The sequence below is a fragment of the Saccopteryx leptura genome, chromosome 3 (assembly GCF_036850995.1).
Source record: "Saccopteryx leptura isolate mSacLep1 chromosome 3, mSacLep1_pri_phased_curated, whole genome shotgun sequence".
NCBI classification, from domain to species: Eukaryota; Metazoa; Chordata; class Mammalia; order Chiroptera; family Emballonuridae; genus Saccopteryx; species Saccopteryx leptura.
The window spans coordinates 337,953,999-338,026,087 of record NC_089505.1 but is presented as its reverse complement, the minus strand read 5'-3'; the positions used below and the strand labels follow the sequence as shown (position 1 = coordinate 338,026,087).

At 39.5% G+C, this 72,089-nt stretch overlaps 1 protein-coding gene across 2 annotated transcripts; it reads left to right on the top strand.

Annotated features, from left to right (window-relative positions):
- The first annotated feature begins 31,800 nt into the window (after nt 1–31,800).
- On the top strand, nt 31,801–67,688 carry YWHAZ (tyrosine 3-monooxygenase/tryptophan 5-monooxygenase activation protein zeta). 2 transcript variants are annotated; one of them, XM_066379245.1, is made up of 6 exons: nt 31,801–32,412; nt 35,268–35,572; nt 61,493–61,616; nt 62,418–62,581; nt 62,659–62,754; nt 65,669–67,688. In XM_066379245.1, the coding sequence occupies exons 2-6, from the start codon at nt 35,279–35,281 to the stop codon at nt 65,726–65,728; spliced, it is 738 nt and encodes a 245-aa protein (XP_066235342.1). In that variant the 5' UTR covers nt 31,801–32,412; nt 35,268–35,278; the 3' UTR covers nt 65,729–67,688. The 2 variants fall into 2 exon arrangements, with proteins under 2 accessions (XP_066235342.1, XP_066235343.1); XM_066379246.1 differs by lacking the exon at nt 31,801–32,412 and adding an exon at nt 32,468–32,654.
- Nucleotides 67,689–72,089: the final 4,401 nt, after the last annotated feature.

Below are 72,089 nucleotides of genomic sequence, written 5' to 3'. Positions count from 1 at the left end.
TAAGTATACTTTCCATAGAATAAAAAGTTTATTTTATAAAAATTTGCATCTCAAAAAATGACTAATTACCCAAAGTCATTGCTTCTATTATAGCCATTCATAAACAAACAGTTGATAAATAAGCACAAAAGATAGAGACTTAAAGTATTGGACAAAAAAAAAAAGAAAGTTCTGCAAGGTTGGATTTAAGATTATTATTTTTCATCAGAGTGTTTTACTTAAACTCAATTTAGATAATGTTTACCCATCATGTGGCAAAAGAATGCCAGCATCCTTCAACTTCATGGACATCCAGTTTACAAAAGACTAACATATATGGACTGTACTGCTGGGGCCTGGGAAAGTTTTCCCCAGAAACCCTGGAGAGACAGACATGTGGTACCATCTCTTCTGGCTGGAAGGTAAGGTCGGGAAAGTGTACAAGGTTTGCATTGATTAATTCATCTAGTTACTCTACAGATATTTCTTGTGCACAACACTGAGGAATAAAAACAAGGGGTCCTAAATTAAGCTGTGGGAGTCCGGGGGACAGAGGAAACGCAGAGCAGTGATGTTGCCTCTTACTTAGGGAACAGGCAATCTGTACTAACCAGCCCCCAAGTCTTAGTAAGCTCAAGAAATAAGGCCTTAAGAGTTGGTAAGAGTTAGCCAAACAAAGAGTTAGTCACCTGCTGGAAGAATCAGAGCTGAGTAAAACATGGGTACTTAATGGATAGTGAAGGATAAGAACACTCTGGTTTGGAACACATTGATTAAAAGGTATTTCTTTGCCACAATTCCAGGTTAAGACGGTGATGAAGAAACCGGAGGAGGTGGTCTCTGTGAAGGACACCCACTTGTCTACTGAGGATCCTGCAGAGGTCAGAGGAAGCCTGAGGACACTCAAGGTATTTGCCACCTGTGGGTTCTAAGCTCTTACTGTCTCAATAGGAGGTGAACGCTGTTGGCCAGAGTGAAAGAAGAAATGCCAAAGAGATGAGGTTGGCAATAAAGGGCATGATTTTCTTTTGATATTTAATCCAAATTCCAGACTCAGACCAACAGAAAGTTTTTTTTTTTCCTTGATATTTTCCCCTTTTATTTATTTATTTTTATAAATTTCTCAGTGACTGATTTTAAAGAGAGAGAGAGGAAGGGGGAAAGAGAGAGTATGAGAAAGAAACATCAGTTTGCTGTTCCACTTATTCATGCACTCATTAGTTGATTCCTGTATGTGCCCTGACGGGGATCGAATGCACAACTTTGGTGTGTTGGGACGACGCACTTTGACTGAGCTACCCAGTCAGGACTTCTTCTTTTCTTTTATTTTTTTAATTGACAGGTCTGTTTGTTTAGTTAGTAATTGCATCCTTCATGATCCAAACATTCAAAATGTCAAAGGTTTTAAAAATATGGGGGGTCAAGTTCCATCCTTCCTCACCATCTGCCATCCGATTTCTCTTCCCAGAGACAACCAATGTTACCGGTCATTTTTACATTTCCAGAAACTGTCTATGCCCCATACAAGCAATATGTGTGCATACACCACCACATCTTTTTTTTTTCTTAAGTCAAATGGCAGCAGAATATGGACCCAGACAACAGGTAGTATTTTGTTTTTCCTTTCACAGAATTGACCAAGCCAAAAGGGGAAAAACATTTTTAAGTAGAAGACAGGAGACTAATCTTCAAGAAATAAGAAAACTAGTGAATATGAAGAACATGATAAAAAAAAATTTAAGTATATATATATCTATTTTTGCCTCAGTTTTTACCATTTCTATATCTCAACTTCTCAGGAAGAAATAAGTATTTTTAGGGGGGAAAAGTGTAAAAGGAAGTATTTTGGGTCTTCTTTAAGATATTTACTAAAATATTTGAATTATAAAAAAGCTTGTAAACTTTTGCTGTCAAATATAAGACACATGATAAAAGAATATTGAGAAGAATTATACTTTGTCCTTAAAATATTATTCAAGTTTGAGAATTCAGAAGGCAAAACATGACACTGTATGCAATCTTCAAAATATTAACAATCTGTACTGACAAACAGGGCCATCTAATTTTCTCTTTTATGCTACCAGATTGATGTGAAAACTAGGGAAAGAATATTCAGGCTGAAGTGAATAGAAAGAACATTATAAATGAGTAACAGGATAATTAAAGCACGAAGGTTTCTACATCTTGAGATAATGGTAATGCTATGTGTAGTTTTAGCTAATTAATTGGTTAAGAACAATTTGCCTCAGTGACTGACTATCTTACATTTGAATATGAAACATTTTTTGTTTTCCTAGAAACTAAGAATAAAATTATCATGGAGCTTGTAAAACAAATAGCTTTTGGCCACCAAAAGTGTAATTAAAAGTCAGAGAACCCAATGTGAATACAGAGACAATTTTCCTCTTCACAATATAGAATTCAAAAAGATTCACAGAAAGAGGGCAAATCTCCCTTCTACTACATTTCTTCTTCAATCTTTTTACCACTTGAGGAAATAAGTATCATTACATGTTGGACTCGACATGTTCTTAACCAAAAACAATATTTCCCAGTTCAAGGAATCACATACCTTCTTCATCAGACCTGACCTCTGATAACTTAGCAGCTTCTAAATATCTAACCCACCTTCCAAATGGGAAAAACTGTCAATCTGATAATATTCAAAAGAAAATTCCATATTGAGTGGGACATTTGGAACCATGTAAACACAATAAATTAAAAATAAAAAAAGGAAAGACAATTTCATAGAGTCAGAAATTAATTCCACAGAAAAAATTCTAGAAACATTGTGAGCTAATTTAGTAGTGTTATAATTAATGTGTAGTGGTATGTCAGTGTCTCCCAACTTACTTTGAAGGGGACTTGCTCATTTAGATGATTAAGTTCTGAGAGATTTGTTATAAATCAGCATTATTACTTTTATAGTCAAACCTTTACAGACTTATTGCTGAGGCAATCTTATCTTTTAGGCTTAAAGAATGATGAAAACAAGTAAATTCAAAAATTATCTTTCAACTTGAAATTGATTTTCAAATTAGCTAATTTTCCAATTGAATCATAATTATGCATAAAAAGGATGTGTAAAAACAAAAATGGAAGGAAAGTTACCAGAACCTTAATATGGATCAGATTATCGGGAATTTTGCCCTCTATTCCCATAAAATTTACTTCCTGCATTTTCCACAATAATTATGTAATAATTTGTTAATCAAAATCAAAGAGAAAAGTTTAACATTGAAAAAGTTGTCTATTTGTATATGTATTCCTTCACAATGGGATCTCATCCTAAACATTTCTGAGCTTGTCCAAGTTCCATTTTATTGTTCTCAACAGCAATTCCCTAGGTAGACTGGAAAACAAAATGAGAAATAAAAACTAAAATACAAATTACCTTTTTGTAACAGAGATTTCCCTCCCCCTTCCGCTACAAAGCAATCTGAGTACACCTTTACTCTCAATCCTTTTAAGGGCAGAGTGAGTGTCTTCCCTAAGAGGTAAACAATAGGTGGGACTCCATTGCCTCTTCAGTAATCTCTGCTCCCCATCCCCTCTCCCCACAATTAAGCCTCCTTCTTTCATATACTGGGTTATTCAGAGCTGTAAATGGTCCCCTGTCTTTTACCTAGGGAAATAATTTCTGTATGTGTCAACCAAATCCTACCAGCCAATCAAGATAAACAGCCTTTTTAGAAGTTGGCTCCAGGTTCTTCTTCCCTTCTGAGCCTCGGACAACTCCCTCAAGAAGTCTTCTAGACCGAGCGTGGGGGCAGAGGAGGGAACTGCTGCTCCAGACAGCCCTTGGTGTGGGGACACTCAAAGAAGAGGAAAATGGCTCCTTTGCTGAGTAAAAGGGCATCGCTGTTCTCATCAATATGCACCCTGACCTTCTCTCAAGTCTGCTGTAGAGAAGATCCCTCAGATTCCCTCCTTCTCCAAATCCAGTAGACCCAGGGCCAGGATGTGACCTTGGGAAGTTTCTGCTCCAGTTCCTGGAGAGGGAGTTGAGAGCTATGATCCTCAACACCTTGCAAAGGCTGTGATTCCCATTCCAGCTTATACTAGTACACTTCAGGGTGTACGAGGCCAGTGGGAGAACCTTCTCTCTGGCCTCAGTAGTAAAGAGTCCTTTTCCAGGACTGGATTGTTTTTTTATCTGAGAATTGTGAATCTTGTAACAGTTTCAACAGCTTGCTTGGAGACATAGCAACAAATTTCTAGCCTCCCCGTTGCAAATACGTAGGGCTTTGGAGCACGTATTTTGTACAAATCTCTCTCTGGTTCCAGACTTTACTACCTTTATTTTCCTTTTTGTCGTTTTATTTACTTGTTTCTTTTGGGGGGAGGGGGTAGTATTGCTCTTACTTGTTTTATCTTGTTGTATATCCCTTTTAAAGCTTATTAATATTATTTTTGAAACAAAGTAGAATGTAAACAAAGTCAATCAATTTTAAAATATATATGAGGGGGGTATTATTTCTCTGCTTACTTCTGTCTTCTTATCACAGTTTCCCCCTAAATCCAAAAGTGGATCCCAAGTCAACCACTGTGATTATGCAAACATCCTAAACTACAAAAATTTGATGTAATTCAATTATAAACTGCTAGGGAGCATGGATCGGGTCTGATAAGGCACAGGGCAGTGTGGTGGGAGGAAACGGCCTGGGCTGAAAGTGCCATTTCCAGCTCTGCTGAGCACTAGGTGTTTGACCTTGGCAGGGCCCTTCTTTCTGGATCTCAATTTCCTTGTTTATAAAATGAAGAGGTTGGACCAGGTCACCTTTAAAATCCTTTCCAGCTCTGAAATTTATTGACTCTCTGCCCCATTGTGGGCGCTTAATAAATAACAAGCACACTCCCCAGGAACCTCAAGAATGACTTGCGTTTGGACACTTTGGTCAACAAATATTTACTTGCGTTTACCCAGAACGGGGACAAATCAGACCCGCCCCTTGTGGGACCTGAGAAGCCTCCAGACCTAACAGGGAGACTTAGACACTTGTTAGTCCCCACTACCTATAGGTTCCAAGTTTTTACAAGATCCCTAGAAACTGAACCTCCTTGCCAGGATAGAGAACCAAAGACACAGGAGGGAAATGTAGCATTCATAGTTTATCTACTTTTAGAAAAATAAAATTGTGTAGTCCTTTAGAGTAGAGGAGAATAGAGAATTTTTTTAAATTAAGTTTTCAGTTTAACACTCTACAAATCAAAAGTAACATAGTTGAGAATATGAAAGATGTATATTATTCAGTTTAGCCACAAAATTATTGTTCATGGTATACTTTCCCTTTAATCATTGTTAATTATAAATATGCTGATGGATTTTTATTCTTTTTAACACACAGAGTCCCGGTGCTGATAGCATCTTTTAAAGTTTGTCATTTAGAAGGAACCAAGTTGAGAATAAACCATCAACCCTATAAAAAAGCTTGCGTGTCTTTCAAGTATTCATAAATACAAGAAATACCCACCCATTTTCAGAAAAAGACTAAGAAGAACAAACCCTAGCCAAATACTACTTTGCCACATAAACAACCTTCTCACATTCCTCATTTTCCTAAACTATTTCAGGAAGAGTCTTCATACCCATTGTTTTATTTTAATCATCAGAGAGGATGATTAATCGAAATACTGAGGCTTTCTCTTGTCTTTACACATGTCTTTACCTTTCTAAAGGCCAAACTGTTGTGTCCTTTCACATAAATATCAACAGACCAGGACAGATTCCTGTTCCTGTTTTTGAGGGTAGATATGAGAGCTGTCAAAGGTGGAGCTGGGCAAGGATTTTATCTCCCCATGTGTGGGAGGGATATGGTTCCCAGAATCCCAATCCAAACATCTGGGCAAAAACCTGAAAATCTTTACGTCCTGCAAAACTTAAAACTCTCTGTCTGGCCAGCAGTCGCTGCCTTCGCGGCCATGCACATGCAGGTTCCCACTGAAAACAGGCAGATGGTAAAGAAACTGTGGAGCCAAAAACTGGTGGGCCATTCCTTTACTCTAGCCTCACACCCGGCAGGTGAGTAAAAACACACAGGACTCCAAAACCCACTCATTCAGAGCTCACAAAGCTACTGACATCCGGGTTTTCCTAGAATTGAAGGCCCTCTACCAGTCTCAGCCACCTCTGGTTCCCCATCTGGCAACATGGCTTCTTCCTCTGCAAAATGGACTTCTCTCTCCTTCCCTTCCATCTTGGCTTCCTTCTTTCTCCTTCTTTTTTTTTTTTTTTTTTTTTTTTTTTTGCATTTTTCTGAAGCTGGAAACAGGGAGAGACAGTCAGACAGACTCCTGCATGCGCCCGACCGGGATCCACCCGGCACGCCCACCAGGGGCGACGCTCTGTCCACCAGGGGGCGATGCTCTGCCCATCCTGGGTGTCGCCATGTTGCGACCCTCCTGGGCGTCGCCATGTTGCGACCAGAGCCACTCTAGCGCCTGGGGCAGAGGCCACAGAGCCATCCCCAGCGCCCGGGCCATCTTTGCTCCAATGGAGCCTTGGCTGCGGGAGGGGAAGAGAGAGACAGAGAGGAAGGCGCGGCGGAGGGGTGGAGAAGCAAATGGGCGCTTCTCCTATGTGCCCTGGCCAGGAATCGAACCCGGGTCCTCCGCACGCTAGGCCGACGCTCTACCACTGAGCCAACCGGCCAGGGCTCTTTCTCCTTCTTAAAAACTACCTGGGCCCACAAAGACCCCTCGTCCAGCAACATTAGCATAACAAAGTCCTTCCCAAGCAGGAAGGTAATTAGCAATTTCACCTGAGCAGCGCCATTCACGTGGGCAGCACCATTTTTAATAAAAGTGAGCAAAGTCAAAAAATACAGACTTTACAAACTCATTTGCCCAACACTATATCTCCAATATCAGTGGGCAAGTGTGCTTTGAAGTTCCAAAAAAGTCACGAACACTGTAATTTATGCTCATGCTTTCTAATTCAAGAGCTTTTCAGTAAGCTGACAACTTCCTGCATCTTAACAAGCATTTTCATTTGCTTCCTTCCACCCCTTTAAGTGGAAATGAACTTGAAGTCTTTAAAAATTGTGTTTATCAAGGTCATGGCCTGAAGGATAAGTAGCAAAGAGGCACTTGGCTTTTGACAAGGCCTCTGGGAGTTTAAAAAAAGGCTGCACTTTCATTCTTTAAAGCTCCAGGTCTAATTTTTTTTTTTATTGAAGACAATCAAAATAGGGTAAAAATATCTAGCATTTTTTAATAATTAGTTTTAGTAAGTTGAAACTGTTAACCTGCAATACAATAAGTAATGATAATATGATTAATAATGATAAATGGTAGTAATAATTCAACAAAATAAGGCTAGATCATTTCAGAATTTATTAAACATAATACACAATTATTGGAGTGGCTAGCTTGTTATGGGACTCCAGTCAAAGTTATGTGAAGATAATTTTATTTTAATCCCACTGGGCTTTCTGTGACTGTTTGTTTAATTTAATCTGAAGATAAAGACGAAGCTCTTAAATTCGAGAACCAAGCTTAACCTTCCCCTCTCTTCCTACCTGTGGGGTTGTGGCATGAAACTGGTCTTCAAGTCTTTAGGGTCACCCGCAGACAACAACCATATCAGGTACAATGATCTTTAAAACTAAGGAACTAAAAAGGGGTCACTCATGCATGTTTTCTTAAATAGCCTCTTTATTTTTTGTAGAAAACCCTAAGCATAGTACCGACCACACCTTTCCCATCAATTTTCTGGGATTTTAAATGACATTGATTTATCCTATGCATTGTTTTCTTTTGAAGACAGTAGCTTTCCTGCGAATAGCATTTTATATTTCTTATCCCTTGCTTGGATCTCCTGTAGCTCTGATAGCACCCAACTTGAAGATGTCACGAGAAGCAAGTTTGGGCCAAGAAAAAAGCATCCCATTGCAGTTATCTGCAACTCCTTTCAGCTTTCCCACTGTGTCCTTGCTTCCTGCGGAGTCAGCACACCAGTCACCTCTCCCAATCTTTTATGGGACCTCCCACGTTGACAACTGATACCTGCACCTATCCACTTTCCGTTGCCTTCTACTATCTATGACACAGCTAACCCCAAACTCCTTGGGGTGCTGGCATCATATAAGCCACTTACCTCTCAATCCATTAATCTGTAAATATTTTGAAAGATGATGCTCGACTGATTGCTACTTAAGCAGATTCCCTTCCTCAGTCATATTTTCAGAGCCTGTCTGCAGGGCAAACACTATGCTGATCTTAATAATTAAAGCACTTCCTGCCAGGATGCATTTTTTGTGGTAGATTGTAAGTGTTTCAGAAAATATAGATTGGTCTAGTCATTACCCCTCCCCCCACCCTCTGGGTCTGCCATAAAGCCAGGAACATTTTTATTTGATACCTTCAAATATTTTATTTCTTGAGGTTAATGATTAGCTGCTCCATGCAATGATGCTTTAAAAAACGAAAACAAAGGAGCCATAGTAGGAGTTTTAGACCAAGAGATAAATGGGCAGATGTAGACTATTATTCACTGTAAGGATCTTATAATCACATGTAAAAATGTTTGTTTTGATGAAGATACAGTTGAAAAGCTTTATGAATATCTCATCTTAAATTGTATGTGTTATTTTTTTTAATATGACAACATAAAACATTTCATTTTTTTTAATTTGGGGAGGAGTTCTTTAGACATGCATGGGACAAGCAACCCTAACCTTCCTGTGACCTCCTCAGGACTTCACCCCTCAGTGCTCTGCAGTGACCGTGGTGTGAATGCCACTGAGCAGCAGGGTGCTGAGAAGTGTGCAAGCCAAAAGTCAGAGCTGGATTCTGACTCCAGCAATCATTAGCAGTGAGACTGAGAGTAAATTACTTGACCACTTTGTGACTCCATTTACTCCTAGGGTTTTTGTGACTATGAAAAGAAAAGAAAAAAAACCCTGTTTTATTTTTATTAGAAAAAAAAACAGGTTTTTTTTTCTATTTCAGTAAATATTTATATATAGTATAGTAATAAATAAAATGTATTAATATTTATATATAGTAATATTTAAATATTTATATATACTTATAGAAATATTTATATATAGTAATATTAACAATTATATATAGAAATATTTATATATAGTAATAAATTAAAAAATGTATAGTAATCTTCAGCCTCTGAGATGGTGAATGTAAGAGTCCCGGGTTGATGTAATGTCTTCAGGAGAGCACATAAGTACTACCAAAGAAGAAGCCCTTGGTATTTTGTGGTGGGCAATATGGAGCACTGACCAGTGCCCGCCTGTACTCATTTTCTCGTCCCTCAGCCTGACTGCCAACTGCCACATATTTGCAGCCACCTAAGTGAAAGTTACTAGACATATTTTCACCTCTTCCTCTCTCCAGGATGATGAGGGGTCAAAGAACAGGTGTGGTTGGTATCACCATCTTGAGATAGATAAGAATTCTCATCCTATAAGAGAGATGCTAGATACATTTAAATGATCAAGTGGTGGTTTTTATAAAGAGCCTCTGCCCTGACTAGATGGTTCAGTGGATAAAAGCATTGACCCAGCACACCAGAGGTTGCAATTTCAATCCTGGTCAGGGCATGTACCAGAAGCAATCAATGAGTGCACAAGTAAATGAACAACTAAGTGAAATGATTTGATGCTCCTCTCTTCCTCCCCACCTTCTCTCACCCTTCCACTCTCTCTCTCAAATCAATGGGAAAAAATTTTTTAAACCTCATCCATGTTTTTAACTATTTTTGAATTTTTTGACTGATTGATTTTGGAGAGGAAGAGAGAGAGAGAAACATCAATTTGATTTGTTGTTCCAGCCAGCTATACATTCATTGGTCGCTTCCCAAATGTACCCTGACCAGGGATCAAACCTGCAACATGCGGCCTATCAGGATAATGCTCCAACCAACTGAGCTACCTGGCCAGGGCGTTTTTGACTATTTTTGGAAAATATTTGTCTGTGGAATGAGCAAAGCTATCCTTATAGACCTATAAAATTTCACGCTTGCCTATTAATGTTTTTCACTGCTAATTTTCATGAGAGAAGATTTATTTTTACTTTCTCCAGGGCCCACGGTATCAAGCCCACACTCACTGTGCTTCCTGACCCCTCTGTCACATAAAAGGCTTGTCCAGCAGGTGCTCCTTTCCAAGTCCATCCTTCTGATGTTAAGGCCAGTGAAGATTAATTGGGATAGTTGTACTAATGCAGGAGGTATATAAGCTCTTACTAGACTTTCAGAGATAGTCACAATCAGTCAAAAAAGAAATAAATTGTGTTGGGTTCAATCCTGGATGCTTCCCTCTTCTCCTTGCTCCCCTGTCCTCCTTCCTGTTTTCTGAGCTTCCTCAGGGTTAAAGTTTCGGGCTTCTCTTGTCATGGCTTTGGATTTTCTACCAATTCACTCTCTTTTACATTTTTCTCTTGTGTCTTCATAATTTCCTTTTATTGTTTTTTCTTGTCTCCTTTTCTGACACTGACATTATTTCTTGCCTTCTAATTTCTTGTTTCTCATCTCTTCCATAAAAGGAATAAGCTTCGTTGTCCCTGACCAAGTCTGTCTATTTTTTTTTTTATCTCTGTGGGCTTATGCTGAAGCTCTGTTCAAAGCTGCCAGTGTACACTGGGCCTGATAAAGCCATAGAAAGTGAAGAACCCACCCCAAAAATAAACAGTCACTTCCTTCTTGGAAGGGCCATTAGTAGTACAACCAATACTTCTTTCATCAAAAGCTGTGAAAGGCAAACTATTCTCATACCTAATGAGTTCCTTAAGACTGGCCTCCTGTGTTCAATCAACAAATATTTCTTGAGCCTCATAAAGCCATTAGGATGAGAGGTGATAAGCTCAAGACATGGAGACTGGCTTGCTGTTTGTTCTTGAGATGGCACATGAGTAAACAAACAATGGAAGGACCCATCGTTGACACCCTTTCCCCCACTACTGTATCCCTACCCCCTTCCCTGTGCTGTTTTTCTCCGTATCACTTATCACCATCTGATCTGCCTTGTGTTTTATCATGTTATTGTCAGTTTTCCCCCAGCTAGATGCAAGCTCCATGGGAAAGGGGTTTTCATGTCTTGACTTGTAGTTGAGTCCCTAATACCTGAACATTGCCCAGCGTATGAAGGGTTCAAACATATGGGCTTAATGAAGGCCGTGCAACACAATGCGTGCAAGATCAGAAATGTGGATTAAATGCTAAGGAATTACTGGAATCCACAAGAAACTGTGGGTGTGGGTGTAGATCATATTCAAAGAGAAATCTGATGCTTTTGGAGTGATGTAAATAAAATAGCAGAGTTCAGAAGAGGTTTGGTCATCTGGTTCTGGGCTAGATATCTGAAACAAAGAAGGAGATGTGACATTTTCCACCCTTCATGCTTATTAAAGTGCCTATTCCTCTACTGAGTTGTATTAGAAATGCTTACATTTCATTTGGAAGAAGAGAAAGTCGGGAGCATTCTCAGCGCTTCCTTAAAACACGAAAGGAAACCAAGGTCACAGTAGTCAGAGGCAGGCAGGAGGTATGGGGAGTTTGGGTTTCTTTCTTGTCTCTGCTGTGTGACCTTGAGCATGTAACCTCAGCTCTCTGAGCCCTGCTTCTTCAGAGTGTAATTAATACAGACCTTATAGGGATAGCTAAAGAATGAAATAAGAAAATGAATGTAGAGTGTTTAATACAGTACCTGCCCATTAAGCCACAATATAAAAAGGTAGCTATTCTCATAGTAAGGTCACAACAGCAAAAGACAAAGCTCATATCCTTGTGCCTTCATACTGCTGAGAAATGGGGACACCACATTGCCAAGGGTATGTATGTAATTGAAGGTAGGGTCTAAAAGAATTTCCCTAGCCTTTAGTTCCTATACAAAATCACACTGAACACAACATAAATTAGGTACAAATAAATATTAAAATCCCTTCCCATTCCCAACCTTTCCCAAACCTAGTAAAAAAATTGAAAAGAGAGCAATCATCTCTTCTCTTTTCTCCTGCTACTGAGGAACCATGATAATTTTCTTCCGCTCAGAATATGGTTACCTGGGTGACTAAATCATTATCCTGCTCCTCCCTCCTCTTCACACACACTCCTTTCTTAACCCCACTCCATTACTTCTGATGAAAAGCTTTTAGCAGAAAAAGTTAATCCATAATTTTACAAGCCGCTATTTAAAACAATTTTTTCTTTTCTGAATGCATTCAAAAGTATTTTTTAACATTGAAGAAAAACATCTTTTCTCCGGGGCAGAGGAAAGGAGTAAGAAAGTACACAGGAGAGGGAAAGAAGGAAGGGCAGGAAGTAGGAAAGCCAGCAGGGTCCTCAGGGTCTGGCTGGACTCTTGGGGGATGAGTGGCTTTGTAACTGTGGGCATCAGCCTCTGAAAGAAATGGGGTCCCATGGCCAGACTTGGCTTCTGGGTCCTTAGTCTCTCTCTTGGCCAACTTTAGAACTAGATGAAACTTTGGACCCATAAGAGAAACCTGAGGACTCTAACTAGGTACTTTTGCCTGTTTCATTTGAGTTCTTGCTGTTATCACATATTAAAATGAACCTGGCAGTTGCTGATTTTAATAAGAATTAGATATATGCCTTACTACTTGGGTTTGGAGATTTTACACATGGACACAGCTATAATCAACCAGATCAAGGTATAGAACATTTTCAATTCTGCAGAAAGTCTCCTTTGGCCCCTCACAAATCAAAACACCCCCCCCCCCACCACCAGGAAGTCATTCATTGTTCTAACTTCTATCACCATCAGTTAGTTTTGCCTATCCTTGAATTTCATATAAATGTTGTTTGTGTCTGTCTTCTTTCATTCAACATTATGTCAGTGAAATTCATGCAAATTGGTGCCTATAATGGCAGTCTGTTCTTTTTTATTACTATACAGTATTCTATTGTGTGAATATATCATAATTTATCTTTTCTCAGTTGTTGGCTTTTTGGGGACTATTTGGGTTGTTTCCTTTTGGGGACTATTTGGGTTGTTTCCTTTTGGGGACTATTACAAATACAGAGGCTTTGAACATTCTTCTATATGTCTTTGAGTGGACTTATATACTTGTTTCTCTTTGGTATTAGGAGTGGAATGCCTGGGTGTGAAGGAGACATATATTCACCTTTTAGTAGATACTGCTGAACAAGTTTTCAAAGTGTTTGTACCATTTTATACTCACATCATTATCAACTGAAAGTTTGAACTGCTTGCTGCACGATATCCAATAATTCAAGTAACAAGCTGTTGGGCAAGAAAAGCTACTTTATTCGAAAAACCAGCAAGCTAAGAAGATGGCGGATTAGTGTACTAAAAACTAAAACACCATCTTCAGAAAATGCAGAATTCAGGCTTCTTTTAAGACAGGGGAAGGGGAAAATGGGAAGTGTTTGAAGTCAAGAGATGATTGATGACCACAAACATTTGGGTGCCATCAAGGTTGGAAAAGGATGGTGAAACCTCTTTGATTTTGATCAACAAGCACCAGTTGCTGTGGCCTCAGTCATGAGGTTCTTATAAACCTTTTGATAAACTATCATTTTTTTGTACATACCATTCTTATCTCTTTGGAGCGGTAGTTTCAAACATGGAGGTTGTTTCAGTGATTCCTAGGCTACAGGTTAGATTCCTTGGGTGATTAGCTTATCTATGTTCAGGACTAAGCAGAAGTTGCTAACCCACATGTTATGGAAACTGGACAGGCTTGAGCAAGATGGAGTCAGAAAGACTGATTATTTTATTCTGTTACAATATCACTGTTCTATACTATTTCCTGCCTTAAGTGAATAAGGTGTAACTTTTAGTTATAAAGCAAAACACTCTTTTTTTGGGAGGGGGGGAGAGGGTGTTACTCTGCATTCCCAGTCCTCACATACAAATCAAAGCTCCACCAGTTACTATTAATAATAGTTTGTACCTGTTGATCCCTCTGCCTGGAACACTTTACAACTGGGCATTCCCATGACCAGTTCCTTCTTGTCATTCAGGTCCCGGCCCAAAGGACACCTGCCCAGCAAAGCTTTCCCTAACTGCTCCTTCTAATGAACCCTTCTGCCTCCCCAGCTGGTCAGCACTATTGTATCATCCTGTTTTATTTCCTACCTGGCTCCTGGCTCTTACCCTGTTTGTTCATCAGTTTAGTTATTGTGTATCTCCCCTCATTAGTAATGAAAACTCCATGAGGGTTGGGCATTGTCTGTCATAGAGTTCACTACAACATCACCCATAGCCGGAACACAGCCTAGGACATAACAGGGCACTGTGGTAGCCAACTCTCAAGATGGCCTCCAGCGATTTTCACCTTCTGGTGTGCAGTTACCTCCCACACTGAAAAGAGCTGACCTGTATAACCAGTAAATGTTGCAGAAGTAATCATGTGTGACATCCCAAATTAGGGACTAAGAACATGTGGTTTCTGCTTTGCTCTTGGATCACGTGCTGTGACAAAAGCTATGTGGCGAGGACATTCAAGCAGCCTGTAGAAAGGTTCAGGTAGTAAGGAACTGAGGTCTTTGGCCAACAGCCTGCATCAAGTCATCAGCCATGTGAGAAGCACCTGGGAAGCAGCGCCTCCAGCCCCATCATGTGACCACATCTTGGCTGACATCTGGACTGCAACCTCATGAAAGATCCTGAACCAGTGATACCCAGCTAAACAACCTCCAAATTCCTGAGCCACAGAAACTGTGAAACAGTCACATTTGTTGTGGGTTTAAGCTGCTGAGTTTTTAAGTAATTTGTACACAGCAATATTTAACAAGTACTAGCACTCAGTAAATATTTGTTAAACAAATGAACGCATAAATGAGTGAATGAATTTGATAACAGCAATGTAAAACATGACCTCACACTACCTTTCACCTAGTTAGGATGCATGTGCCACTGGCCTCTCCTCTCCTGTAGGTTTTAGCTGAAGCTTATGACCCTAGAGCAGGGTTTCTCAACCTTGGTACTATTGTTATTTGGAGCCAGGTAATTTTTCATTGGGGGCAGTCTTGCTCATTGCTGTAGGGTGTTTAGCTGAACCCCTAGTCTCCACTCACTAGATGCCAGTAGCCACTGCTCCATCCAATACAGTTGTCACGACTAAAAATGCCTCCAGACACCACCAAATGTGCTCTGGGGAGCAAAATCACCCCACTTAAGGACTGCTGCTCTAAAGTTATCATCGAAGAGCATTTAGAAGTAGTCACAATACTGGTTGGGTTTAGAGCTGGTGTAAAATTTTATAATGTTTCAAAAATATTTGATTTACAAATATTCAATCAACTTGTGATATATTTTTTTCAAAAGTACTTATTAAACAAGGTACTCATAAACCTAAAACTATCCTTTCTTACACATAAATGGCTCAAGTAATACATATTGTTGCTGGGTGTAAAATAAAAATACATTATAATCAACTGAAATTCAACCTTTAGGTTTAAATAAAATAATGAGGAGATGATTTCTTCCATGAGTCTCCCTTTCAAAAGGAACAGAAGTTACTCTTGTAGATCAGTCCAAGAAACAAGTTTTTCTAGGATAAGCAATTTCCCATTCCCTAAGCTTCCCAAGAGAGCCATGTGGCTTGCCCGCCTATTTCCTTCAGGTATCTGCTTAAATTGCTCGTCAGAAAAGCCTCCCCAAACCAGCCTTTAAAAATGACACCCTCCCTGATCTGGCACTCCTGATCCTGAGCAGCATTTGCCGTCACATACACTGTATGCTCCATTGCGCCTTGTTGCCTGCCTCTGCACCACTACAATGTCAGTTCCAGAGGGCTCCTTGCCCCTGTCAGCAGTGACTCACACTAGGTAGACACTCAATAAATATTTGTTGAATGAACAAATAAATGGAATTGGTGGATGGTAGTCAAAGAGGAGTCAGATGCCTGGGGTGGGGGAAAGTATCATACTCAAAAGGTTTTCACGCTGTGTGTTATTCGCCCTTAATGCACAACTGGCTACATGATTGCTATGTTTGCAAAACATAAAAGGACTGTTTGTTTTAGATCCACATTCCTCATTTTGAGAGCCTCTTAGCCTCCTTTAAGTCACGCTTCTGTATTTCTTCAGTTTTTTTCAAGTATTCTCAGCCATATAGACAAAACATTTTTAAAAAGCAAAGCTATCACTATGTGTTATCTACAATTACAAAGAATAATTATCTCAAGCATGTTATATCTACTTACCTTGATGGCTACTTTCTGAGGAAAGTGAAGTGTAAATTCAAATTTTGTAAATCAAAGAGTCTAACTGTGCCTGACCAGGCGGTAGCGCAGTGGGTAGAGTGTCAGACCGGGATGTGGAGGACCCAGGTTCAAGACCCTGAGGTCTCCAGCTTGAGCGCGGGCTCATCTGGTTTGAGCAAAGCTCACCAGCTTGGACCCAAGGTTGCTGGCTCGAGCAAGAGGTTACTTGGTCTGCTGAAGGCACACAGTCAAGGCACATATGAGAAAGCAATCAATGAACAACTAAGGTGTTGCAAAAAAACCCTGATGATTGATGCTTCTCATCTCTCTCTGTTCCTGTCTGTCTGTCCCTGTCTATCCCTCTCTCTGACTCTCTCTCTGTCTCTGTAAAAAAAAAATAGAAAAGAAAGAAAAGAAAAGAAAAAGAGTCTAACTGCATCATGAAGGCATTCTAGGATGGTCCTGTAGTGAATATTTTTATTTTAAAGAATTAAAGAGAATCCTTCTTCAAAGCAAGTAATTATCCCCCATACATTGTGATATAATGAGAAATGCATATATGGTCTTCATCCCATTTTTTTTTCGTAAAGCTCCTAAAACCATTGGACTTTCTTAAGTGACAAGAGTGACCAAAGTGCCGCCTGTTGTGTTCATGAGGTGAGTTCTGGAAAGCCCCTGTGGATGGGGGCTGGTTGCCAAGGGAACCAATCCTGTAAATAAAGAGCTGGAACTTTTAGTCTCACTTACTGACCTTCCAGGAATGGAGAGAGGTTAGAGGTTGATTCAGCCACTAATGGTCAATGATTTAACCAATCATGCCTATGCAATGAAGTTACCATGAAAACCCAAGAGGATGGGTTCAGAGACCCGCCAGGTTGGTGAACACATAGAGATTTGAGGAGAGTGGCATACCTGGCGAGAGTATGAAAGCTCTCTGTACCTTTTCACCATACCTTGCCCTATGCCCACCTTCCATCTGACTATTCCTTAGTTATAGTCTTTTATAAAAAACAACAACAGTGTCTTGGGGGTGAGGGAGGAGATATATTTGGTGGGACACTTGAATCTATGTAAACATAATAAATTAAAATCAATGAAAATTTTAAAAAAACAAACAAACCAGTGTCTTGTAAGTAAAATGTTTCTTGATCTATAGTCAGAAGCACAGGTGACAGCCTGGGCTTGCAACTGAAGTATGTGTTAGAGAGAAGAAGGGCTAGTTTTGCAGGACTAGTCCCTCAACCTGTGGGATCTGATGCTATCTCTGAGTGGATAGTATCAGAATTAAGTTAAATTGTAGGACGCCTAGCTGACGTCAGAACATTGCTTGATGGTGTGGGGGAAAAAACACATACACATCAGAATCAGGTGCAGAATTGCAATCCCTTATTCTATCCTGATCTATCTTTACCCTATTCAAGCTGCACACAAGCATCACATCTGGCTTTATGAGAGACTTTTTAAGAGTTCAAAGAGCAGGGCAGAATCACAAAGTATCCTAAAATATATCTGCCCATTCACAGCATTTGAACTCTGTAGGACAGGATACATGCAATGGCAGAGAGGAGGGACAAAATGGATAAACAAATAAGCAAATAAATAAATAAATGAGTGAAAGAACAAGATAATAAGATTGCTTTATGGAAAAGCAAGTATGGATGTTCACTGCACAAGTAACCCCATCTCTTTGGAATTCAGGGCTAGGGAGCAAAATGATGCAGAAAATAATCACTGTGGCAACTCTGGGTAGCCTGATAGCTTTTGCAATATCATAAAAGTGCAGCAGACAGACCAGCCTGACATTTAAAATTAAGAGAAGTGACAACTCCTGCTGTGGGAAAAATAAACGACAAGAGGCAAAGCAGGAAGGGGACTATGTTCAAGGTTTACCAAAGATACCCAAACCAAGAACTACGGGACAGTTCTTTGAGGTGCAGGGTCTATCTTTATATTTTCACCAACTTTTACAAAGAAGAAATAACCATGAGCATTGTCATTTTGAAATTCAAAGAACAGACTCTTTAAGGAATTGACATGCCTGGATCACTTGTGATGATTGCATTTCCTGCAGGGATATTGGGCAGCAAAGGATATATTGCCTCTTCAAGCAACAACAAGGTTTCTAGGTCCCACTGCTCTCTGGAGAGCTCAGTGCAACAGGAGAGAAGGACAACAATAGCTCGATGTCCTTAGGATGCAGCTTGAGCACATTCTTCAAACTCTCCTTTATATTTAACATTTGAGTCTTCCCAAACGAAAGTACTGTGTTGATTTTTTGCCCCATTCAAACTGGTACAGTTTTACATCAAGCCACCTATGTATGGCTGCCTTGATCTGCGGTGACTGCTTGGCCACTCCTATCATTTGCAGCTAAGGAGCAGCATAGAGGGCACAAGCCATAGCAACTGAAGCAGAAAATAATTGGCCTACCAGAAGGCATCTGTGGTTTTAGTAGAAAGAGATTATATCTCAACTAAACTATGCGTGTTGACGGCAGTGCTCTCCTAGTCATCAGGCTCATCTTTAACCTCTTCTCCATATATCTGACCGATCACTAAGACTTGTCAAGACTTCTCTAAAATCTTCCAGATTCTTCTACTCTTCCCCTCTGGGGGTAAACAGACATAAATTGCTCAGAGTCCTCTTCAAGAAATGACTCTCTGGCCAGCTATGGGAATGTGATTGCACAACAGCCTCCAGCTACCAGCTCCTTCAGGATCTGCCTCAGCTTTTCCAGTCAAGGTTTGGGGATACCCAGCCAATGACTGAACAAGATGGTGGTGCAAAGGCCTAGTCATTTCCCCTCATGTAAGACTCCTCCACAGGCAGTCTCTGTGATGGAGCTTCTCATAGGGCCAGCAGACTTAGTCAATCTGACTGCCTTCCGACTGCTCTGCCTGCCCAATTCTGCTTCCTCCCCTTTCCCTTTATAACTCTTACTTTCCAATTACCCTTCTGTACTTTCAACTCTTTCTCAGCATCTACTTCTTGGAGAACTTAACCCGCAACTGTGGGTCTCTTTCCTTAACTCGGAGGGTTTGTAGGATTCCACCGCCAGACAATGCCACTGCCAGTTGTGTAGCTTGATAAAGTCTCCCAAGATCCTACACGCATCCCAGTGATTCTGATATTTCTTACTGGGTACAGTGGGAAATACTCTTGACTTTTTATCTAAACTGGAGAGTGCAAGGTTGGTGGCCAAACAGGTTCACACTGGATTCAGGCAAACAGAAAGGAACTGTGGAGCCCGAAAACAGTGAGCCGTACCAATTTATTGGAGGCTTGCAAAGACAGGCAAGCCAAAAGAAGAAAAAACAAAACAAAGGAAACCCTGCTTTTCACAGTGATGGGCAAGGGATCAGGAAACAAACTGCACCTCACCATGGAGGGGGCCTGTCTGAGTCCATCACCCCTGAGGGGAAGCACTTACATCCTTACAATAGTGCTGTCACATGCTTATGCACTAATTGCACAAAGTGCCTGCAGCCTGTGAACCCTTAAGCAAGCCTAACACAGCTGTTTTCCCCACAGAGAGGAAAGCACAAATGATGTGCTCAAAACTTGAATAGCTATCATGTGAAAAAAAAATGAAAAATAGGTACAAATCACCAGGTTTTGGTTCAATGTTGGATTTTCTTTTTTCTTTTATTATTTTAAAAAAATAATTGGAAATAGTTAACCATAGAATTAGTTACTGCCTGAGTTAGGAAAACTCTAGTCACTGGGATATTAAAAAAGCTGGAGTCATTGAATGAATAATTGGGCTACATGAGTTCTGAAGTCCAGATTCTATGATTCCTAATGAGATTACAACATTATTTACTTGCTGCAGTGATACAAAGAAGAAAACTGTCCTTGACTCTAATAGTTTACTATCTAATTAGCAGGACCCTGTCTCAAGCAGACTTTAAAGTTATTTTATATAAGTAAAACTGTTTACAATACCATCCATGAGATACCAAAGTCCTGTACTCCCCCAGTATGTGAAGTCTTAAAGACATACTTAAAAACTAGAACTGGCTACACACACACACACACACACACACACACACACACACACACACACACACACACACCTTAGAAGCAGGTGGACTCCTGTCCTTAATTCCCTGCTCTACAACAGGTTTGAAATCCTTTGATGTTCAGATCATGGAATAAGAATCCTCTATTTCCTTGGAGCCAGGTAAAAGCCAGATAAAAATGGAAAAGAGGAACCACGAAGAGGTTGTGTGGCAGGAAATTTTGATTTTTGAAACTGTAATCAAATTGTAATTTGAAACTTAAGAGTTTAAAGAGGTCAAAGGTAAGCCCTGGTCCGAGAGCTCAGTGCCTATTAGAGCACTGTCCCAATCGGCAAGGTTTCAGGGTTGATCCCTGGTTAGGGCACATACAGAAACAGATGGATGTTTCTGTCTCTCCCTCTCTCTTCCTTCCTCTCTCTCTAAATCAATAAATAAAAAAATTTTTTTTATTAAATGAGAGGTGAGGAGGCAAAGAGACAGACTCCCCCATGCACCCTGACCAGGACTGCTGGCAAGCCCCCTTCCGGGTGATGCTTTGCCCATCTGGGGCCGTTGCTCCATTGCTCAGCAACTAAGCTATTTTAGCACCTGAGGCAAGGCCTTGGTGCCATCCTCAGCACCCAGGGCCAACTTGCTCAAATAAGTAATGGCTGTGGGGGGGGGGGGAGGGGAAAAGGAAGAGAGAGAGAGAGAGAAGGGAGAGCGGTGGGGAAACAGATGGTTGTTCCTTCTGTGTGCCCTGACCAGGAATCAAACCCGGGACTTCCACATGTCAGGCTGACACTCTACCACTGAGCAAACCAGCCAGAGCCAAAAAATAAATTAAAAACTTTTTTTTTCAAGAGCTCAAAAGTGAAAAAGTAAAGAAAGAATAAAAAGTTACAAGAATAATACTCAGACTTGGTCATTTCTTTTCAATATGTTAATTAAAAATTAGAGTTATTTTATCTGGCCTGTGGTGGTGCAGTGGATAAAACATTGACCTGGAATGCTGAAGTTGCTGGTTTGAAACTCTTCAAGGCATATGCAACAATCAAGCAATGAACAACTAAAGTGAAGCAATTGTGAATTGATACTTCTTGCTCTCCCCCTCCTCCCATTAAATCAATAATATAATCTTTTTTTAAAAATAGGTGTTAATAGGTAAAAAGATGGCAAATAAATACATGAAAAAGTGTTCAACATCATTAGTCATTAGGGAAAAACATTTTAAAACCACAATGAAATGGCAGAAACACCCACTTGAGTGGCTATAATCAAAGAGACTGACAATACTAAGTGTTGACAGGATGTAGGACCACTAGAACCCTTGCACATTGCTTGTGGGAATTCAAATAGTACAACCACTTTGGAAAACAATTTGGCATTTTCTTATAAAATTAAACACACACTTACTATACTATCTTCAATCTCACTCCTAGGTATTTACCCAAAAGAAACAAAAGTATAAGTTCACACAAAAACTGGTATGTGAGTGTTCATAGCAGCCTACTCATAATAGCCAAAAGCAGAAAAACAACCAAATGTCAACTGCAGGTGAATGGATAAAGACATTGTGATGTATCTATACAATGGAATACTATTCAGTAATAAAAAAGAATGAATTAAATAGAGCCACACAAATATGCCCAACTGGTTTTCGGCAAAGGCACAGAAGCAATTCAATGGGGAAAGGTAGCCTTTCCAAAAAATGGTGTTAGGGAAATTGAACATCTATGGAAACAACAACAACAAAACCTCAACCTAGAGTCATAGAATCCATGACAAGTATATAAAACAGGTAACAATTTTAGGGCTATTAATGCCACTATTGGTTAGGGTTAGGTTTGAGTGCAAGCGATAAAAATCCAAAATTAGCAGGGTTTTTATTACATAAAGTTCTACTCATTAGAAACAATAACAAAAATACAGTTGAGAGAAAGTACAGCAGTTCCCAGAAGTCGTGAGACCACTGGCCTCCTTCAGTTTTGCTACTTCACTTTCCTTGGTATGCCACCCTGGTCCAGATTGTCTGTCTAAGACCTCACTTAATCTACACTGTGGCCAGCAGGTAGTGGAAGGTACAAAGCATTGGGTATCCTTTCCCTTTTTGGACTCTTCCCAGAAGTCATACATGAAACATTTCCTTACATGTCTTGGCCATCACTTATTTTTACAAGGCCTACTTAGCTGGGTGGGCAATGAGAAATGTGGTCTTTATTCCAGCTACCATTGTACTGAACTGAATATTGTAAATTCTATTAATATTCCTCAGAAGAAAGAAAGAAGGCATACTAGAGAAAACTTGCAGACTCTTCCACAGGCCACATTTATATTTATTTCTTCAAAGGTTTTCAAGTCTCCATCTTCTTGAAAAGTCTGAGCAATAAATGACTTTTTTATCAAAATCTAAAATACCCAACACTCTTTCACTTAGTGTTCACTCAGTAAGCACAAATACTTTGTTTTTTCAAGAAAATGCGCTAGGTGCTAAATTATTAAGATAAAGACATATTGCTAAAGGGGGGAAAATCCCTCATTATCAGCAGTAACAGAAACCATTATTATTGATTTGTAGTTCTTTTCAGTATACCTGGCTTTTTTTTAAAGCTCTATAAAAATGATCTAAGCAAGAAGAAATTAAATCTTGGCTTTAAAAAAATATTAGATTTTGTGGTTAAGTATATAAACTTCTGTTTAATTGGAGAGTTTTCAGATATAGACTTGAAGGTAATATTTGAATTTTAATAGCTTTTTTAAAATTTGTCTTGAGTCTGTCTCTTGAATCAAGTAAAATATTTTTAAAATGGCAATGTCCTATTTATTTTCAGAATTTTTATATAATTGGACTATACAGGTCTTGTTTTCTTTTCTTTTTACTCCCTACCTCATTTCATCACTAACCAAATCTATATCAGGGTCCTTTGCATAGATACGAACACAAAATTTTCTCAGGTTTTCTTCATATTTTTGGGTTTAAATACTGAGAATGCATTTATCAGTGAATTTATTAACTTATATTATTCATATGTAGCACTATTAGTGATCTCCAAAATGCTATTCTCTTCTTTTAAAAAATTCACTTATTTATTCATTATTTTTCCATCAACCAGTCTTGACCAATTATATACAAAGAAGTGGCTAACATATTTGTCTTTTCCACCAAATTTGGCTTATGATCCAAAAGTGTCTGTTTTGTTTCCATCTTTCCACTCCCAGCACCTGTTACATCTGGTATGTAATAGCTATTCAATAGACATTTGTTCAAGAACAAATGAAAGAATAAATGTGGTCTTTCCAGAACCCGAATTCAACGATGGTGTTCTGTTTTCCAAAAGACAATGAAAACAATACATGGTGACTTTGAACGTTTCATTGACACTCCTGAATCCCTTGGTCCTGATATTATTTAGTTGCCCTTCTAGAAAGACCCTTGAGACATTTCAGCAAAGAACAGTAGGATGTCATAACTAAGGCATAGAATAAACTGTTCATTATATGTCTCTGTGTAGCAGACATTAGATGCTTTCCCTACACTTAGTATCCCCTTCACTTTTGGTCAAATACAACACTCACTGATCTCTGACTCTCAACAAACTCTAATAAAACAATCAAGCCTTCTTTGTCAGCAACTCGGGGTAATTGTTCTAAAGCTTGACCTTCGTACTGTTTCTAATTCCTACACTGCCGTATCTACAGATGCAGCCTAGATGATATATTTTAACTTATTTATACCACTTGCATGCATAAGCTAGCTCCACTGCTGTGATAGGGAAGTCACAAAAGGAAGGTGACCTCATCTTATAAATTGCTTAGAAAGAGCTTTTGACAAATGGCAGTTTAGAAAAGCAGTTCAACATATGTGTCCTTTCCTTTTATTGGTCACTTACCAATTGAAAATGTTTCTACAGTTGTTATATATTTATTTTTAATTGTCTGAGCTTGAAGTCTACTGACTATTAGCCTGACTAAAAAAATCAATGTTTAACAAAGAAGTGAGGCATTAACTGTATAAAAGTTAATCATGTCAAAAACACACATCTGAATAACCATCTCATGTCCTATGGAGTGGGTTTGGTTTCAATTTCCTATCAAGTCGCTGAAATATTGAAATATTTCAGGGATTCCTGAGGATTTCATGGCTAAAAACGTGTGTGAACTCTTTCTAAAAATAATTTCAAGTTGAGAGCAATTGCCCCTAAGGAAGGACCAGAAAAACTAGAATACAGAAATGCTGCTTTTAGGTCCAGGAAAAATTTTATATCAGGTCCCAGGAAAACTGCCAGAAATCCACATTGTCCTTGATTCCTTTTCCAGATGCCTGTTTTGCTGGGGGGGGGGGGGGGGGGGGGGTTTAAAAAAAAATCTTCTGATATATATGCATTCCTACTGTATTTTAAACCCTTAATGAATTCCAAATGTTCCTTTTGCTTATTCTTGGGTACTCGAGACTGAAACACAGGCCAGAAAGGGACAAATTCTTAATCTGACCTTTCCACTCTGTGACTGCCACGGATCACTTTTGAACGGTAAATGATGTACTTTTGAAACTGTGAGTTCCCAGCTGCCTCTACCTGCCTCAAGCCACTGTCACGTGGTGGCAATCTCTATTGAATGAGTAGTACCTGCACCTTTTCTCATTTTTCTTTGTACATATGAATATCTCTCATATAAAATGATTCCTGAATTCAGACAAAATTTCTGTTATTATAAAGCAGCACCTTTAATTTTGTGTCACTAATCTCAATGTTGACTTCTGCTGACCTTCACCAAATAGATAGCCAGATTTATTTTTGGCAAAGTGGGTTTATTCAAGAACAACAGAGAACTGCAATTTGGGACCAGCAAGTCTGGAGAAACAAAGGAGGGAAATGCTCTTTTATGAACTTGGGAGGGAATCTTATAAACAAAGAAGACATTGGAGGAAGCTGAAAGTTTAAAGTATAGTGATTTTTCATTGGCTGAGTTATGGCCGTCTCCCATAGGCTGAGCTAGTATTGGGCGAGGAGGAATCTTTTTTCCTTCTTGCTGAGATAGTAAAGTAGTATCACTTCCTCTAGGAATTGTAAGGTACATCTCTTCATGTCCAGGGTCAGTAGTGTGTGTTGAGTAACACGTGCTTGAGAGTTCTCTCTTCTAGCCTCCCAAATCAATTACATTGTTTCTGTTTATTAATTTTCATACTTCCAAAAGCCATTGAAATGCTTAACATTAAATTAAAGTCTCTACTTTTGCTTACAAGGTGTAAAAATACATTAAAAATAAAATTGATCAAGAGAACGAGAAGACAGGCCAAAAAGTGGGAGAAAATATTTGCAAAAGACAAATCTGATGAAGGACTGTTATCCAAAAATCCACAAAGAACTCTTAAAACTCAGCAATGAGAAAACAAACAACCAGATTAAAAAGTGGGCCAAAGATCTTAACAAACACTTCACCAGATAAAATATACAGATAAACATATGAAATGATGCTTCGTATCATATGTCAGCAGGGATATACAAATTCAAACAACAAAGAGATACCTCTACACACCAATAGAATGGCCAATATCCAGAACACTGACAACACCAAATGTTGGTGAGGATGTGGAGTAATAGGAAGCCTGAGAGTGCAAACTGCTACAGTTACTGTGGAAGACAGTTTGGCAGTTTCTTACAAAACTAAACATACTCAACATACAATCCAGCAATCATGCTCCTTGGTGTTTACCTAAAGGAGTTGAAAACTTATATTCACATAAAAACTTTAATATACATGCTTATAGCAGCTTTATTCATTAGTGCCAAAACCTGAACACAAAACAACCAAGATGTCCTTCAGTAAGTAAATGGCTAAATAAACTGTGATATATCTAGACAGTGAAATATTATTCAGCACTAAAAAGAAATGAAAAGCCATGCAGGAACTTTAAATGCACATTACTAAGTAAAAGAAACCAATGTGAAAAGGCTACTTACTGAATGATTTCAACTATGTAACTTCCTGGAAAAGGCAAAATTATGGAGACAGTAAAAAGACAGGTGGTTGCCACAGGTTAAGGGGGTGAGACAGTGGAGCAAAGCACTTTCAGAGCAGTGAAACTACTTTGTCGATACTATAATGTTGGGTATATGTCACCACATATGTGTTCAAACCCATAGAATGTATACCACCAAGAGTGAACCCTAATGTAAACTTCGGACTTTGGGTGATAATAATTTGTGAATGTATTTTCATAAAATATACAAGTAAATTTTAACAAAACAATTTGATCAGTTTTAACATCTATACCACTCTGGTTAAAAATGGGGGAGGCTATGCATGAGTGGGGTAGAGTGTATATAGAAATCACTGTATCTGCCCCTCAATTTTGCTGTGGGGCAGCAAACTGCTCTAAAGAATAAATCACACACACACACACACACACACACACACACACACACACACACACTTACTAGAGACCTAAGGATTAAGATATCAAAATGGTGCGAAACTAAGATTCTTGTTACAAACTTTCTCATCTTCCCATGAGTTTTTGAAAAATAAGAATCAACCCTTTGCAAGAGAAATTTCTACTGACTATAGTGCCGAGGGGCTAAACCAAGAAACTTTATCATGAATACTTTATCCTCTGAAAAAGAACAAAGTTGGTAAAAAGTAGTTGAGCTTTCAAAGTGTTATTCATTCAAGATTTACAAACTCTGAGAGAAGGCACAACAGGAGTGCAAGGGTCAGGGAGGAAGGGGTGGCTGATCAAAAAATAATGGCTAGACCCCTGGAATAAGGAGCTTTGGATAAAGCAGCATGCAGAAGCATGACGGCAAGCCCATAGGGTTCGGGTTTGTAGTTTTTCCATTTATCACAGTCGATTAAAGAAAAACCACAGAGAGCCTCTGATTCTTGACAACGTAAATTCTCCTCATGGCAGACAACTGGACAATAGGTCAGGGGAAGATCTTATCATGGCGGCTGTTCAGCAGGTGATAAATGTAAATATCTGCTAAATACCAGAATTTCGGCCAGGGAGCGTGTATTTGAACCCTCCTAAAACTTTAGTCCTATTCTTTTTCAAGAGGATGGTAAAAAAGCAAAGGAAATCTCATCTGCTAGTTGGCCAACTCTGAGATTAGAAGGAATTTCTCTCATTGACACATAATAGGAAAATTATCACTACCACAACATAAGATCTACCAAAAGTTCTATATTACAAGGAAGTAGAACACCATCTGGATTCCAAGGAAGAGCCTATACTTGAATATGCTTTACTATAGGAAAAGAAAACTTTAGAAGATGCCTGGGTCCTTTAAAGCCTGTAAGGAGATACGGTGTCTATCAAACAGTGACCTGTAAGTTCAGAATGTGAAGAAACTAAAAAACTTCACTGCGGAATTAGAAATGCCATTGGAGGCAAGAAAGCAAAATTGACTCCGTGATAGTCAAATCAGTAATTTATAGGATAAATATATATATATTTTTTTTTCAGGGAATCTTCCCCCTCTCTCCATGGAGTTAGTGCTCACAGCTTAGATTTCCCAATATACAATGTGCTCACCTTTATTAGTTCTTACTTCACTGTGCTTAATGAACTGTAATTGCATTTAGTGTCTATCTCTGTCCCTAGACTGCAAGCTCCTCCAGGGAGTGTATGTCCATGATCTATGCATTTTTATCCCAACAAGTGGCATAATCTGACCATTTGGCCTTCATTAAGTGTTTGATGAATGTATGAAATGAGAGTTCACAGTCAGTTTGCCTTTCTTATGGTTTACATTTTTGGTTTTTCAATCAGCATGATGAATACCTAGTCTGTGACTAAAGTATTGTAGAACATAGGCTAGAGTTTGGGGTATGGGAGTAGAGTTAAAAGGTATGAACTAAAAATATTTTTTAATAGAATATAAGGTTAAAGTAGTAGACAAAGAAATAAAATGGAATCAAGTAAATTTTAAAATTAAATGAGGGAAAATTACTTTCCTAAGTTTATTCTAGAAGTTAACAGATTAGCTGAGAATACTTAAATGCCTTTTCTCACAAGATCAGATTCCCTTTTCTTTCTCCATTTTTTTCCTCCTCCATTTTTCCCTTCCCATTAAAAATCTCTTCATGATGTGCATGAAGAGACTTATCAATGCAATCTACAAACATCACAATTCTAGGTGTCACAACAGATGAACCCTAAATCTCAGTGACTTAAAAATGGAAGTTATCTCTTAATAAAGTCTAAAATAATTAGATCTGGCTTTCACAGACACTGTCACATCGTTCAGGTCCCTAGGTGCCTTTTGTTTTATGGCCCCACACTCCTCCAAAGTCTTGGAATCATTGTCATCCAGCTGGCAGATAGAATTCTCTTCAGGGACCACATACAGGAAGAAGTTTTTATGAACCAGGGCCACAAGTGGAACACATCATATTGATTATACTCCAGTAGCTAGCACTTAGTACCACCACCACACCTAACTGCAGAAAGACTGGGCAAGGGTCCAACTGCGGCTCTGATAGAGAAAAAACAGGATTGGTGAATAGCTAGTCTGCCTCTGCCACAAACTGTTATTCCAACAATAGATCATCATGGTCTACGGATAGCCCCTCTCCTTATTTTCTCACTTAATCCTTGCAAAAATATGATGGAATCGGGTGTTAGTACACAGTACTGTATGCCCATTGAGTCATCTAAGGTCACAAAGCTCTGAATAACAATCCAAGATTTGTAGCTCATTCTAACTCCAAAAGCTCACTGAACTAGGCTGCATTTCTTCAATGAGATCATGATGTTTAAGTGAGATTATAACCTGACTGAACTGTGATTTAAACTTAGAAGATCATGTGAGTGCCACATCAATAGAGTCCATCCTTTGTGATGTTTTTCTAATTGGAATGATGGAATTATGCTAATCACCTAAACTCCCATTTTAATGTATAGCACATATCTGAAGTGATCATTGCAGTCCCTGGTACAGGAATGGAGTGATATGCTCTCTCTCATCATTTATTTTTCATTAGTGCTAACAGATTAACATATATTTGTATTTCCAAAGCGAACACCTTTATACCTCACTTTTTTTTTTTCTTTTTACAGGGACAGAGAGAGAGTCAGAGAGAGGGATAGATAGGGACAGACAGACAGGAACGGAGAGAGATGAGAAGCATCAGTCATCAGTTTTTCATTGCGACACCTTAGTTGTTTATTGATTGCCTTCTCATATGTGCCTTGACTGCGGGCGTTCAGCAGACCAAGTAACCCCTTGCTTGAGCCAGCGACCTTGGGTCCAAGCTAGTGAGCTTTTTGCTCAAGCCAGATGAGCCCGCGCTCAAGCTGGCGACCTCGGGGTCTCAAACCTGGGTCCTTCAGCATCCCAGTCCGATGCTCTATCCACTGCGCCACCGCCTGGTCAGGCCCTCACACTTTTAAAATACATTTAAAATATAGTATCATTTTATCTTCACATCCTTTGAAATTAAATACCCAATACATTCACTTACAAATGAATAATAGCTAAGTTATTTATGTATAGTGTTAAACATTATATATATTATATATTAATAGATGTAATAATAAATCAGTATGTATATACATATTACTTCATTTAATCCTCAACACTACTTAATGAGTTAAGTGTTTTTATTACCAGTATTTTATTGATGTGGAAACCAAGACACAGGCTAAGGGCACCAGAGATGAGCAGTGAATAAATCAGGGCAGGCTACAAGTGAAAGTCTCTTACAGTTTTCCCGGAGTTCAAGTTCATAGGTTCTATTTACTCTTTGTTTTGCCATTATCCTTGTCACATATTCTTATTTCTCAAAATACTTATCACTTGGAGCTCTCATGACATTCTCTATGTTTACTTTTTGGCAACCTTATTCATTATTTTATTTCATGAACATGTTGAATATGTAAAACCTAATAGCTTCTCTTGTTTCACTGAAAAATGCCTTGCTATTGAAAGCATGAAGGATAATTTAGTTGTTAGCCGAGGTAAATCCACAACTAACGAAGAGAAATCCCTTCACTTTCAAACAGAAGGCATGTGTTCTATCTATACGCATACTTGAGATATTAAAGAAACATCAAATCTTGATCTAAGAAAGAATTAACTTTATAACTTCTGATAAATTTTTGGTGCCTAGCACAAAATAGGAGACTTTAAAAAAGAAAGCTTTTGAAATCTTAGTCATTTTAGTGACTCACCCTCTAAAAGAAATTACTTGGGAGTCAAAGAAAGGTGACTTTACTATCTCAGAAATTAAACCCTGATCAATTTGTTCATCCATTCAGTCCACTATGAACGTGCTGATGACGCTGAAACTTGGGGGGAAATAAAAATCATTGAAATGGAACTGGTCACTGGAAATGTTCTTCCGGGTACTATCTAAATGCCGGCTGGAACTTCAGGAAAAATGTAATTTGTAGAACAGTCTTGTGGCACATTGTATCCATCAAACAAAACAGACAAGGTGCTAGAAGGTTGAGGAATCATTTTGCGTCTGCAACTGACAAATTCAATCCTCTGCAGAACTTGAAGCTGAACTCTTTGGAAGCTTGTCAGTTGTGCCTAAAGAAGGCCCTTCGTAGGTGCTCAATAAAGATGTGTTGGAAAAATCAGTGAAGTCAAGATGGAGTACTCAAAAGTAGTAGGAGAGTTTTGAGTTTTCTCACTGCTAATTATAAACCCTCAATGACTTTTCCAACTGGTTTTTGAGGTCACCCAAGCAATAATTTCTTAGCTCTAATACAGTTAGAGGGATAAAAGAGAGACATTTTACACTGGGTATGTAGTAGCGTTTTGAACTTCCCTAAATTGAGAGGGTGGAGGCCCTACCACTTTAGATTGGCAGGTTTGTGCAGCACCTGCAACTTCCGCCCTTCTCTTTCCCTTCTCCTGGGTCTTCGTCCCAGCCAGCTGCTGCCTGAGGCCCACTCTTCCCAGACAGCTGTCAGCAGGGCCCCTGGGAACTACCACCTGCCTCAAACCTTGTTTCCAGAGGGAAATAGGACCTATTTAATAGGTAATGATCTGTATGTTTTAAATCACTGTAGGATGCGATCTTCAAGTGAAAAAGTATGATTTGGATATTAAAATATAATCTACGAGAAATTAGTATGTAAGGTCTTCATGGTCACCCCTAAGCCACCCATCTAAGAAGGCGGTCTTTTCCGCTCGGGAGTTGCGGGCTTTCTGAAAGCAGCCGCGTCTCCGTCCAGGCCTCCCCTCCCGCCAGAGGCGCTCTTCCGTGCCACCTCACCCCCACTTCGCGCCCACCCATTGTCCCCTCGCAGCTGTCACTGCGCGCAGATCCCGAGCTCGCGATTGGAAAACCTTCCTGTCGCTCAGCCCACACTCTGGGGCCGGACGCCACACTCCCTATTCCGAGCCTTAAAAGGTCTAAGACCGCGTTCCCGGAGCCAGCAGGTAAAGCCGCGGCGGCAGCGGAAGGAAGGGAGAGGCCGCGCACCGAGGTCGGCCCGCCCGGCGCGGGGAGGGGAGGGCAAGGGAGAGCGGTAGGCGGGGGGCAGCGCGCCACATCGCCTTTCCCTCCCTGACCGCGCCCAGTCCCCGTGCCACCCAAGTTCGGGTCATAATGCCCAAACCGCGGAGCCACTCTCCTAATCCAGCCCCCGGACGGCCTCGGGGGTAGTCAGCATCGCGAAGCACCGAGGGCGGGGCGGGCCGGGCGGGGGAATGTGAAAGGTCCCGGATGTTGCCGAACCAGAGCCCCTTCGAGAGGGAGTGACTGGCGCAGGCGCAGGCCCGCACTGAAAGCTAAGGTGGGGGCGGGGAGAAGTCGTCTTCTCGCTGCTTTAGATGAAGACTGAGCTAGCGGAGGTTGCTGGGGCTCGAGAGGAAGACAGACGAGTTTAGGGGGTAGTAGCGGGGAGGGGAAAAGAGGCGCTTCCTGCCCGGGCTCACTTGGGACGAGAGAAGTTGGAAGCTGAGCAGGGGCAAGAAAGGTTGGTAGCAGGACACGAGGCGCGCTCTTCTGCTCGCCCTCGAGCGCGGGCGGGCAGGGCGCGCGCGCTAGGGAGCGGCGGTTGCGCTGGGCCCCAGAGCTGTGGGCACCAATCAACGGTTGCCATAGCAGCGTTTGACGTCATTGTGCGTGTGGTGCCCCTGCTGCCGGGGCTGGTGATTGGAGGAAACCCCGTGTCTGCGGAGCGGCTGTAGCCTGTGAGCAGCGAGATCCACGGACAGAGTATCAGCCTCGCTGCTGCTGCTGCTGCTGCTGCCGCCGCCGCCGCCGCCGCCGCCCAGAGACTGCTGAGCCCCCGTCCATCCGCCGCCACCCACTCCGGACACAGGTAAGGGACCCGGCCCCCGTCGCCTTGCTCCACTGCTTCCTGTCCCACACCGGTCTTTTGAAAGCGCGTGGACCGGCCCCGCTCCACATCCCTTCGGCCCCGCTCGCCCGGCGATAGCGGCGCTGGGCTGAGGCGGAGTCTCCGCAGGCGGAGACGGGCGGCGGCTTCCCTTCCGCCGGACTCGGGCGGGCGGCTTGCGGCTGCCTCGGGCCACTTGCTTCCTGATCGGCACCTCGGCCCCGGTAAGCGCCTGTCCCTGCGTCCCATCCCTGGGGGTGGGAAGGGCGCCCACACGCGAGACCCCCGGGGACCTGCCCAGTCGCCTGCTTCCGGAGTGGGCAAGGCACCACTAGCCGAGATGCGGCCGCAGCGTCGCCCCTGTGCCCCCAGAGCCCTTCCGCCCCGCCGCCCCGCTCCCCTTTTCCGCGCGACAGAATGACTCGGCGGCTGTGGGCATTGCGGTGGCGCAGGTGAGGCCGCCCCCTCCCCGCGGCCCGCCCTCCCCGCCGCAGCCTCCGCGCCCCGCGCCGTGGCGGCGGCGCCCAGCCCTCCCCCACCCGGGCGGACCGGCTGGGGACCGGGGCCCCGCGCCGAGGCGCCCGCCAGGTAGACTAGGGCGAGGCCGCTCCTGGCGCGGGGGTGAGCGGGCCCCGGGCGGGGTTCGCCGGAGACCTGGAGCCGAATTTCCTGGGTTCCGCGGGGCGGGGGAGGGGGGCTCCTGGGTTCATCGGGGTGGGGGTGGGGCTGCCTTTTCTTGCGATCGGGGGCTCCGAGCCCAGGTGGGCGTAGAGAAGATGGCAAAGGGCACGCCGGCGTACCTCGCTCGCCTACCGGGTGGGCTGGTACTGGGGGTCCTTGCGCTCCGGTTTCTGGCGCGGACCCTGCTCTGCGGGGCGGGGAAACCTGAGCGTAACAGCCGGTGGTGGCCCGGCTCGCCTGGGTGTGGCTCTTGCCCCCTCCCCCACCTGCTGCAGCTGTCGGGCCGTACCCCAGCGGTGTCGGGTGGCGAGGGGACACCGGTGGGAAAGTGGGGTGTGTCTGCTGTCTGGCGGGCGGCGGCGGCCTTGCTGGTCTCTGCCCCGTTGCGGGCGGCGGCTCCCCGGTATTCCGGCTCCGGCGGGGGCGCGCTGCTCCTCCCTCCTGTTCTGGTGGGGGGAAAATTAATACTCGGCAGTAGGTTGGGCTCCTTGACACAGATCCGCCATGACAAAGAGGGAGAGACGGGGACTTGAGCGGAGGCACAAACTTGGGCGGAGCCAAGGAGGGGGGGTGCAGATAGCGGGGACCCAAGGATTTGCGCTTTAAAGTCACGGTCCGCCGGTTTTCGGTTCACCCAACTCGACGTCTGACGTTGGGTAAGGGTTAAATGGGTGGGGCGACTCCTCTCCGAAATAGAGGCGAGGCATCTTAGAGCACTGCTCTGTGAGAAACCCAATCCACTTCCCCTTGTACCCGAGGGTTTGGGGAGAGAAACCTTTATAATGGTTTTAGATAAATTTTCGTTAGAAGCATTAATCTGGGAGCGTTTTTGAATTCCTAGGGGAAAAATTAGGAATTTCGAGAAACGGGTGGAGGGATTATGTGATCACTATTTTAAATAGTTTCGCGTTGAAACACTCTACCTTGCATCCAAGCTAGTTGATTATTTGTTTGAATACTAGGGGGACCAAGTATTGTGGAATTTCCCTGGGAAGATAAAGGACATCTTTATTGGGATACGGTGTTGGGGTGTCAATTCCCATAGTGTGACAGTGGCTCCTCTGTTCAACCTTAAATACTGCACTGCAGACTGTACATTTTTATTTAAAATCGTTTCTTCTGTGGGATTATTATATGTTTTTTATTATCTTTCTGTGCTGTTTTAGCACTTTTCAAAAGGATATCTAAGGAAAAGTATAATGGGGTAAACTGAAAAGTCTTGAGAGAAATAATTAGATGGGAAATCATGGTAAGGGCAGCTTAAGTGATAATACTGAATTATCACTAGATAACTAGAAACAGATCGAAACATTTAAACTGGAGCAATTATATCGGAAGCACTGGTCACACTGGAAGCACTTAATACATAAATTTTAGTGTTCACAGATAGAGTGGAAGTTTAGTGTTCACAGATAGAGTGGAAGTAAAAGATTAAGTATACTTTTTAAATAGATGTGCAAATGAGGTATAGCTAAGTGAGACCTTAGGGTCAGTCATTGATCTTTGGTGGTTTTGTATTCAAAATAGTTTAAAACAAGCAATTTGGTCATTTCTTCCAGAGAATTGTTCTGTAATCCGGTGGCAAATGTTGCAGTGGTCAGTGGATTTGGGGGAGAATAATACCAACTAAAATTTTAACTTATACGCTCCTGAAAAGAATGGCTACAATGAAAGTAAAAAGACACGAATTACACTTTAAACTGTCAGGAATCATGTTTCTGGAAATGTGGTAGAAATGTATTGTTCTTTGTAGGCAGTGTTTTTACTTTAAGCTGCTTAATTTTTGATTAGTGATATTGGAAACTGGAGTTGAAATTTTGGCCAAGTGAGATAAGGGTTGGTTTTTAAGGCAGCCTCTGTGCTCTGACCTTATGTGAAATTAGTATCTTCTGAGCAAAGATAAGGTAATGCAATTTTAATTTTGCTAAACTGATGTTAATGGCTTTGAAGTGACCCTCTGAATGCTGAGTGTACCTTTTTTCCCCATTTCTGATCTTTTGGGGGGGAGGGGGAGGCTGCGTTAAATTCCTCATGTGAATAACCTTCCATAGGCTGTTACGTTTGAGGTATTAAATACAACTTTTTTTTTTTTAACAATAGGTGTAATTTTAAGTCTGTTTGTAACAACAACTAAATGCTTTTCTGTTTTTCTGCAGAACATCCAGTCATGGATAAAAATGAGCTGGTGCAGAAGGCCAAACTGGCCGAGCAGGCTGAGCGATATGATGACATGGCAGCTTGCATGAAGTCTGTAACTGAACAAGGAGCTGAATTATCCAATGAGGAGAGGAATCTGCTCTCAGTTGCTTACAAAAATGTTGTAGGAGCCCGTAGGTCATCTTGGAGAGTCGTCTCAAGTATTGAGCAAAAGACGGAAGGCGCTGAGAAAAAACAGCAGATGGCCCGAGAATACAGAGAGAAAATTGAGACCGAGCTAAGAGATATCTGCAATGATGTACTGGTGAGAATCAAACACTCCTTCCAGCCTCACTGTACTGTATAGTGTTCCTATAATGAGTATCAGTTATGATATTGTCAATTTTTTTTGTTCTAATTTTTCTTTTTCTTTCAAAATTTAAGTGTTCTAAATTTGAAGTCTTCAGGATGTCACATTAAAAGATATTAAAACAGTTGTAGTTAAGTTTGTGTAAAATAAATGACAATAATTTCAATCAGTCCAAAGAGACTTTAAAATAGATAATAGACTTTAAAAATAATAATCTCAGTTTTTTGCACTAACTGAGATTAGTAATATTACCATTTCAGTTAGGGTTAGAACATTTGTATTTCTCGAGCTAATTTTTTAAAATGTACATATGAGGATATAACTTTATGTACTTGTTTTTATGTAAAAGAAATGAAATAGCATACTACTTGTAGACATAGTACCTACTGTTCCTTGGAGTATCCACTATAATGTTAATGCAATGAGTCAGCCATGCAGAAAACACTGGCTTCAGTTGCTTTTCCCTCTTCCTGAACTTGTGTTAGAAGTCAGCTTTGAACACTGACAACCACAATGGAAGGTTATGAATAACTCAAGCTTGATTTTCCAGGTTTAGTCAAAGTATTTTAGGTATTCACTAACTACTGTGTTGAAGCCCTGCTTCTCTAACAAGCTTTAAAGAATTGAACAGTTCATTTTTTCAAACAAATGATGATTTTCTGATTCAGAAAGTTTAAATCTGAGGATAAATTGCTAGAAGATTCAACTATTTAGCTTATAACAGGGGTCCCCAAACTTTTTACACAGGGGGCCAGTTCACTGTCCCTCAGACTGTTGGAGGGCCGGACTATAAAAAAAACTATGAACAAATCCCTATGCACACTGCACATATCTTATTTTAAAGTAAAAAAACAAAACGGGAACAAATACAATATTTAAAATAAAAAGACAAGTAAATTTAAATCAAGATACTGACAAGTATTTCAATGGGAACTATGGGCCTGCTTTTGGCTAATGAGATGGTCAATGTGCTCCTTTCATTGACCACCAATGAAAGAGGTGCCCCTTCCGGAAGTGCAGGGGGGGCCGGATAAATGGCCTCAGGGGGCCGCATGTGGCCCGTGGGCCGTAGTTTGGGGACCCCTGGCTTATAACATCCTATATATGTTAATATTTTACCTTTTTAACGAACTAGGAGTTTTTAGGATAGCAAGGCTAGGTTATGCATTGGGTCTCAGTATGGTTGGCTTCTGGTATGTAGAGAGATACGGTATCTCAGTTTCTCTGGACAGGTGACTGAATCTGTGACCATGGGAATCCAGGTGCACTACTGATTATTTGGATATTATTCATGGAAGAATATAATGAGCAATACAGGCTTTTTTGTTAAAGTTGTGATGGTATTATGATTCTTTTACACTAGTCTTTAGGAATAACTTTAATTCCTAAATTATGAGTACTTTTCTCATGGCATTTTCTTTAAAAAGAAAGATGTGTTTTTAAAGAACAATATTTTTTATCTTAACATGGACTCACAAAAATCTCATGTGGTATCTGTCTTGGGTGTATACTTTTATTGCTTTCATTTGAAATGTTTATATTGATAGCTGTTATTTCTGAGATGAGAAAGGAATTCCATGATTTATTGAGGATGAATAACAATGCTTGTGGTTTACCTCATTGCAAAGATAATAAGAATATTTAAAATTTTAAAATAATCATGTTTTTCTAGAGTAAAAATGTGTTGGGTTTTTCTTCCCCTTGCTCTTTTTACTAACTAGTACCTGTGTACATGTTAATTGAATTTTGCTTACTTTAGTGGTTTTCCCTCAAGTATTACACCTGATTGATAGAATAATTTTTATTTTTATTTCAAAGGGTTTGTTGCGAGTTAGAATTTCCTTTAAGACCAAAGTCAATTTTAGGATTAAAGGGGGGCATGGTAACAGTTACCCTCTACTAACAAGCTTATTTGCTCTTCCAGGAAGGTATTTGCATATTTTCTACACTGCAGGTATAGAAGCTCCTGTCAGTGTATTTTCCTAGGAAAAGCCTGTAGCAGTTTTAATTTTGCTTCTCTTTGGTTTATCAGGAAGAGAATAAAGGTATTGCATAGGATCAGTGGATGAGAATAACGAGATAATCTCTAAATAGCTCTTTCATATGATTATTAAGAGAGTTTGATACTGATCATTATTTATGTTCTTCAGAATAGCATTGGCTTCTCACCAAATCTAACTGAAATTTGCACTTTGAAAGTTTAATTTCTTTGCCATATAAAAGACTCAGAGCCTGACTGGGCGGTGTCGCAGTGTCGGACTGGGATGCTGAAGACCCAGGTTCGAGACCCCGAGGTCTCTAGCTTGAGTGAAGCCTCATCTGGTTTGAGCAAAAAGCTCACCATCTTGAGCCCAAGGTTGCTGGCTCGAGCAAGGGGTTACTCGGTCTGCTGAAGGTCTGCGGTCAAGGCACATAGGAGAAATCAATCAATGAACAACTAAGGTGTTGCAATGCACAACGAAAAACTAATGATTGATGCTTCTCATTCTCCGTTCCTGTCTGTCTGTCCCTGTCTATCCCTCTCTCTGACTCTCTCTCTGTCTCTAAAAAAAAAGAAAAAAAGACTCAGAATTCTGCCCAAGTTTTTGTTTCTAACCTTGGTCTTTTCAAGAGTAAAACTTAGTCATCTTTGTATGGCTCATGCTTACTAACATATAATAGATACTCAAATATTTGTTAATGAGCTTCTTTTTGAAAAGAGGATGATAGAACTAGGTCAGCAACACTGCTAATTTTTCAAGGCTTTTTCTCTTTCAACTTGGGAAAATTTGATATTTACAGATAATGTGTTTTTTACAAGCAGACAGGCTTCTTGTTTCTATCATCTTTTCAAGTAGGTCATGTTGGAAACTGGAAACACTTTGCATAAAATTTCTTTCCCCCTTTCTAGTAAAATGGAATAATGAAATATAGCAGAACTGATATTTGTCCTAGAGAAAATATCTTGGAACTGATGTACTTGGTTAGTAAAAAATTTGCTTTAATTATATATTGCTCACAAAAATTAGGGAATATTTCAAAGTGAATATGAAGTGATAAAATATTCCCTAATTTTTGTGAGCAGTGTATTTTAAGATCATATATATAATCAGTTACAATTGTATTGCTCAATTCTTCTGAACTTTATTTTTATTTATTTTTAATATGAGAAAAATAAGCAGGTGATCCTCTTTCGGAATTAATATAATTGGCTGGTGGGTTGGTGATGAACTGTTCATTGTACTATTAAGCACCTGACTAAGAAAATACCCTCTTTCTTCCCATAAAAAAGAGCTAACCTCCAGAGTTCTAAGGTTTTCTGAAGAGCCCTTTAGTTGGTTATTAAATGGTTACTCCCTTTCTGTTCATGTGCATTTATCAGGTGTTTAAGTTATACCATTTACCAAGCAGACAAAGAAAGAATAGAAACCTTGTTACTTTGTACAAGAACTGAAGGGCATTACTGTGGGAAATGATCACTGGCATGGTCTTCCAACATGGACATCTCTTTGTCAAGAGACTTGGGGTTTTTCCTCTTGGGTTGTTAATTTGAAATTGAATTAAATGCTAATGCAGTCTGCCTTTCCTGCCAGATCATAGATTAACAAACTCTCTCAGTAGTAGGCGAGGGACTTAACACTAGTGATCCTTAACTTCTCTTCTGCATAAATCCACAAAGAAGCCAAACATTGGATGGTTTTTCTTGACTGTGATGAAATGTAAAACAAAATGAGGATTAGGAAATGTAATTTAGTGGTGTAAAAAGAGGAGCTCCAGATTTTGAGTCAGACCAGTTATTTACCATTTAATAGCTTCTTGGCCTAGAGAAATCACTCAGTTCTCTGAGAAAATTGAGCTCAATTAAGTGGAAACAATATCTACCCATAGGATTGTTGGGGAGAATAAAAATCAAGTGTAAGGCCTTGGCCTTTTGGCTCAGTGGTAGAGCATGGGCCCGGCATGTGGATGTCCCCGGTTCGATTCCAGTCAGGGCACACAGGAGAAGTGCCCATCTGCTTCTCCACCCTTCCCCATCTTGCTTTCTTTCTCTCTTTCTCTCTCTCTCTCACTTCTCCCTCCCTCTCCTCCTCTCCTCCTGCAGCCATGGCTTGATTGGAGCAAGTTGGCCCTGGGAAGCAAGGAAGCAAGAGCCCCAGATATGGCAGTGTCTCCCCCTAGTGGGCTTGCCGGGTGCTGGATGGATCCCTGTTGGGACACATGCGGGAGTCTGTCTCTGCCTCCCCTCCCCTCACTAAATTTAAAAAAATCAAGAGTAAAGCTCTTGACTACCTTCTGTGTCCTGTTTATCTCAGGTTTTGGGTTTTGTTTAAAAGCAGTGACAACAGTACAAGCCTGCCTATAGTAGTACAGGGGTCTCTTAACTTGATTGCAAGAATGGGATTTAAAAGATACAAGAAGCCTTAAATACTTTTTTCTGGGACCGAAGGTTCATTACTGGCCAACAAATTTTCAAAGTTTCATTTAAAAAATTGTGAAAACCCCTGGTATAAGGCAAAGAATGGCTTCCTCTCCTTTGAGGAGGTGAAGCAATAAAATAGTCTAACATTTACAACATTCAGCAGCAGTAGTTGAGTAATAATAATAGTGATTTGGTTAACTTGACTGAGTCCCCTTTTATTATATTTCTGCATTTTTATTGGTCCAGGGCAGTTTTAACGTTCCTGGGCACGCATTTTTTTACCACTGGCCCACAGACCTGCCATTAAGCAGGAGCAAGCTAGGCAACTAGGCAGCTTTTGGGTCCTTCCTAGTCTGAATACATTAATGTCTTGTTTTAAAAGCTGCTATATAGAGTTGTAGCTGAAAACCACTAGGCAGCTCATTTTTTGGAATAAAATCTTCTCAATTCTGCATTGTTATATTCACCTTCAAAAGAGTTTTCACAGTAAGTATTAAGTATTTCCCTGGTGAGGTATTTTGTACTGTTGTGAGGTCTGAGATATATGAAGTGGAAATGAAAGAAAGGAATGAGAATGGAAAGGTAGATGTTTTTGTTACTGGTGGGATGGGGAAGAATAACCAGCAGGTTGATGAAGAGCAACAGGTTACTTGTCCTTTGCAGTACAGCAATACTTAAATAAGAATGGGGTTCTTCTTACCTGTTCTAGTAAGAGATGCAGATGACCTGGAGATGTTTGGTGATTAGACAAACTTAAGATACTTAAAAGTAAACTAAGAGGAAGAGATTAAAGGACTTGAGATTGGGATATGGAGTGAAAAACTTGACAATGACTTGGATAAAGAAAGAACAGGCACACTTTTGAAATAATGATCCAACTCTTTTTAAGATTTTATTTATTGATTTTAGAAAGGAGAAGGAGGAGGGATAGTGGAGAAGGAGGAAGCATCAACTTGTAGTTGTTTATCATATGTGCCCTGACTGGGCAAGCCAACGGTTTCGAACCGATGACCTCAGCATTTCAGCTTGATGCTTTATCCACTGTGCCACCGACAAGTCAGGCATGATCCAATTCTTAATCTACCCAAAAAAGAGGAAGAAATTGTAAGCCCATTTTTAAAGGACCTTTCCTTTTACTCTATGTATAGATCTACAGTTTGGAAATAATTTGTTAAACTACCTACCCCATAAGTGCATCTTTTATAAAATTTTATAAAAGACATTTTGAGGTTTTATAGTGAAGTGAGAACATATATGCTTGATAAGTAGGCAGTTCAGAATTCTAGAAATGTGTAGTTTATTCTAATCTTTTAGTTTGTCCAACCCAAGTGGTTTTGTGTGTGTGTTACTCTCCTTTAAACAGTAGTCATTTTAAAATAAAACATTTTTTAAAAACTATGAAACTTAGATTTCATGGGAACACATCTTTTCACACTTAGATCTCATAACATTTAATTTGCAGCATTTTAAGTTATTATAGCTAGCATACTGGCACAGTTTGGAAACAAATAATCAGACTCCTGTAACTGCTGATGGCAACTGCAGATCACAGGGAGTAGCCAGAAAAGTCTGTCCTCAGTCATTTAGCCCTAGTAAATTCAATGAAGGTTTGTAAAGGTGGTTGCATTCTGTATCACAGCGTCAGAACATTAGATGGATGGAACATTGCTTCATTTACTTCCAAGAATCATCATTTATATTCGACATTAATCCTGTTGTTTTTTGGATTTAGGTTTTACCCTAATATGATCACCTATTTTAAAATCTGGTAAGGGTCCTAGAATATAAAGGGAGCCTAGTATTAGAAGGTAGTTCTGCCTTTATAATAAGAAATTTTGCCTGACCAGGCAGTGGCGCAGTGGATAGAGCGTCGGACTGGGATGCAGAGGACCCAGGTTCGAGACCCGGAGGTCGCCAGCTTGAGCGCGGGCTCATCTGGTTTGAGCAAAAGCCTACCAGCTTGAACCCAAGGTCGCTGGGTCCAACAAGGGGTTACTAGGTCTGCCGAAGGCCCGCGGTCACGGCACATATGAGAGAGCAATCAGTGAACAACTAAGGTGTCGCAACGCGCAAAGAAAAACCATGATTGATGCTTCTCATCTCTCTCCGTTCCTGTCTGTCCCTGTCTATCCCTCTCTCTGACTCACTCTCTGTCTCTGTAAATAAATATAAATAAAATTTTAAAAAAAGAAATTTAACGTTATTGGACTGTTGTGATAAATTTGATTACACATTTTGCATTCCAAACTAGGTGGTCTTTGTCACATTTATATTGAGTGCGGGAAAGAGAGAGAGAGAGAGAGTGTGTGTGTGTGTGTGTGTGTGTGTGTGTGTAATAAGTTTTTTAAAAGTCAAAATGTGTTTTCTGATTGGTAAGTTAAAAAAACTTGTCTGTTAAAATTCAGACATCCTTTAGAATTTTTTTTCCTAGAATTCCTGAGATCCCTATTGTGGTTTCATCCTGTTTCCTGTAGCTCGTGCTTTATAATGATGGTTTTTTATTGAGAATAAACACTGCTTTTTAGGGGATTTAGAATTGCTGTCAATTTCAATATGCTAAAAGCCAGGGTGCATCTTTCTTTTGAAAATACCTGTCCTTTCTAACTATTTTAGTACATTTTCTTGACAATTACAAAGATATTTTGTACTCAACTTTTTACACTCATGTTGATAATTCATTTGTATGATAGATTCCCATGGATAGTATCCAGAATTATTAGCCATTCCCATTGTACTCTTAGTAGTTCTACTCCTTACTCTCCCACTCAAAAGCATATTGGCAAGAAAGTAATGTTGTAAGTATAAACATGAGATAATTTATTGGACAAAAGCTACATTATAAACCTTTTACTGCTTTTGCTGCTCATTTACTCCAACTTGTTTGACTTTATTTTCTGTTCCCAGCTCTATGCTGTATAACTGCTTTCCATCTGCTCAATCTTATCCCAGATCCCCTACTCACAAAGCCTTTCTGTCTAGTTTGGTGTTCTCACTGTCCCTGATACAAGCCATTCCTACTTCCCATCTTTATGGCCTGAGAGTTTCTGCTTTATTACTCTGACTGAGAGCTTATTTTAATCTTGACTTCTAAGTTGTTTTCAACTTTAGAGGTTTGACTGCGATCCTTCATTCTCTTTGAAAACAGGACCATTAACATTTGTGTTATTTAATTGGTAAAGTAAACTGAAGGAATGGGATACGCTTAATATTTTTTAGGTGGTGCAAATTTGAATTAGGCTTAGGAGGAATAATACTGCACTAGTATCTCAGTAGTTCCCATTGTACTGGGCACATTTCTGTTCAATGGTCATTCCTCATTTGTTCTCTAGTGAGTAATTCCCTGTAATGATGAACGACTGATAACCTTTGTAAAAATTGCTGTGCGGTAGCAGTTGTCATTTGTCATTGATTTAGTTTTGCATTTTCTTTTAAGGTAGAACATGACATAAGTGGTAACGCGGTATAGAATAGTCATATCTTTGCGTAGTTCACTAATTCTTTTTTATTGACATTCTTGTGCTGTAGTGTGGATTTGGGGGCAGTAAATCATGGCTAAGTAAAGCTGATTTGTTATCAGTATGATCTTGTATGGCACAGGCAGTTTTTGTTTACATTGGCTTAGATTACTATGAGGTTTCAGCATATAAGCGTTTATGAGTTTCTTTTGATAGGATTTGTTGTGAGTCTTTTCCCCTTCTCCAAATAAAAATATACTTACAGAGGTATTAGCTATAGGTAGGATGGCAAGGTAATAACAAGTACAGTCACTCAGATGTCAATTTCTAGAGTTAAGTCGACCAAAATAAGACTTTCTCCCATGGGTTGACCGGTATATGCGTATTTGTTCTCCTAAAATCTAGGAAAGATCCTATTGCATCTAATTTGTAAAGTGTACTCAATTTTTGTTGTATTGAATTTTACTTACTTGGATTGTTCTATGGCTTGGGCATCATTAGAAAAGTTAGGAACTTTTTTTTTTTTTTTTTCATTTTTCTGAAGCTGGAAACAGGGAGAGACAGACTCCCACATGCGCCCGACCGGGATCCACCCGGCACGCCCACCATGGGGCGATGCTCTGCCCCCCAGGGGGCGATGCTCTGCCCATCCTGGGCGTCGCCATGTTGCGACCAGAGCCACTCTGGCACCTGAGGCAGAGGCCACAGAGCCATCCCCAGCGCTCGGGCCATCTTTGCTCCATTGGAGCCTTGGCTGCGGGAGGGGAAGAGAGAGACAGAGAGGAAAGCGCGGCGGAGGGGTGGAGAAGCAAATGGGCGCTTCTCCTATGTGCCCTGGCCGGGAATCGAACCGGGGTCCTCCGCACGCTAGGCCGACGCTCTACCGCTGAGCCAACCGGCCAGGGCCAGGAACTTTTTTTTATTGGGGGTTAATTCCCATATTGCAAAAATTTTGAGGATCTGAGAGTTTCTTAAATTAGCAATATTACAAGGAGAACCCAGTGGTGATATAAATGTTTCTCATCTTAGTGATTTCAGATGTTTTTCTGAGAAAGACATATTTCTCTCGTTGATTCAAGACTTCTGAACTGCTAGTGCTTAATTTTTGGCCCAAGGTTTAAAAGGAACATACTTGGCCTGACCAGGCAGGGGCGCAGTGGATAGCGCATCGGACTGGGATGTGGAGGACCCAGGTTCGAGACCCCGAGGTCGCCAGCTTGAGTGCGGGCTCATCTGGTTTGAGCAAAGCTCACCATCTTGGACCCAAGGTCGCTGGCTCAAGCAAGGGGTTACGCGGTCTGCCGAAGGCCCGCAGTCAAGACACATATGAGAAAGCATCATTGAACAAGTAAGGTGTTGCAATGCACAACGAAAAACTAATGATTGATGCTTCTCATCTCTCCATTCCTGTCTGTCTGTCCCTGTCTATCCCTCTCTCTGTCTCAGTAAAAAAATAAGTAAAAAATAAAAGGGACATACTTGGACCACATTCATTCCAGGGACATTGGATGACAGTCCCACCCAAAACACATTACTTTTAAAATTTGGTTCTGTGGAATTGGCAGGTGAGGACAGTATTATATAGGCAGGCTGTAGTATACTTAGTACAAGCAAGTTCTCAGTTCAATAAGTTATTGAATACTTGACTACAATGTTTGGAAATATCCCAAAGTGTTCATGCTCTTTGTTAAGAATAGTGCGTTTTCAAAAGAAGTAATGACTTTTCTTTCCAGTTTCATCTTTGGTTATTTCCATTTGATAAGGGTTTATCACCAGGCTGTTAATTGTATCACAGGGATAAGACTTGATTGAGGCCCTGGCCGGTTGGCTCAGTGGATAGAGTGTTGGCCTGCATCTGGGGTTCGATTCCCTGTCAGAGCACGCGTGAGAAGTGACCATCTGCTTCTCTTCTCCTTCCCCTCCTCCTCTTTCTCTTCCCCTCTTGCAGCCAGTGGCTTAATTGGTTCGATCATTGGCTGGGGCGCAGAGGAGTGCTCAGCTGGTCCAAGCGTAGGCCTCAGGTGCTGAGGATAGCTTAGTTGATTTGAGCATCAGCCGAAGATGGAGGTTGCTGGGCAGGGTGAATGCTGGAGTCTGTCTCTATCTCCCCTCCTCTCACTTAAAAAAAGAGAGAGAGAGACTTAACTGGATATCTTATGTAATATTCCTAAAAATAAAGGAAACTAAAGTGTGTACTATTGCTTTAGAGGGGTGATATAACATCATCTACTTTGAAAGGCTTAGGGGTAGTCAACCTTTTTATACCTACTGCCCACTTTTGTATATCTGTTAGTAGTAAAATTTTCTAACCGCCCACCGGTTCCACAGTAACGGTGATTTATAAAGTAGGGAAGTAACTTTACTTTATACAATTTATAAAGCAGAATTATAGCAAGCTAAAGCATATAGTAATAATTACTTACCAAGTACTTTATGTCGGATTTTCGCTGTTTGGCAGAATAAATCTTTATAAAACAACTTACTATAGTTAAATGTATCTTTTTATTTATACTTTGGTTGCTCCGCTACCGCCCACCATGAAAGCTGGAACGCCCACTAGTGGGCGGTAGGGACCAGGTTGACTGCCACTGGCCTAGGATGTTTTGAGCATTACTGAGTTGACATACCAATTATGATAAGTAATAAATGTACTGCTTTCCTTTTGTACCTCTGCTGAATCACTTCAGTATGCTTTAACTTACTAATTTTGAGATTTGAGAGTTTTGATAAACTACTTAAAATCTTTTATTTAAAAAAATAAATGTAATAAATATTTTTTAAAATACCTGCTCTTTAGCGCCCTGGCCGGTTGGCTCAGTGGTAGAGCGTCAGCCTGGCGTGCAGGAGTCCCGGGTTCGATTCCCGGCCAGGGCACACAGGAGAAGCGCCCATCTGCTTCTCCACCCCTCCCCCTCTCCTTCCTCTCTGTCTCTCTCTTCCCCTCCTGCAACCAGAGCTCCACTGGAGCAAAGTTGGCCTGGGCTCTGAGGATGGCTCCATGGCCTCTGCCTCAGGCGCTAGAATGGCTCTGGTTGCAACAGAGCAGCACCCTAGATGGGCAGAGCATCGCCCCCTGGTGGGCATGCCGGGTGGATCCCGGTCGGGCGCATGTGGCAGTCTGTCTGACTGCCTCCCCATTTCTAATTTCAGAAAAATAAAAACAAAACAAAACAAAAAAACCCTGCTCTTTAAAAAATCTCCATAACCTAGAGAGGAAAATAGGCATGTACACAAAGAATACAACAATTGGAAGAAAAGTACTACTACATGTTGGTTGAATATGGAAGGGCTCATCTTCAACCATTTCTTTTAAAGTGGCAGATAAAATCTATTCCTACTAGGGAGTTTATACATAATACACAGGGTGCAAGTTACAAAACTCTCGAAACAGTGTTTTAAACAAACCAAAAAATGCTGTGTGGTGAAAATATTGAGCAGTGGAGCCTTGTTGAGGCCCAGGGCAAGGTTGCTGCCCTCTGTCAAGGGAGCTGCTGAGGAAGAGAGAAGGACGAAAGTCTCCAGGAGTGTCCGTCAGAACAGTCTGAACAGCTATTACCTAATGCTCTTTCTGGTACTTTTTACTATTTTACTGCTAATCTTTAGAAGTGACATTTTGAATATGAAGTAACAAACACTGATGTTCCTGGGATTATTTTGCTAGCATTTGTTTCTTTTTGGGCAAAACCCAAGGGGCAAATACTCTAGTTTTTAACATGAATTAAAGTGAAGTTTTAGGCTGGATTTAACATTTCTTAAACACCAGGGATAAAATAAACTTTATCAAACTTTTTGTTGATATTTTAAACAGTTAAATGGTGAAGATTTGCCATCTGTTATTACTGGGAAGTGCATTCAGTTAAGTCTTCTATGATTCCATCTATGAAGTAAAGCAGCACTGTTCCTTCCGTCCATATGACCTCATTTATAGATCACTTAAAATTTTATTTTCTTAGGCGAACATTGCACAAGGTGAGTTTAAAGTCAGAGTGTCTGCTAATATCTACTAAATTAGTTCTTTAAATCACTCCAGTTATTGCACTTTTGATGGGGAGCAGTTTTCTAAGTGGTTGAAAGCAAAGGATGGTTACAATTGAAGGGGAAATAAGCCATTCCAGCCACAAGGGGGAGTAGGAGACTAATTTCCAATTTGATGGGCCCCTATTACAACAAAAAATAGCCTGATTTGTTTTAGATTTTTAAAATCTAGGAAAGATAAAAGGCTGAATGGCTTTATAGAATAAAGTGAAAGTTCTGGGAAATTCCTCTTTGCACATGGGAATCTTATAAGACTAGAAATTTGACCTTTCCTACAATGTGTTATAGAATTGGAATTAAATTTTCTATTTTGAGGGTTCTGGTTGGTTCGCTCAAAGGGTAGAGCATTGGCCTGACATGCAGATGTCCTGAGTTTGGTCCTGGGTTCGATCCCCTGTCAGGGTACATAGGAGAAGTAACTATCTGCTTCTCTTCCCCTCCCTCTTCTCCTCCCTCTTCTCCTCCAATCTCTCTTCTCTTATAGCCAGTGGCTCAGTTGGTTTGAGCATCGGCCCCAGACGGGTTGCTGGGTGGATCCTAGTCTGGGCGCATGCAGGGAGTCTATTTCCCCTCTTCTCACTTAAAAATTTTTTTATTGAGGATGTTATTAAAAATGACATGTTGCCAAATTTACTCTGCCATGTTATATGGGTTTTAGGAGTGATGGATGGGTTGGGGGTTGTCATAATATCTAAAACTATGCCTGCAGATTTAGACTAGATTTTAGGATTCTATACTTAAATGAAATAACAAGAATTACATTTGAGGGCCCTTGTATTTTTTTTTTTTTTAAATGACAGACTTACAGATAGGAGAACAGATAGGCAGGAAGGGAGAGAGATGAGAAACATCAATTCTTCGTTGTGGCTCCTTGGTCTCCTTAGTTCTTCATTGATTGCTTCTCATATGTGCCTTGACTAGGGGGCTACAGCAGAGCAAGTGACCCCTTGCTCAAGCCAGCGACCTTGGGCTTCAAGCCAGCGACCATGAGGTCATGTCTATGATCCCACGCTCAAGCCAGTGACCCTGCACTCAAATTGGTGAGCCTGCGCTCAAGCCAGCAACCTTAGGGTTTCAAACCTGGGTCCTTTGTGTCCCAGTCTGACGCTATATCCACTGCACCACCGCCTGGTCAGGCAGAAGGCCCTTGTACTTCTTGCCACCATTTCCTTTTTTTTCTTTTCCCAGAGAGAGAGAGAGAGAGAGAGAAGCATTAACTTGTTGCATCACTAGTTGTGCATTGATTGCTTCTCATATGTGCCTTGACTGGGGATCGAGCTGGCAACCTTGGGATCCTGTTAAGAAGGATCCCATGCTCATGCCGGCAAACCCATGCTTAGGTTGGCAACCTTGGGTTTCAAACCAGCGACCTCAGCTGACCTAAGCATTCTGGGTCGACATTTTCCACTGCACCACCACCAGTCAGACACTACCATTTCCCTTTTAACCTACGTCATATTTTGTTCATGATTTGTATGGAAGCAGGGTATCTTTCCTAATCTCTCTCTTCATCTGTTGTGTTCATGGAAGAGGGGCCATGATAGTACAGTCTAAAACAGGATTAGGTTATGGAGACTTTGGTCTTTCCCACTCACATATTTGGTGAGGTCAAGTTAAAGGAGACTGTTACCTCGGCTATATTTTTAAGTTGCAGTCCCATAAATGTCTTGTTAGTGGTTGATTCCGTTGCTTTGATATTCTAGGACTATTTACTATTTGTTAATGACATTTCATATATATTTATCTTTATGGAAATTAAATTTAACACTACTTTTCATTTTGAAATAATTTCAGATTTTTAAAAACGTGGAAAAACATTAGAATTTCCCATGTATTTATATATTCTTTACCAGATCCCCCAAGTGTTAATCAAACTCAGTATGTTAATAAAATAATTGATAAACTAATAACCTATAGAATTTTTCCACAAGTTATACCACTGTAATTCTGGTTCAGAATTCAACCCAGGATCACATTTTGCTTTTCCTTCTCATATCTCCTTACCTCTCTTGTTTTGGATCAGTTTTTCACTCTTCGCTTGTCATGATTTTGAGATTTTTTTCAACATCACTGGCCAGTTATTTTGTAGAATGTCACTCAATTTGTATTTGTCTGTCATGATTAAACTGCATTTTGGGTAAGAATTCACAAGTGATATCATATACCCTCCTTGGTACATCATATTAGGAGACACATGATATATTTTTGTTACTTAACCCTTTAGTTAGGACATTAGATATCCCAGCTCTGTAACTTGTAATTTTCCTTTGAAATATATTTATTAGTTGGCTTCATGTATATCCTAATTGGCAAGTCCAAATGACACACAGCTCAGTGATTTGCGTGCATAGTGGCAAGTGGCTATTTTTAAAATATATAGGCAGTCCTTGATTTAACAATGGTTGGAGTTAATATTTTGACTCTACAATGGTATAAAAGCTATGTGTATTCAGGAGAAACCACACTTCAAATTTTGAATTTTGTCTTTTTCCCGTGCTAGTGATGTGTAGTTACAATACTTTGTAATGATGCTCACTCAGCAGCAGCAGCAGCAAGACACAACCCCCAGTCAGGCATGCAGTCACGAGGGTAAACAACCAGAACTTTACAGGATGTACGGTGTTGCCCACGTTTTTTAGATACTGTGTTCTGAGCACATGTAACATAGGCTAAGCTGTGATGTTTGGTAGATTAGATGTATTAAATACTGTATTTTTCACTCCATAAGACTCACGCGACCATAAGACACACCTAGGGTTTTAAGGAGGAAAATAAGAAAAAAAAATACTCTGAACCAAATGGTGTGTTTAATAAAATACTGTATTTTTCACTCCATAAGACACACAGGCATTTTCCCCTCCACTTTTTTGGGGGGGCATTAGTGCATATTATGGAGTGAAAAATAAAGTACATTTTCTTTTTTTTATTAAGTGAGAGGCGGAAAGACAGAGAGACAGGCTTCTGCATGCACCCAGACCATCCACCTGGCAAGCCACCTACTGGGTAATGCTCTGCCTATCATAGGCGCTGCTCAGTTGCTCAGCAACTGAGCTATTTTTAGCTCTTGAGGCAAGGCCATGGAGCCATCCTCAGTGCCCGGGGCCAACTTGTGCAAATTCATTCAAGCCATGGCTGCAGGAGGAGAAATGAGAGAGAAGGGGTGGAAGGAAGTAGCAGATGGTCACTTCTTCTGTGTACCCTGAATCGAGCCCAGGACTTCCACATACCAGGCCAACGCTCTACTGCTGAGACACCAGCCAGCAATACATTTTCAACTTAACTATATTTCCAACTTATGATGGGTTTATTGGTATGTTGTTATAACTGTTGTGTTGAAGAGCATCTGTATAAACCCTTGATAGTGAGTACTTATTAATTTTTTTAGTTTAGTCTAAGGACCCTTAGTCTACAAATTAAGAAAGAAAGAAAAAGTAACCTTGAATTTAAAAAGTAAAACCTAAGGAATAGTGATGGGGTGTCAAGTGTTCATTTGTATTTGAGAAGGTTTTCTGGAATAAAATTGGAAGGGAGGTTTTCAAATTAATGCTATAATGAAAAGAAGATTTAGGATGCAGGTCTCACGACTGATTTTGTATTTGAAACTCCTATCACTCTCCTTGGTAGCAGAGTTAGTCCCAAAATCCAGGCCTCCTGACTTGCAAACAAATTGACTCTGCCATGCTGCCTCAGACTGCCCTCCCTCCCTATCTCTGATGAATGTTTTGTCTCCCTTAGCCTCCTCCTGCAGGATTGTATAGACAGGTACCTGGAGCTTATCCAAGACTGCTGGAAGCGTATCAGGATATATAGTATATATAATTTTTGAGAAATTTAAGGTCTTATGAGAAGCAGAACATTCACTATTTTGCATTACCTAACAAAGTATCAACTTCCAATAATTTTTATCATGTTTTAGCTTAACTGTTTATTGAAGTTTGGTAAGATGATGAACCTTTGATAGTTTTCAGCATGTTGACCTAAGATTAATTTCCTTCACTCTCTTAAGATAGTTCTTAGTTTCTTGTTATATTTAAATGAAGCTGTTCAAATTATGCATATATTATAATTTAACCTATGGTTTAATATTTGAGTGCCTAATATGTGCAAAATGTGTCTTTAAGTAGCCAATAAGTAGGTTAAGAATGTATATGTATGTGAAAAGGCTGTAAAATCATAATTTTATTTTAAATTATACTTGCTCTGAAAAATTTAGATGTTATACAGCATAGAATATACAGTAAAAAATCAAAACTTTATGATATCCCACCACCTCAGGTAATCTCTGTTAGGCCTTATTTTGTATCCTGGAAATTTGCATTCTATTCATGTCCCTCCCTCCCTACCTCATCTCCTTACCTCCTTACCTCCTTACCTCCCTACCTTCCTCCCTCCCTCCCTCCCTTCCTTCATCCTCCCTACCTCCCTTCCTCTCTCCCTCCTTCCTTCCCTCCCTCCCTCCCTCCTACCCTCCCTCCCTCCCTTCTTCCATACCTCCCTCCTGGGGGGGGGGGACAGGGACAGGAAGGGAAAGAGATGAGAAGCATCAACTCATAGTTGCAGCATCTTAGTTGCACATTCTATGCTTTCTGATATGTGCCTTGACCGAGGAGTTCAAACTGGCGACATTGGGGTTTCAAACCTGGGTCCTCAGCGTCCCAGGCCAATGCTCTATCCACTGCGTCACCCCTCTGGTCAGGCTGTCATGTCACTTAAAGGAAAATAAATGGTATTTATGATTAATGATAAAATTCAAGCTTTGAAACAAAAATGAGAATTTTAGAAAACTTTTATGTACTGCCTTGATTTCGACAGCCTTCTTAAAAAATTTTTACGAGTATAAAGTTATCTTAAGGCCAAAAACTTTTAAACCACAAATATGGAGCATTCATTGTTACTACTGAGGGTTTTTCTTAGATAGTGTACTGTTTTTGCAGGAAAGAAAATGGTTAGGGAATGTGGTTCAGACTGGACTGTTTTACCCTCCACTTTTCTGTTCTAAATGTTTTCTATATATTTAATTTCACAACTACCTTGTGTACTGTATCTGCTATTACTACTTTTTACAAATGAGAAACCTGGGCAGGGAGATTCCAGAACTTTGTCAAGGTGACACAGCTAGTAAACAGAGAACTGGGATTTGAATTTATTAGGCAGTAGGTGGTCTGTCTCCATAGTCTGTGCCCTTTACAAGTCTGCTGTAAAAAGAAGAAATATCTCTTGTCCTTTGATATGATTTAATCCTGTGCGTTTTGTGTGTGTGTGTGTGTGTGTGTGTGTGTGTGTGTGTATTTTTGTGACAGAGAGAGGGACAGGTAGGAAGGGAGAGAGATGAGAAGCACCAGTTCTTCCTTGCAGCACCTTGGTTGTTCATTGATTGATTTCTTATATGTACCTTGACTGGGGGTCTACAGCAGACCAGTAACTCTTTACTGAAGCCAGCGGCCTTTGGCTCAAGTTGGTGAGCCTTGTTCAAACCAGATGAGCCTGCGCTCAAGCCAGTGACCTCGGGGTTTTGAACCTGGTCCTCCACGTCCCAGTCCGATTCTGTATCCACTGCACCACCACCTGGTCAGGCAACCATGTTTTTAAAAGAAAACTTTTTGTATGCTATTTCACCACTTTTACTGGTTACAGAAATTTTAAATTGCCTAACCCAAAGTAAAGTACAGTACTAACATTCAGAGTACAAAAACAGGTTTTTGAATGTCCAGATTCCCAGATCTTCTATTTACATATGAGTAGAATGCCAACTCTGTCAGGAGCTGTGATCAGTTGCTTTCTTGTTTATACTCTTCATTTAAACCTCATAGCAAACTTTTGAAGTAGATTTTCATTTTCACTTTACAGCTGGGAAAATTAAGGCTCTGAGAGATGAACTCGCCTGAGATCTCAAGATTGATGACAGTGAAGTTCAAAGTCAACCTAATTTTAGAGGTTATACTGTTTCTCTTACACCAAACTATTGCTCCAATAAGTGCCACCAGTGCAGATAGCAGTTTAGTGTTTCACGTGGTTTCTATCTAGTCAAAGTGTTACCTAAAGATTTGATGTTTTATACTTCCTGTTAATTTCAAGCTATAATCATACTAAAGAACCAATGAAAGGAGATATACAGGCAGCCCTTGGGTTACAAACGAGGTAAGTCCTGTAGATTTGTTCTTAGGTTGACTTTGTATGTAAGTTGGAACAGGTACATTTACCTATTACATGCAACTTTTCAGATGTTTTTATTTTTACCTTTCTGTGAATGTAAATACTTAACCATTTTTAAACCTACAGAACCTATCTCGTTCATAACCCAGGGACTGCCTGTATCACTAGACTAGAGATGGATTTTCAGTTCATAAACCTTTCAGTGTAAATAATTTGTCCACTATCAGGATTGAATGTTTATGTTTTATTTCTTGTTAGTGGGGGCAGTTTGAACCTACCCAAGGAAGGGCAGTCAGAACTATATGACCTGCCGGTTTATGTGGTTTCTTCATTTTTATACACTCTAAAGTCAAAGCATTAATGTTACATAGACATCTTTGCATCAAGGCATGTGCTATGAAGACTATTGTTAATGTATTCTGCCCTGGGTAAATTAACTGGCTTGGGAAAATCATTACTTGACCTTATATATCAATTGTACCAATGTTGTAGATTGCTTATTGATTGGATTAAGGATCGATTCCTTCTCCAGAATCATATATTTAGCTCTGGATTATAAACCATTTACAGAGAGGCATTGGATATGGGCTTCTAGTGGAATCTTGTGTACTGTATATAGTCATTATGTGCATTAACTCTAATTTAGCAAATTCATCTTAAGGCAGTTTTGAAAACATTGCCCATAATATCTTTAAAAGACAGTGGCTATGTTCAGAAACAGATTTTTAAATTGCTTGAGGAAATAATTTTGAATTAAAATTGTAGCTTCAGTTTGGTTCTTGAGTGTAAGGTGGTCTTAAATTTTATGTAAGGCCTGAAAACCTTTTCCACTGTAAATTGTATTTGGATTAGAAAGTTAATGTACTATGTTATATGAAGACTTTTATAAGTGGAAGGGAGATCAGTAGTCATCCTAACCTTTGTAGAAGTTGTGATAGGCCTCATCCACTTTTTTTTTTTATTGGAGTGATAGTGATTAACACAATTAATGGGTTTCAGGAGCCCAATTCCACAACACGGCATCTGTATGTATATTGCATTGTGTGTTCACCATCCCAAGTCAGATCTGCCTCCATCACCATCTATTTCCCCTCTATTCATCCCCTGTTATGCCATGTATCCCTTTTAAGTTTATATTTCTTACATGTCCCAGAGTCATCACTGTTTTCATTGTACTACTGTGGATGAATGAAATTTAGGAAGTTGCATTGCATTCTTAGCAGGATATTCTCTTAAATTTTTGTATATTTTGAAAATCGCTATTTAGTCCTTCTTCCCTTCCACTTTTTATTTTGCTTGCTTCCATTTTTTTTTCCATATCACTGCTGCTTTTTGATGAGTAGTATTTCCTTTGTTTCCCTTTTGTTCCTTACTCTTTACATCTTAGTCTTCTCCCTGTATTTCCCTCTTTTCTCTGACTTTCAAATCTATAAAATTAAGCTTTTTTTCCCCTTTGGTTAGTCTGACAAATTAACATATTTAACCACTTGTTTATTATTACAATTAACTTAATTCAATCTTTTTTTTTTCTTGTGGGAGAGTCAGAGAGAGGGGCAGACAGACAGGAAGGGAGAGGGAGATGAGAAACATCAATTCTTCTTTGCAGTTCCTTAGTTGTTCATTGATTGCTTTCTCATATGTGTCTTGACCCGGGGGGCTACAGCAGACCGAGTGACCCCTTGCTAAAGCCAGTGACCTTGGGCTCAAGCCGGTGAGTGACCCCTTGCCAGCGACCTTGCTCAAACCAGATGAGCTCACGCTCAAGCTGGTGACCTCGGGGTCTCAAACCTGGGTCCTCCACATCCCAATCCGACGTTCTATCCACTCCGCCACTGCCTGGTCAGGCAACTTAATTCAATCTTTATTTTCTATTTGAGTTTTGAGTACATCTACAAAACACCTAAGTGATTCTCTCACATTTCTCCTTCAAATCTCTATGATTAGAGTGGAACTCACTGTTTGACTGGTTGGCCTGTTCCAAGCTTCAACCATTCACATGCTATATATCCCCATGTATAAGATGCACCCTTTCCCGAAAAATTTGGGGTCTAGAAATTGGGTGTCTTACACAGTGGTTGTATTTTTTTTTTTTTTACTTGCATTTCCCACTTTTTTGCACTTATTTTTGCACTCGTTGAAGACAGTGATTCGTCATCAGACACAGATGAGGACAAGCTAATGGATGGGAGTTTTGACAAATGATGAGTTGTAAGAATTTTATGATGAATAAAACTTGAGCTCAGTAACTTTATGTAATACTTTTTTTCCCCCAAATTTTGGGCCCCAAAATTAAGGTGTGTCTTATACATGGAAGCGTCTTATAGATGGGGAAATATGCTAAGTTTTCTCATACTGAGCAGATATCAGCCCCTTGCTAAACTTAACTAGTCTTATCTTCTGGATAAGCCATTCATATCATAGTCTTTCAGTATTAATGACAGTTTCTAAATTCCTCATCGTTCTTGCTTGCTTTCCTGGATATTTTCCAGTTTGAAAAGGCCTGTCTTGGTACAACTAAAAAACAATAATAATATACTCTAGATCTGATTTCATTTACTCAGTGTAGAACGGAATCATTTTCCTTAACTTTCTTCCTAAGTTTATTAATATCTTGGAATCACATTGTCCTTTTTAGTAGGCATATCACCTATTGAAGTAGAGAAAATGTAATAGTGGTAGTACAAGTCAGATGGCTTAGTTGGAGTTGTAGCTTCATGAGTTACCTGTGGTTTTTAAAGACATTATATTACATTGCTGGGGCCCATTGTCTTTTATAAGATGGGAGTCATTGTAGTTTCTACCTCATAGGTAAAATTATGGAAGGGTCAAATTAAATAATAAGTACAGAATGCTTAATTGAAATGTCAAAAATGTCATGTTTATTGTTGAAATGTTTTTTTTTCTTTTTCATCTTTTGCATAACATGTTAATCAGTCAAAACTTAGTGGCTTAAAACAATGACTTATTGTGATTCTGTGGCTTTCCTAGACTGTTGGCCAGTTCTTTACACAGTATTGGCTGAGGTCACTTACTGCTCTCTGCATTCAGCTGGGGCTAACATAACAAAATGGCTTCACTTAACGTGTGCTATGACTGGAGCTGACTTGGCATTTTTCTTCAGCAAGGTAGTTTGACTTTTCTGCATGCTGGCTCAGGGCTCCAAGAGAGCAAAAGGGGAAGTTGCCAAGCCCTCTTAAGGGTTAGGCCCAGAACTGCAACAGCCATCACTTCCATCACATTCTGTTGGTCAAAGCAAGTCAACAGAGTAAGTTGGGACTCTGGAGAATGGAAATAAATTCTGCCTCTTAACTGGAGTAGATGTGACATACGTGAACAGGATTGACAGGAGAATTGGTGGAGACCATTTTTGGAGACACTCTACACAGTTCTGTTCTTTCATAGTTAGCTTTCTGAGCCAGGTCAGTCCCTTTAAATTTAACCTCTCCCCCACCCCACCCCCGAGTGAGAGAGATGAGAAGCATGAACTTCATAGATGTGGCACCTAAGTTATTCATTGATTGCATTCTCACATGCCTGGGCGCGGGGCAGGGGCGGCTTCATCCAAGCCAGCGATCATAAGGTCATGTCTGTAATCCCACACTCAGGCTGGCGACCCCAGTGTTTCGAACCTGGCTCCTCAGTGTCCCAGGCTGATGCTTTAGCCATTGCGCCACCACCTGCTCAGGCTTAAATTTAATCTTTAATCCATACAAAAGTATGCCATTTACCCATTGTCAACTTTATTGAGGTATAATGGACATACAAAGAACATTTAATGTGTGCATATTTGATGAGTTTGCTTTCTCAATTTTTCTTTTTGAGAGAGAGAGGAAGAGAGATGAGAAGCATCAAACTAGTAGTTGCATCACTTTAGTTGTTCATTGATTGCATTTCATACGTGCCAAGGGGTTCAAGCCAGTGACCCTGCACTCAAGCTGGTGACCTTGGGGTTTTGAACCTGGGACCTTAGCATCTCAGGTTGACACTCTATCCACTGCGCCACTACAGGCATTGATTTTTTTTTTCCTTTTTAATTTTTAAAAGAAAAATTTTTGATGGATTTTTATTTTCCTTTTTTTTGAGACCAAGAGAGAGGAGAAACATCTATTTGTTCTCCCAACTGTGCATTTGTTGGTTGTCTTGTGTATGTGCCCTGACAAGGATTGAACCCGCAGCCTTGGTGTATCAGAATGACGCTCTAACCAACTGAGCTACCTGACTAGGGAAAGTTTCATTTTCAATTCTAGGAAACATTTGCCACTACTGATACTTGGTCCTTTTGGTTCATCGTTAGGCCAATAAGCAGGTTGTCTCACCTCCTGTTACCTGTAGGTCTTGGGTATAATAGCTTTAAAGTTATTTTTGTTATTGTATTGTTCAGATGTAGTTGCTAATTGGTGTTCACCTTGGGGGGAAGAGGTGCTTACCTGCTAGTTTAAAATCCTTCTGCCCTGGCTGGATAGCTCGGTTGCTTAGAACATTGTCCTGAAGCCCAGAGGTTGCTGATTCAATCCCCAGTCAGGGGAGCAGATCAATGTTCTTCCTTCTCCTTTTCCTTTTCTCCCTCCTTTCCTCTCTTGCTAAAATCAATTAAAAATTTTTTTTTAAATTTTTTTCTGAGTTTATTTTTGTGTAAGACAACGTTTTTAGGGATACAGAAGTTACTAATAAAAAATGGATTACTAATTCTCATAACATTTATTGACACCATTTCTAAATAACAAAGTTTTCTGATGTATACTCTGAAGTTTACTGCACGCTTTGGTCTGCATTTAAACATATTATAGATTGGGTTAGGTAAAATAATTGAAAAGTGAAGGATGTGACTAGGCAGTGTTGTTCTTATTTTCACTTGTCTTTCCTGCTGGACCCACATACCCATAAACTAAAGACTATCTTGCTTATCATTATATTCTCAGTACCTAGCACAGTGACATCCATTTAAAATGCATTTGGAGAATAAGTGAATGAAAAACAATGTTGAAGCTATAAAATATGAAATAGAAATGCCTAGATAGAGAATTGGTTTTATGGCTACGCTTAATTACTATTCTTTTATTTGAAGGTATTAGTATCTTATTATCTTCAATATATGTAAAGGAGCCAGAGAGCTGTTCAAAATTGAGTTCTATCTTAAGCCTTATTTAAATTTCTGTATTTTCTGCCATTATTTACTTTTTGAGAGAGAAAGAGGGGGGAGGTTAAGAGCATCTACTTGTAGTTGCTTTTGCACGTTAGTTATGCTTCTTGGACATACTTTTACCGGAGTCATGCCAGTATCCCCTTGCTCAAGTGACCTTTGGGCTCAAGCTGACGAGCTTTAGGATCATTTGGATGAGTACCCTGCTCAAACCTGCACTCAGAGCCAGTGACCTTGGGGTTTTGAGCGGGCCACCTCAGCATCGGGTTGACACTTTATCCACCACACCACCACTTGTCAGGCTGAAGTTACTTTTTAATTCTAGTTAATCACACTACACTCACTGTTTATCTTTAGTTACACTTCATAGTCTAACCTTTAGCTTAGCCAATCAAAAATAGAATTTATCATATAAAAGTATGGAATAGCCACAGTTTAAACCTATACTGAAGCCACTGTGCTATATACCATGTCCCATAGCTGAATGAATAATGCATTACCTGAATAGGCCTGCTTGTTTTTTTAAATGAAAAAAAATCCACTTACTATGAAGATAGATAGAACTATCTTCTCTTATTTGAAGCATATCCCTAAAGAGCATCTGTAATGTTCAGAGTGTTCATTCCCCAAAGAGCATGTTGTTCAAAGGGCAAAAGACTTTTGTATCTGAGAGGTCTTTGATATGAAGGTAAGGGTGTGGTGCAGTAACAATTTTGTTGTCTTAAAGTGCTCTTATGATTTCAGGCCAGTAGTTTTAAATATCGGTTAATAATCAAAGTAGAATTTCAGGTCGACTTCTGTCACATTGATTCCCTTCTTTATAATACAGTGCAGCTTAGCCCTACTGCCAGCTTGGCCACTACTCATTTCATCTGGGTGTCTTAGCTTACCTCATACAGAGGAGGGAGGAGAGGGTTAAGGCTTACTCACCCACTCAGTATTGGAACATCAGTGGGGCAAACATAAAAAGTTAGAGTTATTTAAAAGCATATTTATGTTACATTGCACACTAAAGTAGGTGCTGTATGAGACTAAATTACTGGATGACTGCCAGAAGAATAGAAACCAAGAATTTTAGATACTTTTTTTCCTTGTAAAAATTGACCATTTGTGGCTAAGCCTAGTTAAAGATTGATTTTCACCTTGATGCCTAGAGCATGTTTAGTAAGAGGAAATGGGTGGTGAGAGGACTTTTTGTTTTTTTAACATTTGCTTATTTTTACTGGTGGAGTTCTTTTCCCCTTATAAAAAAATCACTAGTGTATTGTTTCTTCTCCCCCAACACAATGATCTCATTTTTTGCTAAAAGTGAGTTGTGAAATATAATCATTAGCATGTAAGGATTTAAATTTAGATTGTTATAAACAAAAGTATAGAGGATGAAGTTTTCATCCTGTTTGGAGTGACCTGTAAACATGTATCTGATTAGCTAAAAATCACTTAATGAAATTAAAGGTTTACTCTTCAAAATTGTGATTCTCATAAGTCTACCACTATCTTATTTAGTTAGGAAAAACAGAACTTCTCCTTTGAGCATCTTTACCTGTTTGAAGTATTAGTTCAGGAGTGGGAACCTTTTTGGCTGAGAGAGCCATGAACACCACATATTTTAAAATGTAATTCCGTGAGAGCCATACAACGACCCGTGTACGTTATGCATTACCCAATATAAATTTGGTGTTGTCCCAGAGGACAGCTGTGAGTGGCTCCAACCACCCACAACCATGAACAAGAGCGGTAGAAAATGAATGGATTGTAATACATGAGAATGTTTTATATTTTTAACGTTATATTTTTTTTATTATTAAAGATTTGTCTGCGAGCCAGATGCAGCCATCAAAAGAGCCACATCTGGCTCGGGAGCCATAGGTTCCCAACCCCTGTATTAGTTGAATTGTGTTTTTCATTTGTTTGTTTGTGACAGAGAGGGGCAGACATACAGGAAGGGAGAGAGATGAGAAGCATCAATTCGTTGTGGCACCTTAGTTGTTCATTGATTGCTTTCTCATGTGCGCCTTGACGGGGGGGGGGGGGGGGGGGGGGCGGGGGAGTGCTATAGCAGAGTGAGTGACCCCTTGCCCAAGCTGGTGAGCCCACACTCACGTGGAGCGACCTCAGGGCTTCGAACCTGGGTCTTCCGCGTCCCAGTCCAACGCTCTATCCACTGTGCCACCGCCTGGTCAGGCTTGAATTGTGTTCTTACAAAGAACTACCAGTTATCCTGGTAGTTTTGTTACATTATTGGTTTCTGCTTAAGTCATATTCCTCCAGTTTTAAAAGATTCATCTCTAATGGTTTTTTTGTTTTGTTTTGCTTTTCATTTTAATAATCATGGCTACCTTGAAAATGGAAAGTTTGCCAGCTTGTTAGAAAATGTTATGGACTGTCATTGAAACATTCAGTCTATATTTACATGTAAATATATAGCACTGTGGGAAAGGGGAAAGGTTGATATCCAAAGGTATAAACCTTAAATAATGAACTGAACACTAACTTCACATTTTAAGTATTGCTGTTAAGCAGTTCTGCTTTTAAGCCACAAATTCATGAGCCTACTGCATTCAACAGTTGCATTATTAATGATGACCATATTTAAATATTATAACCTAGGCTATAGTATGCCCTTAAGAAAATCAGATTCTCTCAGTTTTGTAAATGTTTATTCTTATTGTGACTTTTCTTTTCTTCCCAAGTCTCTCTTGGAAAAGTTCTTGATCCCCAATGCTTCACAAGCAGAGAGCAAAGTCTTCTATTTGAAAATGAAAGGAGACTACTACCGTTACTTGGCTGAGGTTGCTGCTGGGGATGACAAGAAAGGTATGCTGTTTTTTCAACCTGTTTGTTGAGCTTGTATAAAGTAACATTATGGAAAGTGGTCAGTTTTTAAAATGTAAGCACAGTTTTGGGGTAGGTTTTATTTTGGTTTTTTGATGTTTTTTAATTGCTTAGAACACTACATGAACAGTAAATCACTTTCTCTATTTTTTTGTCCTGAGAATATATATCTACTCTCTAATACTGGTATTTGTATGCTTGCTGAAAAGCCAGTTTTATGCATTAACAATGTTTCCTCATAGCTTTAAGAAATAGTGGTGACAGTATAATTGTACAGCAATGCAATTATACTGAGATATTTTTGTTGGGGTTTTTTTTTTGTTTGTTTTTTAAGAGAGAGAGACAGGAAGGGCGGAGGGAAGAGAGAGACGAGGAGCGTCAACTTGTAGTTGCCTCACTTTAGTTGTTTATTGATTGCTTCTCATATGTGCCATGGCTTGAGGACTCTAGCCAGCCTGGGTTTAAGCCAACAAGACTGCACCCTAGCCCGTTACCTAGAGACTTCGTACTGGGGCCCTCAGCATCACAGGCTGACGCTCAATCCATTGCACCACCGCTGTACTGAGATGATTTAGAGTCATTTTTGTCCTGTGATTAACCAGTTAGTGTAGTGTACCAGCAGAAGCTTATTCTTTAAATTAAAGAACCTCATTCAACTTAAGGTTGCTACAGCTTAAATTTTTATACGACACCTGTCATTGGATATTAAAGGTTTGGCTTGAGGGGTGAAGATGAAGTGCAAGTTTTATCAATACATTTTGATGTAAACGTTTTATTATCCAGGGATTGTGGATCAGTCACAACAAGCATACCAAGAAGCTTTTGAAATCAGCAAAAAGGAAATGCAACCAACACATCCTATCAGATTGGGTCTGGCCCTTAACTTCTCTGTGTTCTATTATGAGATTCTGAACTCCCCGGAGAAAGCCTGCTCTCTTGCAAAGACAGTATGTATTTTACCTGTTGTATAGAATATAGCGATCCTTATTATTTGAGCACTGAAATGTACTTTTTTAAATCATAGGCTTTTGATGAAGCCATTGCTGAACTCGATACATTAAGTGAAGAGTCATACAAAGACAGCACGCTAATAATGCAATTACTGAGAGACAACTTGACAGTGAGTACATAATAGCATTATTAATACTTAAAGTAATTGAAGAGATAATGTTGTTTTATAGATTACTCCAAGGAATATTTCTGGTATTATTATTTTTATTATTATTAAATACAAGATCCTTTCTGCTGTTAAAATAGAAGAAAATCACCTTATAGAAGCCGAAAGATTAGACCAAGGACTTAAAAGATATTCAGTTTTATTAGTTATATATCTGTTGTTAAAATAATTTTGTAATCCATGGTTTATGACTTCTTAGACACATGGCCATTTTCTATTCCAATCTGGGTGATTTCATTTTTTTCATTTTAGTCAGAGAAGAGTTTAGTTTTTAGTGTTAAAAGTATATTGAAGTTGTCTTTCTGTTTAAATTCCATTAAAAATGGGGTTTTTGACCATAAAACAGGTCTGGTAGGATGTTAATAACTCACTTATAAAATTTCAGATACTCTGCAGAATAGAAGTCTGTTTGGTCTAGTTTCTTAGTAAACTGTTCTTACTTGTCCTTGGTATACTCCAGACCCTCCCTGCCAAAAAAGACCACATTGCCGTTATCCTGAAAACACTGACAGTAACCCCTTAATTGTGTTAAATAGTCCGTAGTATTCAAATTCCAGTTGTCTCTATTTTTTCTTTTTATCCTTTTTAACAGCTTTTAAATTTTAATTGGCATCCAAATAAAGTCTACACAGTGCAATTTGTTAATGTTTTTGTTTTGTTTTGTTTTCTTCCATAGGGTTTTCCATTCTTCAGATAAACATTAAATTTGAAGTTAGGTGAAAAAATGATCAAGTATTTGCTGTGTGTCAGGTGAAGAGCTAGAAATGAAGATTATAGTGTAGTGCTACTGGTTTTTGTTCGTTTTAGGGTCTTTTCTTGGGGACTGTAAATCATTTTCTACATTATACTTCTTCCAGCTTTATTCTAGTCCACTGCCAATTTCCTAAACCAGTTCTGTATTCTAGTATTGAATGTTCTCCACAAAGAGTTTCTTAAGCAGTATTGTGTACTTGTTTTTTATTACTAAGTGCTTAAAGTTATTTTTAAAAGTGTAATTAGGGGCTACCTGCAAACTTGTGAGATTTTTATTTTAATCAAGAGACTAAGCTATGGTTTCTTTTTAATTTTTTTTTTTTTTTTCAGAGAGAGAGAGGGATAGACAGGGACAGACAGGCAGGAACGGAGAGAGATGAGAAGCATCAATCATTAGTTTTTCATTGCGCATTGCAACACCTTAGTTGTTCATTGATTGCTTTCTCATATGTGCCTTGACCGTGGGCCTTCAGCAGACCGAGTAACCCCTTGCTGGAGCCAGCGACCTTGGGTTCAAGCTGGTGAGCTTTTTGCTCAAACCAGATGAGCCCGCGCTCAATCTGGCGACCTCGGGGTCTCGAACCTGGGTCCTCTGCATCTCATTCAGTCCACTCTATCCACTGCGCCACCGCCTGGTCAGGCAAGCCATGGTTTCTTAAGGAATGAATCTTATATATCAAGTGAAAGGAGCAATTTGCTAGTTAATTTTAATATAAAGACACCCTCCCCCCATTTGAAATAAAGAGATACTGTCCTTCCTAGAGATAAAACTGGAGATTTGGTTGCTGTGTTGTATTGTCATCACTTTTGAGAGGGCCTAATCTGAAATATAGTTTCAGCTGAATTTTGGTATCTGTATTACTATGTGAAGAGGATTTTGCAACAAGTGAGTGAGAAAAAAACTTAAGGTTCTGATTTTGTCACTCTGTGAGCCTTGGCTGTATCAATTCTTATCATTATAGGTTGATTGGATCAGTTATCAGTCAAGTGAAGAATTTTTTCCCAAACTCCCTAGAGCTTGAGTTAGGATCTGGTTGACCAGATATTTTCAACCATAATTCTAGGAAAAATGTCTTGTATCATATTTTTTCATATTTACATATAACCTTCAATAATTCTTAAAGATTAGATCTGGAAAGAGATGTTAGAAGACAATCGCATGTTTTTCAAAACTCTCTGTTTATAAGGAACAGACCGGCTTCTCGAAGTTAATTAGCTGTTTTACCTTGGAAGAAGTCTCCTTTCCAGGCCAGAGATATATTTCATTAATAAATGTGTGATTTGGGAGATAAATACTGATTTTCACTTAATTTTTCAATATATAAGCAATATAAAATTTAAAGCCATCTTGAATCTGTAATTATCTCTAAAATTATAGAATGGTAAGACTTGTAAAAAATGTTAATATTTGAAGCAACTGAAATACTTCTTTAACCTTCTGAAAAGAAAAGCTGTCATTAATGAAAAAAATTAATAGAATTTATAATTCTGCCACTTTGGAAAAATACAGTTTTTACCTCTTAGTTTTGGTTCTGACCATACTGGTTTGTGTTCATCTGTTTATTTTGAATTAGATAAATTTTTCAAACCTAAAGATACTGGAAAAGCTAAATTTGTATTTTAGTTCAGTATCCTGGCTTTTGAATTTCATGGAGTATGGGATTCTCTGGAGTGGTGAGGAGTCAAAGTTTTTTCTTTAAGTATAGGCAAAATTAGATGATGGTTTAGTGGCACTAAACTTGTATATCCATCTCTCATTGGAGCTGTTCAAGACAATCTAATATTCTGATAATTATTAATACTTAGCACTTCTGTAATTTCTGTTTTCTCTTTACTTTTTATGACTAACCAAGAGTTTCCTGTATTTTACTTTGTTTATTTGAAGACATCTCTGCTATGTACTTACCACGTTTATAAAATGATTCAGGAAGAAAAATATATATTGAGGTGTTTATGTCTTGAAATTATCTTCAGTGCTGCTCATTTTTTTTTTAAAGAAGGCCTTTTAACAAAAACTGATTACATATTTGTACCTTGTAATAGTTATTAAGTGTTTTTTTTTTTTAACTGAAACGTGCTGAAAAATCTTTCCTTCTTTTACCAGTTGTGGACATCGGATACCCAAGGAGACGAAGCTGAAGCAGGAGAAGGAGGAGAAAATTAACCGGCCTTCAAACTTTTGTCTGCCTCATTCTAAAATTTACACAGTAGACCATTTGTCATCCATGCTGTCCCACAAATAGTTTTTGTTTACGATTTATGACAGGTTTATGTTACTTCTATTTGAATTTCTATATTTCCCATGTGGTTTTTATGTTTAATATTAGGGGAGTAGAGCCAGTTAACATTTAGGGAGTTATGTTTTCATCTTGAGGTGGCCAATGTGGGGATGTGGAATTTTTATACAAGTTAAAACTGTTTGGCATAGTACTTTTGGTACATTGTGGCTTCACTAGGGCCAGTGTTAAAATTGCTTCCATGTCTAAGCAAAGAAAACTGCCTACATATTGGTTTGTCCTGATGGGGAATAAAAGGGATAATTGAATTGGTTCCAGACACAGGTGTAGTTGTTGTGGGTACTTTTAAGTTTTGGAGCACTTAGAGGGCTGTAGTAGAAATGGATATCCCATGGATAATACATGCTGAATGTTTATATCTGTGGAATACTCAATCTCAATGTGCACACCTTTGACTACAGCTGCAGAAGTGTTCCTTTAGTTGTGACCCAATTTACTCTGGATAAGGGCAGAAACGGTTCACATTCCATTATTTGTAAAGTTACCTGCTGTTTGCTTTCATTATTTTTGCTACACTCATTTTATTTGTATTTAAATGTTTTAGGCAACCTAAGAACAAATGTACAAGTAAAGATGCAGTAAAATGAATTGCTTGATATCCGTTACTTTATGTATATCAAGCACAGCAGTAAAATAAAATAAAAAAAAACCATATATTTAACGTTTTTTAGGTTTTGGGGGTTTTTTTTTTTGCTTTTGTGATTTTTTTTTTTTTTTTTTTTGATACTTGCCTAACATGCATGTGCTGTAAAAATAGTTAACAGGGAAATAACTTGAGATGATGGCTAGCTTTGTTTAATGTCTTATGAAATTTTCATGAACAATCTAAGCATAATTGTTACGAACACGTGTATTAAGTTCATGTAAGTGGAATAAAAGTTTTATGAATGGACTTTTCAACTACTTCTCTACAGCTTTTCATGTAGTTAGTCTTGGTTCTGAAACTTCTCTAAAGGAAATTGTACATTATTTGGAAATCCTTATTCCCTCTTGGCAGCTAATGGGCTTTTACCAAGTTTAAATACAAAGTTTATCATAACAAAATACTACTAATAGAACTACTGTTCCCAACTATGTCCCATACCCTACCCCCCACCCTCCTGAGAAAAAAAAGTGTTTTGTTTTTTTCAGACATGGGGGGATTGGTTTCAAAAACGTAATGTGTTCCATTTAAAATTTTAGTATGGCATTTTCTAACTGAGGAAGCCACAATGTTCTTGGCCCATCATGACATTGGGTAGCATTAACTGTAAGTTTTGTGCTTCCAAATCACTTTTGTTTTTAAGAATTTCTTGATACTCTTCTAGCTTGCCTTTGACTTTGATCCTTTATTCTTTCTACTTGTCAGGTGCACAGGATTACCTTTTTTAGCCTTCTGTCTTGTCACCAACTATTCCTTCTTGGTGGCCATGTACTTGGACAAAAGGCTGCATGATCTTTCTGGCTCCAATCAATGTCTAAGGATTACCTTGCTTCCTTTGCTTGCATCCCACAAACTATTTCCTTCATCCTGTTTACTGCAGCAAATCTCTCCTTAAGCTAATGCGATTGTTTTATCTCCCTGTAAAACTCTACCTATCCTGAATGGTTTATCATTGGCTACCTTTAAAATCCTTCCTTTCTTTAAATAATGGGGCTAAGTTATACCCAAGCTCACCCTACCAACTATTTCTTCAAAATCTTGCAAAAACAACAATACCATTTTAAAAGAGGTGTATTTTATTTTTCTTTTAGAATGTAAGCTCCTCAAGAGCAGGGACAATGTTTTCTTGTATGTTCTATTGTGCCTAGTACACTGTAAATGCTCAATAAATATTGATGATGGGAGGCAGTGAGTCTTGATGATGAGGTTGAAAAACCGAAATCCCAAATACTGTTCTGTTGCTTGTCTTATTATGACCTCAGATTAATTGGGGAATATCAGCCCTTTGGGACAATTGTCCCAAATATTACATTCAAATAAAGTGCAATGGAAGCCTTGGGGTCTTTCAAGGAGAAAAGATCTCATTCATTTGGGACACCATAGTGCATCCTCATTCACAGCTTTTTTTTTATTAATTTCTCCTGACCCCTAGGCCAAAGACATGAAATAAACCATAGCTTAGGAGAATTAAACTAGACTGAGGAGATGGATCTCATTCAAGTAAATTACAAGTAAAATTTAAAGCTTGTCACATTTGCCTATTTATGTCAGTCATCTGCTAAACTAGTTTGATTCTGAAATAAATTGTGATAATTCTTCATTAATACTAGGTGTTAATACATATGTTTCTACATAGTAATTCCCAATAGATGATTTTAACCTGAGAGGTTTTTTTTTTTTTTTTTTTTGCCTTGGATTTGAAAAATAAAACTTTTGTAATTTATTTCTTTATTGTCCCAAATCCAGGCTTCATGTCTGTTTTTATCAACATGTAGTTCAAGGAATTTGGAGAATGCAACAGTGTGTGTGTGTGTGTATAGTATTGGAATTATAAGAAATGTGTATGCATGTCCACTCTAAAGTTGTTGAAAGTATGGACTTTGCTGCAGCTCTAATGTTCCTTTGTGCCAGAAATATGGAAATGTTGGGGAGGGTGGAGGTGGTAAGAGGTTCAAAAGAATATGTGTCAAGTGGTATAAATATAGAGGGTAAATTTTTTTTTTTCTTTCTGTCTTCCATGCAATATAGTTAATTCTGCCATGGCCCAAAGCATATTTTAGAATTTAGGCCAGTTTGGAGTATGCAATCTTAGATTATTTGTGGTCATACCTCAACTTGAGAATGAAACCTTGATAAAATAATTGGGGGAACTTAATGATGAGATGTTTAAAAATCTTGCAGAGATTCTGAATGCAGATACAAGATTTTGATAGTTAAAAATCTTGCATAGACTGAAGACATACAAGGAGTTTGAGACTTTCCAGCATTGGCAGCATTGTGTCAATGGGTTATATCATCTCCGTTAGGGGAAATTGGTACATTACTTGGATTCAAGTATGTCATAATTGAGTTACTGCATGAGAGCCCACAATATGTTAGGGACTTTCTAACTGGTGCTATGTGCTCAGATAACCATACATGTTCCCATAGACAAAGGTAAAATCTTCCATGGCTTTATTATATTTGTCATACCACATAGGAAATCAGTGTGGTAGAATTGAAATACCTAGTCTTAAATTGGGTGAGATTGGGGACTTGTAAATTGGCTAGATTTGGATCCTTTTCTAAATGTGAAATTACATCAGTTTTTATCTTTAAGTGTGTCTTATAGCAGTCAAAATCTCATTGGTTAACTCCAGCTGTTTTATAAGACTAGCGACCTAAAAATCAATTATTTCTGGGTTTAGGTAGGCATATAAAGAAACATCTAAACAGGCAGATGGATGACAAAACGGTGTTTAAAACTCATCACAGTAGATCTGCTTTAGACACCCATAAACTGGCCCTAAAACAGTTGCTTGTGTACATGCAAATCTTATGCTACTCACCTGGATCCTTTGAGCTGTATATATATGAATGTCAACTTTCAAGTTCTGGAATATGTGAGCTTGGAAAGTGACTGGAATAGCAGAACTTCTGATAGGCCAACTGTTCGGGAAACATCTGCACCTGCCCTGTACTGCTGGTACCAAAATTAGTCAATTTATAAGAATTTCAGCCATCCTGTTGGACAAGCCAAGTGTATGTTTAAGAGTGGATATATTTAGACAAGACTAATACCTAGGTGATGCTAGAGACTCGAATAACTGCTTATTTGAGTCCATTCCATGAAATTTTTGAAAGCCTACCCTTGTCTAATGTTCAAGACTGTCAGATTAAGTCAATTTCCAATTTCAGAACTTAAAACCTATCAATATTTTAAGTAGGTGCTTACATTTTCTTCTGTTATTGGATGTTGGTTTGGGCCAGCTGCTGTTATATTGAAGATTTCTCAGAATTATGTGTGATTCAAGACTTGAGTGAATGGGATCCAGATGGGTGGTTACAGCATGTACAAAGGCATTAACTTAAAAGGCAGCTTCCATGAGCATGCAGGTAAGGGGCTCTGTGAGAGTGTAGAAAAAAAATAGGTTATGTTTTATCTAAAAAACAAGCTATGGTTTTCACTTTTAATGCTTTGATCCCCTAAGGGGAACTTGTTTAAAATGCCTGTTACCCAGCACCAAATTTCAAGGATTACAATTCTTTAGTTTGTAGCCCAGAAGTAAGCATTTTAGCAGAACTCCCATGCGCTATATGATTCAGAGTGTCTGTGTTGCTAAAGTCTGCAGCGGAAGGGGGAGCACATACATGGGAAAACAAGGGTGTGTACAACTGCATTTCAAGCCAAAATCTATTTCTAACTATAGTTTGCAAAACAGTTTGTGGATCTGCTCAGTAGATCATGTTTCCTAGCAAGGAGATTGAGGATAAAGATTACTTATTTAAAACAGGTTTTCACATTAATGACCAGTTTAGTCTGGGAGTAGATACCACAGAGAATTTTCTGGGTCAAGAGGAGAAAAGTAACGTGAATTAAATGAATGAATGCCATTTGTATTGTTTAACCATGCCATGCACAGAAATCAAATCCAGGAGAATTGACTTACACTTCAGAGTGATCATAAGATGTGGATAAGTACTTGCTGATCTTGAAGTTAGTAAGGAAAGCTCTTGAAGTTAGTAAGGAAAAAATGGACACAAGTAGCATAGTTAAATTATGTCAATTCAGAATCAATGAATGAACTTTGATACAAATTCCAGCTACATAGAAATAAATTTAAATATTTGGAAGTGAAAAGACAAGCAACTGAGACAACATAATTGAAAAAAATTACAAGAAGAGAATAAAAAGAAAAGTCGCCTGACCTGTGGTGGCACAGTGGATGGGGTGTCGACCAGGAATGCTGAGATTGCTGGATCAAGGCCCTGGGCTTGCCCAGCAAAGGCATATACAAAAAGCAACAGAGTTGATACTTCCCACTCCTCTGCTGCCTTTCTATCTAAAAATAAATCTTTTTAAAAAATAAAAAGTGGGCAAACAATTTGAACAGGCATTTTTATAGGGAAAGTGTGACCAGTAAATATAATACATGGAAAGAGGCTTAACCAGGGAAATGCAAACCAAGAGCACAATTCTATCCTATTGATTAGCATAACTTGAAAGTTGCCGTACTAAATATTGGAGGTGATGTGGACTGAGGTCTCTTGCACATTGCTTGGTAGGAGTTTGTTAATACACCCCTTTGGAAAATAATTTGGCATTTTCTTGTAAAATTGAACAATTACATCACTACAACTGAACAATTCTGTCCTGGTGTATCTCCTAGAACACCTGCATGTATGCACTAGGAAATAATAAAACTATTCAAAGCTGTACTGTTCGAATTGTTTTTAGCAAAAATGAAGACAATCCAAATGTCCATTGAAAGAAAAATACATGGTGGTTTATTTAATGACATAGTCTTCATGAATGAAAATGAATCTACTACAGCACAGTTGGTAACATGGATGAATTTTAATAACAAGACTGACTAAAAAACAGCCCCAGTAAACTACATGATACAATATAGCTATAAAGTTCAACAATGAACATTTTTTGCTGAGGCAGACATAACTGAAAAATCTTCCTTCTACCAAGAATATGAACAAGTCAACATTACAATGGAGTGTTTCTTTGGAGAAGCAGCAGGGGACATAAGTAAATATCAGTTTGGGACTGAGGTGGTGGGTTCACAAATACTTATTAGTGATCCATTCAATAGGGATGCAACAAAAAATTATGATCAGTTTTGAACTTCAGAGGTCACAGAAAAAACTAAATGAAAAAGTACTGTGTGCCAATCCATTGGTCAAAGTCTTGCTTGAATGGTAGAAATAAGATTGGCAGAGAAAATAAGTAGTCACAGATTTGGGTAATTGATGAAACACAAAATTAAAATATTTAAAAATTGCTATCCTGTTCATTACACCCTAAAACTGTCCCAGCATCCTTTCCATGTTACTCTGAGGAAGTAGGGCATAAGAACTGGAGACTTACAGGACCAACCGAGCTGGGTAGGCTATATTATGAAACATTGAAACAAGTGAAAAGTACAGCTCTAAACTAAAGCAGTCAGGTCTTCAAGAACGTTTGGTAGCACATAGTGGTAGCACATCCTTGTAGAGCCCGAAGAATTTTGTTATAGCCAAACCACTTCCGTGGATTCAGCCTGTCTTAAGGTTCCTCACTTCGCAACCTTTAAAGCAGCGGTTCTCAACCTGTG

Excerpts from the sequence above, each read along its gene's own strand:
- YWHAZ (XM_066379245.1), top strand. The coding sequence starts at position 35,279 with ATGGATAAAAATGAGCTGGTGCAGAAGGCCAAACTGGCCGAGCAGGCT. Across the intron at positions 61,617-62,417 it reads TGCTGGGGATGACAAGAAAG|GGATTGTGGATCAGTCACAA; the intron begins GTATGCTGTTTT and ends TTTATTATCCAG. Across the intron at positions 62,582-62,658 it reads CCTGCTCTCTTGCAAAGACA|GCTTTTGATGAAGCCATTGC; the intron begins GTATGTATTTTA and ends TTTAAATCATAG.